Consider the following 72,089-nt stretch of genomic DNA (forward strand, 5'->3'; position numbering starts at 1 on the left):
ATATTTTGATTTGGTATCATTTACCTTAATACTATTTTTATTGCCTAAAAAAATGACATAACTATAAAAAAAATATCGTAGCCCAAATCTCGAGGACGAGATTTAAAACAAGGTGGGGAGGATGTAACATTCCCATTTTTATCATATAAGAATTATAGGTTTGATTAAATTTAAAACCACTAGTAACTAGTAACTAGTTTATTTTAATATAAATATTCAACCCAAATAATTTTAAACACTATTTTATATATAATTAATTGGCCCGTATATGGGTGACCTTTTCTATTAAAATAAAAGTATATAATAACTTATATTATTAGACGGGTAGATTACGGGTAAGTTAACTATTAAAAATATGAAGTACCTAGTCGGACCCAGGAACCGTTTAATAACTAAACTATTAAAATACATTGCATTTGAACCTACTCTGTTCTTAATGAAGCTTGGTTCAAAATGTAGATAAAATTATTCTAGTTCTAAAGACATATTCATTGTTTTATAAAAAGTTATATTTTAGAAGTTATACGCACCAAAGAAGTGAACCAATTAAATTAATTATAATAATATAATAATAATAAAAGTTAACTCATTCAATTGAAATTGAATGTGTAATTTGAATGTATACATGTGCTATGAAATGAGAATAAAACTAATAATTTTACATTTGAATACATTATGTACATGTACAGCTTATTCGTGAGCTCCCAAAAGAAAATAAATCTATATATATAATAAACAAATAAAGTGTGGGACACGTGTCTTCTTGTGGTGCAACCATTTTGGGTTTTTGGCGGGAAAATGAGGGAAAAGAGTTATTTTTTTACGGATCCCGTGTGTTTGATCCATACCCGATGTTTTGACCCGGGGTATATAAACTATCTAAATAACCTAAATCACTCAGTCGTCACATTTCACACTTACCGAACCCTAAATCCTCACTCTTTTCCTTCACGCTTACTGATTTCCCTTTCTCCTTCACCTTCAAGGGTATGAAGTTCAATCGATTCAGTGTGTTATCAACGCGTTTTGTTATATTTGATTGTTGGTGGAAGACGGTAGAGGTTCTCGGAAGTCACAGCTGCCCATCCGGTGGCGGTGCTTCGATAGAGGAAGTTGGTGGCGGTGGTGGTGGCCTGAAAAGGAACTATGATGACGACATGGGTTCATTTAGGGTTTTGTCCAACGGTGGTCTTGTGATGGTTGTGGTTCAAGGCACAGGGCGGCGGCTAGGGTTCCACCACCACAAAACCCTAGGAAAGTCTTCAGATCTTTAATCCCAAAAATCATCTCATCCAGGTTTCTTTTGAGATTATTTGATTGTTACGATATTGGTTTTCTTGATTCAAAGTCATATGATGTTTGAAATCTTCTTACAGGTTCGTGTTCTTCACTTCTTCCTCTCTTAATTTTACTTTGCTGTATGATTTTCTATTAGTTCGTTACTTTAAGGTGAATCGATTACTTGAGTTTCAATATGATTTATTTTTATTCTGTTGTGTGCTGATGAGGTTCAACTCGTGGTGGTGTTGTCTTACAAGTTTGCTGGTTCATCTTTTTCTATTATTAACTCTAGCATGTAACCGTTTTGGTGCGTATATTTAAATGCTTTGTTTATCACTTTTGTATAAAAATTGTTTTCGAATCAAAATTTTAAATTGGTCGTTATTTATTATTTGTGTAGGTACATGATAGATTTCGACGTGTAGATTATTGGTTTGAATCAGACATCAAGGTATTGTTTTTGATCCAAAATGTGGGGCAAAATTCAGGGATTCTTTTCTTCACTTTAGTAAATTAAGCATTGATAATTATTTTTAAAAGTTCGCTATGCCACAATCTAACATAATCCACAAACCGTTTTCTCCATTTTCTTTCATGTTAGAGAAGAAGTGGCAACTTATGCCCGTTTTCTAATGATGGATTGATCTGCTTGTGTTTTATCTCTAACGGGTCACATAGACAAAGTCCTTTTTATATTATTTACACATTTTCTTTTAATAAGCTGTGAACATATGAGACTGAGTGACATATTTAAATGGTTGCTAAGAAATCCTATAAAATTATGTAAAACACAACAAATTTTTTCAGGAACCTAGCTACAAGTTCTTGACTTCGTTAGCTGGAGGCTACATCCAAGAAGCTGCACGAAAGCTGTTAGAGAAGAATAACATTGATAGTTTTTACAGGTGTATACAAGTCATTTTTTAATGGAGATATAGGCAACTGAAACTACATACACTAATGTATTACTTTATAATCAGGTCTCATTTCACTCTTTGAACCAACTATGGTATTGAATAATAGTTAAAATATTATCACTTCATAGATTCTATTCAATTTCATCTTTTTACATCATTGTGCAGCAAGCTCGCTTTGCATGTCTTATGTCTAGCAAGTATCTCGGACATGGCTGCCTACTACATGTGGTATTAGATGTGTTCCAAATGCCCAAACATGGTTTCCCCCCAGAATAGTCTTTTGGTGTGTACTTTTGGAAAGCTAGGGACCAAATCCAAAATTTGGTAAACCATAGGGACCATCCCTGTACTTTACTCAATAATAAATTTAAAATTGCAGTTCATATATTGGTTATTATGAAATTTAGAACCGGTTTGTTGTTTGGGCCTTTAGACCGAATATGCGGTTGACCAAATTATATTATAGTCTAGCTTATGAACCATGTAACAAAAGTATATCAAGATTGATCTTTTCTATCTTTTTGTTACATACCATCATAATGAAATCCTACTTTTTTTACTGTTACGCAGGGTCAGTATATAGAGATTAAAAAACGGTATACTTGAATCTATAACTGAAGGCGGATATCTCTGAAAATAAGATTGTGATGGGAGCATCGCGGGCACAAAAGCTATCTGGTATTCAAAAGCAAGTTCTTTCATTATACAGAGGATTTCTTAGAACTGCGTGTTCTAAAACTCCTGAAAACCAGGCTCACATTGAATCACTCGTATCAGCTGAGTTTCGTAAAAATGCGCAATCGATTGATCGTAAGAATTTCTTACATATCGAGTATTTGCTTCGTCGTGGTAAGAAACAACTTGATCAACTCAAAACCGTTGATTCTGTTCGTTTATCTTCATCAAATATAGAACTTTCTGATAATCAAAAACAATAATCTGGTTGATTCTGTTGGGTTATATGATTTCGTCTATTGTTTGATCATATTCGGCTGTTGTTTAATGGAGGTTGATTATCTCCGAAAATAAGTTTAGAGAAAGCATACCCTTGTGATTATTGAGCTGTTTGATTTGGGGTTAAAGATGTAACTTTTTTTAATTCAAAATATGAAGTTATTTCTGCTTTTTTTTTTACTTTAATTTCAAGATTTGTTACAAAAAAATATATGCTTTTCTTTACTATTTCTTGCTGTATGCATGATGAAAATGAATGAAGCAGTAGTGCACTTTTAATTAATAAACCGTCCAAATTGAAGCAAGTCAGCTGGTTTGAGATTTATTCGGTTTGATTAAGTAGTATTGCACGTTTAGACTTTTAATTGTTACTAATCTGTCCAAATTGAAGCAAGTCAACTGGTTTGAGATTTATTCGGTTTGATTAAGTAGTAGTGCACTTTTAGTTGTAAATAATCCGTCTAAGCAAGTCAGCTGGTTTGAGATTTATGCGGTTCGTTTCTTGCGGTTTGTTGGTCCTGTTGCTGACGGTTTGGAACGTGTAACCGCTAGAGTAAACGGAACCTGATCTTTAGCTTATTTTTTAGTTTATTTTTTATTTTCAAATGTGTAGTTTTGTATATATGTATTTATATACCCATTAACCATCCTTATCATTTTATACAAACCAACAATTTTCAAAAATAAAAATCGGTTCCAACCATCAAACCGCCAAAACTAAACCATCAAACCGCTAAAACTGAATAAGCCAGGTCAACCCATTAAACCCGACCCTGACCGGTTTGAATCATCGTTTCCTAGCTTGCTTATTAAGTCATATATTTTTGTTATTTGAAGCAACATCTAAGGTTGAGCAGCTGGCCTGATATGAACAATGTTGCAGCAAGCGTTGGTTTTCATGGGGAAGCACTAAGCTCGATGCTTCTTTGCCAAAAAAATTTACTATGTCACATGGAATGCCAAATGGCTACCACAATGCCATAAAGGTATGAATTCTTAAAAAAGTTAAATATTACATTTCATGGTATTTTACCTCTCCTATTTTTTTGTTATTTTTTTCCTTCTATTTTTCAAGGGTGAAAATTCTTATATATAAGAATTGGTGATGATAAACAAGATGTTGGCACAACAGGTAACGTATTCTCAAGTGTTATACACAAATGTGTCATTGGTTTGAAGGTTTGACCATTTGTTAGCACATTGTTGAATATTGCCGTTGTTCGCGATGTATTCGATAATCAACCAGTTAAAAGGAGACATTATAGTCCAGGTTCTTCTTTTTTGTGATAAATTGTAACGTAAATTGTTTTAATCATCTTTAATTGTTGTATGGAATGGCAGTGGGCTGCACTGAATGATGCCGGACAGTAGGAGCTTCAGTAGCTTCCACTGTTGGTTGGACAACCAGTGATGTCGAGCACAAGGGATCAGTGGATGTAGGCGTTGGATGGGGCTGGGGTACTTACTATTAAGACTATAAAAAAAGAGCTACAAAGGAAGCGGTACGGGGTCTCGGCTAATGTGTTTGAGCGGAACAGTTGGGTACCGAAAAAGGTGGGTATCGTGGCTTGGAGAACGGGTTTAAAAAAGGTTGCCGACTCTGTGTGCTTTATTGGTTAGAAGCATTAATGTGTCGTCCAATCTACTACTAATACTAGACAAGTCCAATCTACTACTGATACTAGACAAGGACGATAAACCTACAGATAAAATAACAAATATTGTGTATAAAGAAATCTTTAGCGAGTTGTGATTTTTTTTCGTATTCATTTATTTCAATTATAAGTGTAATTTAATACTGCGCGTTAGTACCGAGACAATTCTTTCATTAAAAGATTTATTATGGAATTTAGTTTATTTCACATTATTGTTTATGTTGCATGTTTTTCCTTAAGTAGTTTAGCTTAGGGAGTCGTTTTCTATGTCAACAAATTGTTTAATACATGATTTTGTATATGTTTGTCAATTACGTTAAATTTTATCTCAACTATAACTTTTATTTAAAGCAATTATAATGTAATTAGACAAATTAAATAAATAAAACACATGATCAATCATCTTTAATGAATTTAAAAAAATAATAATGAAAGATGTAACATACCAATGCATGTGTGTAACTTTGGAGTGGGCTAACGTGTGTTGTTAGTCCTATATGTTTATTAATAATAAATTATTAATAAAGTTATGTTTTGTAGTCGGTCAAGAAATAAAGTAAATTTACATTAATTGAGTGCATCGTTATATAACCTGTGATGTTTACAATTTGGATATAAGGTCAGGTATGCCTCATGCTAAAACTAAAAGTGACTTGAAGACCGTGAACGATGTTAGCAAGAAAGATGTTAAGCTTCACAGTTCAAAAGAGTGAGAAATAGTTAAACTGGTTGATTTCGGATATATTTTATCCAACATGAGCGATAAAAGATTTAGTAGAGAACGGGTCAAATGGCTTAGAAGTCGGCAAAAGTTTAACTCATAAAGTGTGCTATTCAAACATGTAAACTATCATTGTAACTATAATTAGTGCATTAGTTATCTATAACCAAATTTTAAAATGGATATGAAAGGTGTTCGTAGGTCAGCACAACCCGTTCTACTTGAATTTGACCCAGTCAACCACTTACCCAACCATGTTATTTTTATACCACGCCGTATTGTGGTTTTATAGACATGTACATCACAAAGAATTTAGAATTAAAAGGTTATTAGCTTTACACGAAAACTATGAATACACATGGAGACAAATTTAGGATACTGCTGAAACGGACCAAATAAATTATTGTTGGAAGGGAAAGAAGATACTAATGACTTTGAAAATGTTGTTTATGTACGTTTTATTATTGAAAACTAAATTTTCCTAACCCGGGATGTTCCCGGGTGATAGCCTAGTAAAATAAATAAATAAAACTAACACCTGTGTACGTGTGCATAGAGAAAACCAAAGCAAATCAAAATCTAAAATTTAAGGGATACGTGTCCTAAGCAGCGTAAGCTTCAAGCCAAACCATTTTAGTATAAATACAGACAACCTCACAATTCACAAATTGCTCAATTCATTTCTTTTCTTTTACCTATATGTCGCCTCCCCTTTTTGTCTATTCATATATGTATTTATTTATTATTATTATTTACACTATAATAATAATAAATCCATGCCCCGTTTTAAGTATTGTAACTCCCGATCACCGCTACCCTTTCCGATTGATCTGAGTCTCATAACATATGTCAGGGCTCTGCCCGACTAAGTTGCTGGGATTCTATCTCGGGACATCGGGACAAGGTTGATTTAGGGGTACTATACTTACCACGAATGCATTATATATTTTTAATAGCCCAAGAGTTATACCCAAAATTTATACCAGGAGTCTTTCTAGTTGAACCATAAAGTTACACAGTGGGTCCATTCTCTTTGTTTTATTCTCTTTTTGTGATTTACCCAAAATTATTAATTATTATTCTATTTTGTAAACAACTCTCATCAAAAGTCATACCTATTATTTTATTTACCCAATAGGAAACCATAGTTGAGACACCCAAGTAATCTTGCACAACTCCTAAAATTTTCATAGCAATCAGAATCAGGATCAGGGCCCCTAAAACTCAAAGGGGGACAATTCCCATTCGATATTATCTTAAAATCTCGTTGTCAAAATTGAATTTTATTATTTTGTCAACTCAGCAAGCCTACCCCTAAACGTGTCCACCCTACCCTACTTTTGTTACCCGTCGCACCACGCGACAGAATCAGTGGTCCCTGTCGCGACACGCGGGGGAGACCACTTTTCAGATATAAATAGGGGATGTTGGCATTCTGTTGTTCCTACGACGTCAAAATTCATTATGTACGTCAAGTTATAACCGTTTTACTTCAAACACACACAATTCCCGAGGTGCTACCGCAGAAACAGGGTAATAACCCGATCGCTATTACGATTCGACGTCCGATCGATTATAACTATCCAACGATTGTTTAAGTGCTGCTCAAATTGAGTTTATACTTTGTTATTCATCGTGATTTCGACTTGAATGTTTGAGTGCTGTCTAAATTCAGACGATACTCTGTCATTCGTTGTGAATCCGCTGAATTGTTAAGTATTGCACTTTGTTAATCGTTGTGAGGGTTTAATCTCGTGAATTGACGTAACTGCTGTATTAGTTAATTACCTAGTTTTGTGTGCATCATTTCTTAAATTAGGTTATCAGGCTTATCAGTAGACTAAACACTACCCCATACACTTACAATCAAAGTAGATGCTAGTTCTCAGAAGAATCTGAATCATGAAGCTTACTGCGTGCTTATAATGTGAGTCATTCTCTTTTTATCAACTGTTTTGCAAAACTCCAAATTATTTTCAAAGTTATAATTACAGGGATTAAGTCTTTGTAATCACCAAGTTACAGCCGGTATGTGGGGTTTTGTATACATTACTTGATAACCGTCACTATTGGACAACGGGTTAGCCAATGAGTGATATGACCATAGTCACAGACACCATTGGGCAATGAGGCTACCGATGGCTGTTCGAGTGACAAGTACTGTGGGTAGTTGGTTTGATAATCAGAAACATTGTAATCGCTCTTAATACTGTAAATTATAACAAAGTTGTAATTGCAGTGATTGAGTCTTTGCCAATCTTAAAGAAGCAAATGTAAAAACTCTCAATGCTGTAAGTTATAACAAATATGTTTTTATATAAACCTGAATGAACTCACTCAGTATTTCCCGCTGACAAAACCTTTTTAAAACGCGTTTCAGGTAATTACAGTAGATTGGAGTAAGGATTGGATCCGGCACTAAAGGACTTCAAGAAGTGGCTTATTTTATTAAGAAATATCGTTTTATTAAAAGCTACCTTTGTAAAACATGAATTCAGTTTACCTATTAAATAAATAAAAATCCGGTGTTTTTAAACTCTGATATTTTTCCTAACTCACGGTCCTGATGAAATTTCCGCTGCAATGTTTTTCAAAATAATCACCGGTACCACTGGGCTGTTCGCGGCTCCTGATTCCGTCCAGGGTGGGGTCGGGGGTCGTGACAGAAAGGGAGCAACATCAGCGGGTGCGGGTGCAAGTGGAGGAATGAATGGCTCAATAACAGGGGGGTCAACGGGTGCAGGAACTGGATCAGGTATGAGGGGTGCAATGTCAGGTATGCCAAAAGGAATAGGGTCATAACAGGTAAAGGTTCAGGATCAGCGGGTGCAACATCGGGCTGATCAACAGGAACAAAATCTAGCTCAAGATCAAGCTCAAAGTCGTGTGGAAGAGATGATGCAACTGACATGGCTGTATCGTCATCATAATCAATGGCATAACGTCGCAATCCAACTGCCTGCAAGGCGGAAGATGTCACATACTCAAAGGAATCTGAGACAGTGTGCAAACTAGAGTCAGAGGAAATCTCAATAATAGGGATCTCAAAAAGTGGAAAAGCGACAACGTCCTTATCTAGCTCTCCATCACCATGGGCATCATCAGGAGGACCATCGACAAACCAATCAATGTCAACATCAATCAAATCGTCAAAAGGCAAATCCTCGAGAGGAATGGCCACTAAAGGATTGGGAGCGAGGATCGGTGCCATGACATGCTCACCATCGGGATGATCGATGATAAGATGATCGTGAACTGGAATGGGAGCAACAAAAGGATCCTCATCTGGAATGCCATCAGCAAGCAGTAAGTCATCTCCAAAGTTAGGCAACGCGAATGGCTGCAAGTCGTCATCGTCGTCGGACATCATCTCCGGGTCATTCTCTGTATCTGAAGTAAAGATCTCCGGCTCTGGCATAACCTCATCGTCGGAGACTACTGCCATGGGATGGACAATCTGCTACCAGACGACGACATAGTGTCTGTAACAGAACAATCACAACATATGCACATATATTAACTAACATTAAGCATGTAATTAAAGACAATGCAATCATGTAATCATGTATCGTCGTGATTTCTCACGAACCCTTTCTATCCTTTCTAGTCTCCAAGACTGAACCACATAGTCTCCCAGACTAAACTACCCAGTCTCCTAGACTGAACCACCCAGTCTCCCAGACTAAACCAACAAAGTAACTGTGCATTGTGTTTCTCGTCTTTTTTTTTTTTTTTTGTAAAATGTCTGTTTCCCTGGATCGGGCGTTTTGTGTATGCAATGAGAACAGGTTGTGAAAACATTTTCGTGAGAGCCCTCAGGATTGTAGTCTAGACTCGAGAATGAATCCTAGTTCACTACAATCGAAGCTCTGATACCAAACTGTCACACCCTGACTTTTGCGGAAACGTGATTTGGTGTGACTTTCTTAATATCATTGCATTCAACCATAACAAACAACTATATGATAAATCCAAGATGTTCATCCAATGATTTAGTTTTAAAACATTACAACATCATTGATTTAAACCCCAAAACACATACTTCGTATTCAGAATACAACACCAATAGGTTTTTAAGTTCCATAAGGACTTTTCAAAAGACACTAACGATAACTAGGCTTTGAAACATGTATCCTATCCAGGATAGGACACACACTCTAAACCATTCGACACCGGATGACATCTTTTATTCCAAATAACACTTGAAACTTTAACGCCAGTCAGATCCATACTTAGTTTCCTGAAATACATGTAGTTTGAAAACATCAACAAAAGTTGAGCGAGTTCATGTGTTTAGTATGTGTGCACGAATAAATCTTTATAATCATAGTAAGTATGTATGCTTTGTAAACCCTGGTATGAAAGCAAATAAGGAACAAATCAATTAATGTGTAGCTAATACATTAACAAGTGTGAATTGGTGCAGGAAGGCTCAAACCTTTGCGTATTTCGTACCGGGCCTCCCGGCTGGAATGACATAGTCACCACATGCGGTCAACTCGCGGACCCATGGGTGGGGCTCGCAACACCCAAATAGATTTATCACTCATGCCCCTCGGTCCTTAACAAGGATTAATGGTCTCAAGAAAATGCCTACCCATTCACATGATCTAATAGTATTTTCCTTAGCTAACCATACATTTTGTAATCATTGTACCATTTGTAACATGTATTTCACCCCCGATGTTATAAAACCAAAAACAGTTAAAGAAAAGGGGGACATGAACTCACAGTTTTGCATTCTTCGTATCCATTGTAACTCAACGCTTCCTCTAGATCGCACGACTACCTACATGCGTACTACTGTTCATTAGACTGGTGGGTCGTGCCTTGACCTTGGTCTTATTTAGTATTTTTGAGTTACGTTTCTTTCTGTCTTCAATATTATTCCAAGTTATATAATTATTTGTTAAAAGAATAAAGATTTTAACTTAAATTGTATTTATAAAATTTTGGAATAATTGTTAGAATAATATTTTAACTTGTTACTTTTCATGTGTTCATACATGTATATCCTTCCCAAGGATGGGTGTATTCGTATTCATATACTTGTATATTTTTGCCATGTATTGGTGTCGTATCCGGAGTGTATTTATACGTACGAGAATACGTATCTTTATTGCATTCATTAAGTATTCTTATACTTAATTTCGTATTAATTATTCCGGAATATTATCTTTAATAAAAGTTCACCAATATATATTTCCAAAATATGTATTTCAATAAATATTACTTAGAAAAATTATTTATAATTTTCCTTTGGCAAAAATATTTGTATTTTCATATAAGTTCCAAAATAATACATTTTCAAGTCTAACTTGAAAAATATGTTTAAACTTATTTTTCTTCAAAAATGATATATTTTATATTTATTTGAGAAAATATATCTTTAACCCCAAAAATATTGTATTTCATGTTTGTTGAGAAAATATATATTTCTTTCGAAAAAAATAATATATCTTTCAAAAATTTCCAGAAAAATATACATTTATACTTACCAAAAATAATATATTTTTCTCTTGTCAAAAATATGATATATTCTTGTAGTAATTGTAAAAATCATATTTTTATTTACTTGGTGTCCAAAATATTATTTTCCAAAATATACATATGAATATTATTTTCGGAGTATTTTATAAGTTATATTCCTTGGTTCGGTTTCATCAATATTTTGTGTATAACTTGTATATTCATATTCTTGGAATTTTGGTAATATTTTGGATTGTAGTTTTTGGTATTTTAGTGAGTTATATTATTTCAAGTCCTAAAATAATATAACTAATACACATAATATACAAATAATCACACACATGGTGACTTCTAAATATATATTTTCCTAAATACATATTTAGTCACTTTTATTTATAATGCAAATTGGAAAATAATAATCCCACCATTGTAAAATTGGCCAATAATAATCCCAAGTCAGGAATTAGCCAATAATAATCCCACCTCGTCCATTTTTGGAAAATAATACTCCAAATGCTGACGTGGCACTTTTGTCGTTTAGTGACTGTGGATTATTATTTTCCAAAAAAGGACGAGGTGGGATTATTATTGGCTAATTCCTGACTTGGGATTATTATTGGCCAATTTCACAATGGTAGGATTATTATTTTCCAATTTGCCTATTTATAAAAACCAACCCCCAATATTTATATTTTTGTAACAAAAATTATGGCAAAGTTTATGTGAGAAATTCATGGTTCAAAATACACTTGTAAATATTTGTTTGGAAATATTTTTCTAAGTGTTTAATTTTTAGAAAATTTTTGCCATAGTTTCCCCTAAAATGGAGGTTTCCATGCTTTCAAGCCATATCATTTTCTTTTGTAAAAATCAACACAATCAACCAATAATCAACAATAACCAATCTACACTTACCAATCTTGCCAAAATCAAGCATAATCCAATACTTCATGAACTTGAATATTTGTACAAATTTGTAGTAACTTACTAGTGTTCTTAGTAAGCCTTGTTACCCTTTAAAGTGTGATTGATTCTTTAAAAACTTCATTTTTAAAGAAGATTGATCTTTACAACTTGTATTCGTGTTTTTCAAAAATGTTTCTTCTTTGATTTTTCTTGTTACACATATACTCCTACACTTTATTAACCACCAAATATAAGGTTTATTTGTTTAAGAACCAAGATGTAGTAAAACTTATATTTTTAACTTGGTTTCTTGAGAAATCATCCATAAAATTTTAGATCTACATCATTAACAACTTACTTTGATCATCATTTTACATGAAAACCACATATTCTTTCAAGTTCATGTTTCTTATGAGGATGATCTATGATCCTACAACACTTTCATCCTCTCATCTTGCTAGATTATGTTTTTAATCATGATCTAGCAAGATCATATGATTGTTGGGATTAAACCCTGCCAAAGGAACAGATAATGAAAGCCAAAACTGGATCAGAGCAGTGGATCCAGAATAAGCAGATGTTTGGTTGCAAGTCTTTCCCCTTGAAAGTGGTTTCAACATCTGCTGACCTCCTATCTGCTGTTCATGAAAACTGATGATCTACAACTGCTGATCAAGTCAAAGTCTGATTGAAGAACTAAAGCTCTGCTGCTCAATCTACTGCCATGTTTCAAGCACTGCTGATCATGACAAATACTGTTGGGTTCACAACAGTGGAAGGATGCAGCAGCAGTTTATGCTTACTTTATGTATTGAATTGTAACATCAGTAGTTAGCATAGCAGTGTTTGTATAGATCAGAGGTTAGAGCTTGTTAGGAGGTTAGATGTCACTTTCATGGTGACGTCAGCTTAGATGCTCAGTGGTTTGCAAGTGCCTATAAATAGAACAGTACTCTGTACTGTTCTGTTTAGCTCATTCACAATCTTCTTCCTGCACGAACAAACACTGAGCTCGGGCTGAGGGGGAGTTTGCGAATCATACATGCATTGTAATCAGAGTTTAAAAATAAATTTAATCATTTGATTCTGTGTTGAAAATGTATGATTGAAAGCATTTCTTCTTTTTGATTGTGAAAAGTTTGTTTCCATTTAATTTCCGCTGCACAATTCACTCATAATTCCATCTTAATTCAAACACAAATCACAATCAATCCAAACTCAGATCCTAACAATGATCTACATCAACTACATGAATAAACAACAATCAACAAGCAAATCAACACATAAACAACTTAGTTTCTTCATTTTTCAAGCTTATGTTCAAGCTTCATTCTTGTGATTCTTAGTGTTCTTCATTATTATCATTATGTAATATCTTTTAACCACTTAAAATAGAAGTAAAATGGAAAGATCAAGGTTCTTACCACTAGCTCAAGGCTAGGGATGATCAAGAGGAGAAAACAAGTGGATAAAAGCAAATAGAGAAGGTCCTTCAACTTCCGAAAGCTCCTAGCTTCCTTATGCACCTTCTTACACCCTTGTATGTATATGGAATGAATGAAACTTGATTGAATGATGGTGGTGTGTAGGTTGATGGTTTCGAACGAAAGTAAGGAAAGGGGAAGAAGATGGGTGAAGTGTGAAGTGAGCTAGAGAATGATGAGTAATGAACTAGTGGTTACACTTTATAATTCTCCAACATCCTATTTCCTAGTGTGTAATGTGTTAGAAAAGTGGAGACAAGATCACATAAAATAACCAAGAAAATCTTGTATGTGGGGGCCACCTAGTGACCGTAGGTATGGGGGGGGGGTCTAGAGTTAGGATGTAATGAGATAGTTAGTTTATAGTTGAAATCTAAGTGCTTAGTTGTTAGGTATTTATATGATGTGTTATGATGTTCGGGGACCATAACTAGCTTGATAATGTTAAAACAGTGCTTCTAGTGAAAATTTGGTGTTTCGGATAGTGTCTGGTTGTTCGGTTGGTTACCGGTTCGTTAAGGTGCTAAACTATGTAGTTTAGCGTGCTTTATGTTACCTTTTGCGACAGTTTTGATTCCCGACACTTATGAAAGCATTCAGGACCATTTAACCATATTTCTGCATCATATTAGTGTGTTTAAATGCTGATTATTGCTGAATTCAGCACTCTATGTGAGTTTTAGGCACTTTCCGGCACTTAAACTATCACTAGACAAACAGTTTTATGATCCTTACTTTCCTACACACTATACTGGTGTAATACTTGGTTTCTGGCTCATTCTGTGTCTCAACACATTGTCTGTCTATATACTGAACTCCGTCAACATTTTTCTGATTTATCTGATAACTGTGCTAACTGTGTTTCGTGCATCATTTGAATCAACAAGGTTTGCATGCAATAATGATATGTCATTTGCAATATATGATGCACATGTATGTATATGGTAATAATTAGAAAGCAGTTCAATTCATTATTTGTAATTCAGCACAGTCATTAAGCACTAATCATTATTTAATAATTGTACGGATGCATGCAAATTTGACAGTTGTCACACGATCCAAGTGTAATTGTTGCTAGGTGTCTTGATTGCTTTGATCGGATGGCTGTTCGATCGGATGGCTATCCGATTGGATCGCCATTCGATTAAAGGTTCCAAAGTTTCAAGTTTCTGAAGAAGTTTCTAAGTGTTGAAAGGTTGTGAGATAAGTGTCACCCGATCAGGTGGCTGTTCGATCGGATGGCTATCCGATCGGATTGCCACTCGATCGAGTGGTCCTTGTTTCGTTTATAGTTTTGTAAAGTTTCTAGGTTTCTGGTTAAACGATGATGGCACGATACGTATTGAGACAATGGTATACTCATCAATGTACAACCGTTCTGATCGGATGGGAACCACCCTTGTCCGACCAGTCGTCTATTCATAACGAGTCTATGTCGGAATCCGTATTCAGGCCATCTTTTCCGGCAATAACCCGTTTCCAAACCAACTTCAGACTATCCATCAAGTCTACAGTCCGTTTAGACCCGGATTCCACCATTTAAAGCAAAGGATTGAAGAAAAGATGAAGATAACTTAAGTTTTATTATGAAAAATCCTTGATCTAGCTTAGATTCGGTGAAAAACACCTGGAATTCCTCAGATCTGAGCTAGATCTTACCAAGAATGACATCATATGGTAGTTTGTACAAACCACCATGATGACATCATCCTCAAGAACTCAGATCTAAGAGATTTCATGGTGAAAAGTGTGATTCAAATGAGAATCACGTAGATAATGAAGCGTAGATCAAGAAAGTACAAGAATCTAGTGTAACACATACCAGAATCGCCGAGAAATCGAAGAAATGTGGTGTGCGTGCGTCTGGGTCGAGTGAGGTTGTCACATCAGTGAAGGACTGATGTGACAGGCCTATTTATAGTGTGTGAGAGAGACTAGGGCGGTGTGCAGCGGATCGGATGGCGGGTCGATCGAGTGGCCATCCGATCGGGTGGTCATCCGATCGAATTGCCACTTGGTCAATCCTATCCTTCCCGCGTTCCCGTCTTTGATTCGTTTATGAGTTAGATTAAGCGTTGTGTTGCGTATAGTTTGCTAAAAGTATCACATAACTAGATTACATCATAAACACAAAAGTTTCCAAGTTTCATAGATTCCGCCAGTGACAAAACTCCAGTCTCTCGTTCAACCAAGAATCAAGTTGCACGAGTCTCAAGAGTCAAGCACCAAATAAGTATCAAGAGTCAAGAGTCTAGTTTCCCAAGTATCAAGTATCAAGAATCCAAGTATTAAGTATCAAAAATCTATAGTTAAGCATCAAGAATCATAGTTTAAGTATCAAGAATCAAGATTCTAGCATCATAAAGACTCACAAAGTTTCACAAGTATCAAAAGTATCAATATGACATAAATTAGGGACTAATATTGACAATAGGTAAAGTATAGGGGTTGAACTTGCCAAAAGCCTAAAGTTTAGGGACGCAGGGCGTTACAACAATGCCGTAAAAAACGTCGTTAACGGTGTTGTATGTGTGACGTTATAAAAAGGCACAAATGACACAGATCCACACCCACATTAAAGTGGGATATGAATGCTTTTATTGTTCATCTTCTAAAGAGTTAATTGCCCGGATGTTCCCTGTGGTTTGCCATTTTTTCACGCTTAGTCCTCATCTATTCAAAATAGCATGTTTGCTCCCTATGGTTTAACAAATTGTTACTCGGATGGTCCTCTCAATGGATGAAGGTTAGTTTTTCAGTTAACTGTATGTGAAATGACTTAAATAACCTCACTTTTATTATAAATAAAGAAAACAAAAAGCCTGATTGGTCATTAAAAAAACAAGTGGGCCCCACAATTGTTCTTCACTATCAGTCCCTTTTCTCCATCTCCTACCTCCTCCACACCTTCCCTCTACCCTCCGGTGACCTCTCCCCAACCTCCACCCTTTCTGGCCGATGACCTCCCCCCAACCTCCACCCTTTCCGACCACATGCCACCACACCCATCCACTTTTCCGGTCACCCTGTCATCATCCAAACCCGCCACCCCGTCCAAACCCATAACCACCTCCACCATCGCATGTCACCTCACCCATTATCATCACGTCGACCAGAAATTGTAGCTACTAAAACCACCTTCAAAACGATCTCAATCACCATCACCGTAAGTTTTTTCTGGTTCGCATCAATCGGCTTCAACATCATTTTCTTTTAATGATTTTAAGGAAACATGCAAGAAGTTTCAACTTGTAGAGACTAATAGTCTTACTTTACACCCTGCTAGCCTTTACCTTGAGAATGAAAATATAATTGTATCATTAATTAGTTACGCTTACCTCATGTGGGTTGTGAGTCGTTTGAATTGACGGCAGTGAATGAGACACAAATTAAATAGTTTTGATCTGAAAGACACGAACTGAATAGATGTCGATCTTTTGTGAGTTTTTTGAATTGATGGCAGTGAAGGAGATTACGGCCGCAATGAAGTAGCTCTGTACCGGAATGGATGCGTCTCCGGCAATGAACCATCGGATGAAAGCTCAATCACTTGCCAGATTACCAGATATTTCGTCAGTAACTGACGGTGACAGAAACGAAGAGATCCGGTAACCAATCGATGCCGATTCGGTCATTCGGATCTGGTTGGGTCGGGAAGGATGGTGTTAGATTCAATTAGTTGTAAGCGGGAGTTGAGGTGTGAGGGGGCGGAGATGGTGTTTCCGGCTACAATGGTTCGTCGGTGCATCGATGGGGATTATTGGTTACTAGTGGTCTGGTGACTGGTTACAACTTCCAAGTGGACGGAGTGCAAGTGGTGGTGGGAGTTGCAGAGTATGTGAGAAGAAGAATGGATGAGGAAGAATTTCTTTTTATATTTAAGTTATTGTTTTTATGGTAAGAGTATTTTAGTCAATGTACATATACTTAACTGGAAAAACTAACCTTCATCCATTGAGAGGACCATCCGAGTAACAATTTGTTAAATCACAGGGAGCAGACATGCTATTTTGAAAAGATGAAAACTAAACGTGAAAAAATGGCTAACCCTAAGGACTATCCGGGCATTTAACTCTTTTCTAAAACTTATCTCTCGAGTTATTTTCTGTATTTTTTGGCTTTTTTTTTTCTTTTTCTCTATTATGGAAAGTTAAGTTTAGGAAATGAGATCTCTACTCAACATCATACAGGGGCTACTTAACATGAATTCCAATACATTATTTTTTCATAGCCGTCAACCAGTTCGTGTAAGCTGTTAAAAGAAAAGAAAAAGAAATTAACCAACCACTCCCACGACGTCGTTTCCATCTGGATCTGCTCACCTAAACCACCAGCAACCACATTTCCGTGTTACTTTTCACTTCCCTTGACGGTGTCACGCCAAACAAACCCAATGAATTCCACCAAATCTCGCCGGAAAGTCGCCATCACTTCCACGGAGAACGGAGACTCCGGCGACAAGCTCGACCAACTCCTCCTCTCCTCCGCCATCTCCAACGGCGAAGACCTCTCCCCGTTCATCCGCAAAACCTTCGCCTCTGGTAAACCTGAAACTCTACTTCACCACCTCCGTCACTTCTGCAGATCCAAAGAAGCCGAGATCGAAGAAGTATGCAAAGTTCATTATCAAGACTTCATCATGGCCGTTGATGACCTCCGATCACTTCTCTCCGGCGTCGAATCGCTCAAATCGTCCATTTCGAACTCCAACAGTCAGTTACAGTCCGTCGCCGGTCCCTTGCTAACTTCGCTTGATTCGTTCATCGAAGCGAGAAACAAGTGCCAAAACATAGCCCTAGCGATTCAATCTCTTCAGATCTGTGTTAAACTGATGGAGATTTGTTCACGAGCGAATTTTCATATGTCGAAGAGTAATTTCTATATGGCGTTGAAGTGTATTGACTCGATTGAACGAGATTTTATCCACAAAACGCCGTCGTCTACGCTCCGGAGAATGCTCGAGAAGAATATTCCGGCGGTTAGGGCACACATTGAGCGGAAAATCAGTAAGGAGTTTGGTGACTGGCTGGTTGAGATCCGTACGGTTAGTCGGAACCTAGGGCAAGTTGCTATTGGACAGGCGTCTGCAGGTAGGCAGAGAGAAGAAGAATTACGGATCAGGCAACGGCAAGCTGAGGAACAGAGTCGGTTAAGTGTTAGGGATACTGTTTATGCACTGGAAGAAGAAGAGGATGATGGTTACTTTGTAGGTAATGATGGTAATGATGTGTATGGTAACGGTGGTACTGCGACCGCGAACGCTGCGAATGCGGCTCTCGGTTTTGATTTGACTCCTTTGTATAGATCGTATCATATTCATCAGACTCTAGGCCTTGAGGATGGATTTAAAAAGTATTATTTCGAGAACAGGAAGCTTCAGTTAACTTCGGATTTTCAGGTGTCATCGATGACGCCTTTTTTGGAGTCTCATCAGACATTTTTCGCGCAGATTGCAGGTTTTTTTATAGTGGAAGATCGTGTGTTAAGGACGGGTGGTGGATTGATAACAAAAATGGAAGTGGAAAATCTATGGGATATTGCTGTTAGTAAAATGTGTTCTGTGTTGGAAGATCAGTTTTCTAGGATGCGAACAGCGAATCATTTGTTGTTGATTAAAGATTATGTGAGTTTGCTTGGTGTTACGCTGCGGAGGTATGGGTACTCGGTTGATGCGTTGCTTGATGTGTTGAACAAGCATAGGGATAAGTATCATGAGTTGTTGTTATCGGATTGTAGAATGCAAGTTGCTGAAGCCCTGGCGGCTGATAAATTTCAGCAGATGTGGATGAATAAGGAGTATGAGTATTCTATGAATGTGCTTTCTTTTCAGATACAAACATCTGATATCGTACCTGCATTTCCTTATATTGCCCCATTTTCATCCACAGTGCCTGATTGTTGTAGAATTGTGAGGTCTTTTGTTGAGGATTCTGTTAGTTTCATGTCTCATGGTGGGCAGCTAGATTTCTATGATGTTGTGAAGAAGTACTTGGACCGGCTTTTGACTGAGGTTCTGGATGATGCCTTGCTAAAGCTTATCAGCACTTCAATTAGCGGGGTTAATCAAGCGATGGTTGTTGCTGCCAATATGGCTGTTTTTGAACGGGCATGTGATTTCTTCTTTCGACATGCTGCAAAGCTTTCTGGGCTCCCGTTGAGGATGGTGGAAAGAAGTAGGCGGCAGTTTCCACTGACCAAAGCACGTGACGCAGCTGAAGAAATGCTTTCTAGCTTGCTTAAAAAGAAGGTTGATGGTTTTATGACATTGATTGAGAATGTTAATTGGATGATTGATGAACAGCCTCAGAATGAAAATGAATATGTGAATGAGGTCATAATATTTCTGGAAACTCTTCTTTCTACTGCACAGCAGATATTGCCCGGTCAAGTCCTTAATCGAGTGTTGCAAGATGTTCTAGCTCACATATCGGAAACGATTGTTAACTTTTTAGTTGGTGAATCTGTGAAAAAGTTTAGTTTGAACGCTGTGATGGGGATTGATGTTGATATTAAAGTGTTGGAACAATTTGCTGAAAACCAAGCTTCTCTTGTATCTGAAGAAGAGGCTAATCAGTTGAAGAAAGCACTTGTAGAGGCCAGACAGTTAGTTAATTTGCTTCTCAGCAATAACCCAGAGAACTTTTTGAATCCCGTGATCAGGGAGAGAAGCTACAATGCTTTGGATTACAGAAAAGTCGCAATCATTTCAGAGAAACTAAAGGATCCTTCTGAACGACTGTTTGGAACTTTTGGATCAAGAGGTTACAAGCAAAATCCCAAGAAAAAATCCCTAGATTCTCTAATCAAGAGGCTCAAGGATGTCAACTGAAATTCTGAGGTATCTATCTCTTGCCTTTACCTGAAAATTATATGATCATACTGCTATTATGTATCGGTGGTTTGATGGATCTTTAGCTGTTCTTGCCATTGCTTGAATCTTTGAGTAGCTAACATGTCCTTGGATATACTAGTTTCATTCTGCATGCAATTCTCTCAATTGCTTAAAGTATGATATGCTTCTGCCGTACAGCCCATTGGAGAATATTAGACTAGAGCAATATGCTAATCACATAAGGGGATAATTTAATTCCCATGATGATTATGATCACAAAAACCTTGCAATGAAGGTTTATTTGTAAATCTTTGTTAACACTAGAAGTACATAGTCCAATTGTCCAAGGCTGATAACTCTATATTAACTATATATATTGATCTATACAACTACATATACTTTCATGACAGTGATATGGTGGAATTGTATAATATACATCATGCTATCTACAACCCAAAAGGGTCCAAACTGAAATGAGTTTCTCTTTAAACTAAGTTTGAGCTGGATAAAACAGAAGATTTATGACTGCACTGAACTCTTAAATTAGTATCGAACAACTGAATTTACAAAAGTGAATGTCAAGGTCATGAGTGGAATACTATTTGGAACTTTTGGTATTAGAAGTGGACCATTGTTTTGGATGGGAGTATACTACAGTTGGAATCTTTGAAAAATCAAATAAGTAAAACAATGGACAGAACATTAAGTATATACTAGAGGTTGGAAATTATAAGCTGATACTTAGTTCATTGATTTTGCTCCTTAAGTTGCTACTCGTTTTTTGTGGAAGTAAAGAAAGTGATACTAGAAGTCTAGGAAAAATAAAAGCGCACAGTAAGCGTAGTGTGTGTCAATGTCCACGGCTAGCCATTTATATAACTATTTTATTTAGATAATAAGATTATATAACCCACTTTACCATTTACCTTAGTCCCCATATCCAGTATCCTTAGGGTGAAGGGAGTGGTTAAACACTTTGAGTGGCAAACTAAAAAATCAACCAATGAGAGTGTGCCATGTCAAAGTGGTAAACTATGCTCAAAATGTTGGCAATGGTTTAGACACTTGGTGAAGTGGTAAACTATTTTTAAAAAAAAAAAGGAAAAATGTGTGATTGGTTGAGATGGCATGGACCCCACCACAAAACCCCACTCTCTCCCCTCTCCTCCCTCTTCCCGAATCGGTATACCTACACCGATTTTGGTAACATTTTCGGCAAATGGTGTTCGGCAAAATTGATGGCATTGGTTTGCCAAGTGGTAAAGTGAGTTTACCACTTCCACTCCCTTCACCCTTAGAGGTGGCAAATATGATCACAAAAGAACCAGATTATTACAATTATAGTTTACTTATTTTAAAAAGCTCTTACAAGGTTATATGCATTTGAACACACATTGGATCCGATGACTTCTAAGCCGTTTCCTTTGTAGTTAAATTATTTTGGGCTTTAAACCACTTGACCCATTAGAGATAAATCACAAGAATCACCATTTGTAAATAAGTGGGTTGAAATTTCCTGTACGACAGTCGACAGATTGTCTCCACTCAGTATCTTTACATAATAACATCTTGACATCTTCTTAATGACAATCTCTATCCACACTAAGACCCTGCCTCAACATCCACCATGGGAGCTTCTGGTTTCCATAATGTATGCAGTGATTGAAACATACATATATAACACCAGAATTCTCATATTGGTTGGATTTTGCTTTAATTTACTTTATCCAGAAAAATATTGTGGGCACACATTTTTTTAAACTCAATTGGGTGTAAGGGTGTGCATAGTTCGGTTCAACCTGAAAACTTGACCTGACCAATCCATCGAAAGCTGGTCACATAATTCAGGTATTGCAGGTTCTGGTGGAACCATTGATGTCAAGAAAACTTCTGTGTCCACCTTTTTTAGTTATCTGCGTTTGATGATAATGGATGGCAATGTGAAAACATTTGTTAGACGACAATGTGTAAACATTTGTTATTCGGTTTTTGCAAATTTTTACATAAATGTAGAGGAGTGATTTTTCAAACATATGAAACTTCATTTTTTATTTTTCTAAAAAATATATTTTACAAAATTATGTTGAGTTTATTGCTAAAAATGGTTAGCTGATTATAATATATATAAATAAATATATGGCAAATATTGGATACGGAGGGAATCGAACCCTGCACTTGATGCGTTAAAATCCAGCTTTAAGCTACATGACATTTGGTTAATCACCTAACAACCATTAAATATAATATAAAACATTGCAAAAGTGACACTCATGGAATTGAACCCAAGACCTCTAACATGCTTGATGAAGACTATCGTTATCATTTGATCTACATTAACCATGTAGTTTAAATTACCTAATCCAGTAACATATAATTATCAAATGGTGCCTGTTAGTATAACACTCTTATAAATAGATTATATTTTTAACTACCTAACAACTCTGCACTGTATAGTCCTAGGGTTATTAATTGTATATGGAAACAACAAAAAGAATGTTTGCTCTGGCTTATATGGAGACGAACTTACTTCTTTCAAGGGCTTTTCTTTAAACGTCTTATTTATTATTCACTTGCGTAAACTTAGTGGTGCTAATGGGTTAAAACAGATCGTCTTGGTACGACTACAGGTCAAATCAGTCCAGATCGGTTCGGGTGTTGTTTTTTTGTTCATATGTAAAAAGGAACTGAATTTTCGAGGACACGTGTCATCACCTCAACGTTAAAAGGATGAGTTAGGCCTACAAGTTACGAAGATTTAGTAGCTTGTGCTAAGACTCTTGCTGACTTTCAACTCGCACGAATGATTTTACCTTTTATAAAGCTAACTTCTTTTAGTTTGACCTGTTTGGGAAAACACATAACTCAAATTGACCTGTTTAGGAGAGTGTTTGCGTACTTGCATGGGGGTTAGTGCTTTATTTCCGTGTCTCTTTGTGTCTCTATATGTAGCTACTATAGTTTACTCATTGTATGTTAGCAGTAGTTTACAACTTCCATCCGTGGTACTTTTGTATGCTTGTGTGCTCTGATGCTCTTAGCTATATTTTACGTTATCTGCATTACCATACCCTATACTGTTCGCGTAAAATAAATAATAAAGAAAAGGTTTTTGAAGCCGGGGGTCTCGGTGGGATTGTAGTGGGTACATTTGTTTGTTTGTTTGGCCGCTTTACCTAAACTATTCCATTTTTTTTGCTTTTGTAGAGTTGTAAGTCTCCTGGCTCCCACCACTGGTCAGGTTACTAGCTTGCTGAACAGGACTACAGGTTTTGACTGTTAGTTATGTATGAACCTAGGTGAGAGCTGAAGATCTAAAAGTGGTTTGGGGTTGAACTTGAAGTCGGTGCTATAGAAGTCCTTACAGTGGTTGTGTTTGTGAAATTCTTGGTAATTATTTTTTAATATGAGATTGTAAATAGAGTTAAAAAAAATAGCACATTGTGTCAAATTCTTTATTTTTGTATGCATGAAATGATTTTTCACCTTTTCCATTGATAATAGTAAAGAGGCCATATGAGTTTGCTATTGCACCTAAACAAAACAAAACAAAACTACAATTTTTAGCTCTCAAACGCTTACATAAATAACGTGTCCCTCATTTGCTCCTAACGTAACTTAGAGGTTGCATGATGTTTTGTTTGCTCCTAACATCATGAAACTTGGACGATGTTAACATAGATTATACATTGAGCATGTAGGCATGATCCGGTAAACTTTGTGCAGTGGAATATGTTATTTCTTCGAAAATCATCAGGCAGATAAACAATCTCATTCACTTAGACTGTCGCGAATGCATCGGCCTTCATTTACTACATGCATCCTAGTCATCAATGTCAAATCAGCTTTTTACACATTCTTAACACATGCACTCTCTCCTCTTTTTAACTCCAACTCATTTTTTCCACATGCATCCTCTCTTCTCTATTTTTCTTTTTTTTTTAGCTTAAAATTGATTTATTAACGAATGAACCCACCTTCTCTCTCTGTATTTGGATGCACTTCCTCACATACATGCATCTCATTTTAATCTTCACTCCACTCCATCCTTTCCAAATGCAGCATGCCAACTCATCAAATGCATCCCCACGCCAGTCTTACTTAGGTATTCCATACGTGTCTTGTTGGTTAAATGATTAAAAGTGCAGCTTCAAATGAAGTTATTTTATTGACTATAGCAATAATGGTGTGTTTTGAATCGGACAAAGTGCTCATCAGGATATTTGGCATCTACTTTAAAATGCTTAATTGGAATATGCTTTCCACCAACAAATATTGAGATAAGATGAGTTGTCATAGGAATAATGGATTTTAATAATTCAAACTATTAACTGTTGGCTAAGAATGGTCTTAACTTTAAAAATAACTAGTATTGGTTTTACCTTTTCAGATATTGTAAACTAATAGACCTTTACCAATAGAATCTTAATTTCTTTTTGTCTCCTTATCCTTTTGGGTTTAGTAAAGGTCCATTGGTTTACAATATATGAAAAAGTGGCACCTGGTTATTTTTAAAGTTGGGACCGTTATCGGCCAACAGCTAATAGTTAAGATTAAAATCCATTATTCCAAAATAAAAAGGCTGTTGCTTGTTGTGTATTTTATGTTGATATATTTTAGATAATGGGTTAAGTTCACGTACAAAGTGTCTTATCGTACGAAAGACATGAAAAAGGCAAACGCAGTGGCATTTTCGTAATTATTTGTTCGTAGGGTAATTATCAGAATTACTATACAAGTGTATCTTGTAGAGTAGTTTTGATCTTATATGTTAATTATCAAAAGAGTGACTGCAATTTTACCCCCTGGGGTTTAGGGTGATTGGCACCCTTACCCCCCCCCCCCTAACGAAATAATTGCAATTTTACCCCCCAACGTTTGCTGTTATGTCGCAACCTTACCCCCCGGCGTCAGTCAACGGTAGCTTAACCCTTATAGGTAAGGGTATTTTGGTAATCCTACCCTATATTTATTATTATTATTATTATTATTATTATTATTATTATTATTATTATTATTATTATTATTATTATTATTTATCATCATCTTCTTCAAATACTGCTGGAGATCCACAAGGGTTGCTAAGTTATCATCTTCTTCTTCAAAATAAGCCCAACAGATCTGAAGATCCACGAGAACCTCCGTCGGCGAACAGATCTGAACCTCATCATCTTCACAGTAACAGATCTGAAGATCCACAAGAACCTCATCATCTGGACACTTCCCTGCCGTCGCTGCTCTCATTGTCGGTGGCGACTCACCGGGCCGGTGCCGCTACTGCTGGATTTTCAGACTGCCATCACCATCACTGCCACGCCGCTAGGGTTTCGCACATCGTCGGAAACACAGGGAGGTCATCGGAGACGATCGACTCCCTCAATAACTCTCTAACTTGCCATGGTGTGCCGCCACCAGACGGTGGTGGTCAGCGGTTAAATCGTGGGGGAGGGGGGCTGTGATGATGGGGGTGAGGAGGTACAAGAAGAAGAGTGGTGGAGATGTAGTCAACTAGAAGGATCGGTGCCGGTGGAGTCGCCGGAGAACGGCTCCGGGGCTGATTATTTAGAGTTTAGGCTGATTATTTAGACTGTAAATGATTCATCAAAAAAGATGAAACAGAACCAGGGGACACTAGACTGGTTTGTTAAGAAAACAAACAGAGAAGATGCTTCATCCTCATCATCAATTGTTTCTTCAAGTCACTCTAAGAATGATCCTAACAAAGAAACTGAGATGGGAGGATGGAGTGATACAGATGATTTGCAATCTTGCGAAAACGAAAGCCCATTTGCTCGCAGATTTCATTCACAGTGTGATCAGTTGTTTGCATTGATCGGTTGCTGTAGTGTAAAAAAACATCGACATCCACTTGTTGCTCCCCTTCTTTGTGTGAGGTTTCTATGAGTTACTGTGTATGTTAATTTTCTTTTACTTTATTTGTATGATTTGTATGAGTTTATTGAAACTTGTAAGTTAGGGTTTGGGATGATTGGTGTTTATGGTTCTTTGTTAGTGTTGGAGTTAGGTTGCTTTGATTTTAAATCGGACACCATCACTGGATTGATATACCTTTTGGAAAATTCTAATTCATTCGAATTCCAATTGTCTGGACAAAACCATTACAGAAGGCCTTTAGCAATGGTTTTAAGTTGTGGCTGAAGGTTCTTCATGGTTGAGGCCTTGAGGGTATATATACACAAAACTCCAATCAATTCATGTTTGGTTCAAAGTAAGAATTCTGTTATAACTTTTAAATCAATTTGAATTGAATCAATATGTGAGTTTATTAATGGCGTTGATGGGTGGTGGAATCGAATATGGGTGGTGGCGGGAAATGTTTTGGAAGTTGCAGGGGGTAATATTGCTTTGTAACACAAAGTATATGGGGTAATAAGAAAGGGCATTTTAGTAATTTACCCAACTCAACAGACCAGTCAACAAATTTGATGCCAGGGGGTAAACTTGCGACATAACAGCGAACATTTGGAGGTAAAATAAAATGGTAAAATAGTCATTTCACCCCCAAGTCAACAGATCAGTCAACAAATTTGATGCCAGGGGGTAAAGTTGCGACATAACAGCTAACGTTGGGGGGTAAAATTGCAGTTATTTCATTGGGGGGGGGGTAAGGGTGCCAATCACCCTAAACCCCAGGGGGTAAAATTGCAGTTTACTCTTATCAAAATTACTCTACAAGTGTATCAAAATTACTCTGCATCAAAATTACTCTACAAGTGTATCAAAATTACTCTACAAGTTTATCATGATTACTTTGCAAGTTTATCAAACAACATACAATTCAAAATTACTCTACAAAATCATTTGTAGAGTAATTATGATACTCTACAAAAATACCTTATAAGATCAAAATTACCGTATAAGATCATTTGTAGAGTAATTATGATAGTCTACAAAATTACTCTACAAGATCATTTCATCATCATCATCATACTCAGTAAATCATACCAATAGCAAAGTTAAGGTAGGGTCTGAGGAGGGTAAGATGTAGACAGCCTTACCTCTACCCTGTATGAATAGAGAGACTGTTTCTAGTAAGACCCCCGACTCGAACTCTACAAGACCATTTGTAGAGTAATTTTGATAATTACTCTACGAGTAAATAATTATGAAAATGGCACCGCGTTTTTTTTACATTTTCATCCTATTCGTACGGTTTGCATGATAAGGGTATTTGTATTTGATGTTTTTTGTTTAAATAATTAGATTGATATTTTTACATTAAACTAGTGATATCACTCCCGCGCGTTGCGGCGGAGTTTCGGTTGAAATTGATTTGGTTTATTACGGTATCGGTGAGTACCGACACCCGCTAAAAGTTGGATGATATCATAACTAATAAAGTCGAATGATATCATAACTAATGAGTAAATTTAAAATATCATTCGGATATTTGTAGTAAATTTAATATATCATTCAGTCAATTATCTAAGTCGTGAAATATAACATGCCGTTTCACCTTTTACAAGGGGCAAGATGCAAATGTGGCCTTTTCAATCTAACTTGTTACCTTACAATTTGACTACATGTTAGCAATGTATTGCAAACCTGTCTCGACGGATAGTTTTCTACGATTAGTTGGGTTACAGAATTCACCAGTCTACAAAATAGGGTTGCAGTATTATTTGGTAGATACAAACTCACCACCAACACTAAACTCACCAGTCTAAGGACACCTTCTCAAATTACCATAATCGATATAGCAGAGACAACTGGCTAATTGATCTAAACAGAAAATAGCCAAGATAATTTCATAAACAAATTCACCACCACCTCTTTGATTCATAACACTTAACAAAAGTAGATTTATTTGAAGGTAACCGACCCGCAGACGTTACATGGAATCATGAACTGAAAAACCACATTTTTTTCCTTTAAGCAAAATACACAGGTATGCCAATACTAATCTAAGAAAAGGTTACGTGTTTCAAAAGCCGATACCCTTCAAAATTCAAATACATAAAACTATCACACGTTTTCTTATCTATGACCAAGTCTATAATCAGTCAGAAACAGGGTATACCAAACAACACCACCTTCATTCACAACCATTTTAACTCCAAAACTTGGGGGAAAAAAAACCGTACCATTTACTCATTACCTTCAAAAAAACACTTCGATGACCACCTACTAAAAAAGTTCCTCTCTTCAATATGGCCTTTAACCCTCCCTGTTCCCTTGCGATTTATCTCATCGCTGCATCACAACGTCAATAATTCATCTTTAGAAACTTATATAAAACGGCTAGTTCTATTTATTATGTTATCCATAGAAATATCTAAAATATAGCTATAAGTAAGGTTTTTGTATGATTTTAGCGGCATGTAGAAGCCAAAAAACCCAAGGTACAACAGTTAGATATTTAGATGCATAAAAACGCCCCAGGTATGAGAGGTGCGCGCCTCAGGCCAAAAAAGCCGAGAAAAATCCCAAAAAAGCGCGCCTTTTTTACGCTTCTTGTAATTACTCCAGGCGCTAAGCGAAAAAGCCCCAGGGTGTGCGCCTTGTGCTTAAGTTCGTCTCAAGCGTGCTTTTTAAAACCAGGTTATTATTATAATGTAATTATAATATAATTATAATTGATCGTACCGAGTTACACATACGATACGAATAAGCCCAGGCTCAGAACTAAGAAGATGCGGTTGCTTTTGTCAACCCATCTCAAGCGCCAATCCAAATCGGTAAACATCATTGCTACAACTTATGTAAACCAGATGCGAAATATATTGAAGGCAACAACTAAACTACCAAAAAAGCTAAGTCAAGCCATGGTAACACATGTTTGCGATAAATGGCTCAGGCAACCATCACTGTTGAGGCTCAGCAACGCATCATGGCCTCAATAGAAAAACTTGTGTATACGGCTCACCTACGGATCATAGCCTCAACATTTTGTAGGCAAACGTCAGAAAATTAAATCATGTCAAGAATCCGTAAACCGAACCTAGTTTTCCAACATGTAAACCGAACGACTGGACAGGGTCATCCTATGGTATGATCGCAGGTTTTTCTCTCTCTTGTCGATGTCTTCTCTATTATATAAAAATACTAACCATTGTTAGATTGCTGTCAAATCCTTTTGCTCATCCCATATTATGAGTATTTTCTTCAGAATCTGGTGTGCCATCATAATATAACAGGTTAGCATCATTGTTCATGTTAATGGGTTGATTTGGATAACATATGGAACTCGCAAACTAAACAGGTTAAATAAAAAAACTCACCATAAAAGGAAATGGACTGACATTGTACTATGTCAGTGAACCTTTTAAAATCCGTAGTTGCCAACGCATGCCCTCAGGTCCTCATATTTGTTGGAATATTGACCTCATAGTTGCATCTCCTCGTGAAATCAGTAAATGTAGTATATATAATTAAATTTAAATAATCGGTTTTAGTTTCAAAGAATCTAACGCAAAATTCAGCAAATACCCACCTCATCAATTTCATTTGATGTCAAAATGAAAGGCATAAACATCATTATACTATCACCAGCAACACGCACCAAACATCACATGGTTCTCACATTGTGCTCCAAAGTATGCACATATTTCTGAGTTGAAACATCATTAAAATTATGTGAAATTAAATGTTCTAACAATAAAACCACCAACGGTAACATCAACCAGAATTCTCATCCATGGCAACACTGGAACTTGCTTTCTTGAAATTTTCCGCTCGTTTGCTTTTTACATAGAAAATATTACGATGATCATATAGTTTTGAAACAACATAAATGTATAGCGATAATTTTAGGGGTTGTAAGAGAACAAAATTACCTGAGGCTCAACGGAAATCTCGTTGTTGCTTCTACCGCTATCGATGGCCGGATCTCTTTCTAATCTGTGGTAAATCGGAAGAAAGACACGCAGGGGATATGGCAGCGCCCCAATCCTTCTGTCGCCACTAATAATAGCCGAAATCTTGTGTTCCTCTCCGTAAAAAACCTGACCATTACGAAATCCTTCCGTCATTCGATTGTTGGTGTTTCCATGGCCGATGTGGATTATCACTCCAAAGTTCTAAACTCTTAATGCCCCCTTATTGTTGGTGTTTCCATGGCCGATGTGGATTATCACTCCAAAGTTCTAAACTCTTAATGCCCCCTTATTCATAGGTGAACTTGTGTTAGAATGCTTTCTACATGACCTTTTTTCCTGTAAAAAAAAGTAGGGCTTCTCCATTGTCTTAATAATATCAACAATTAACAGAATTTTAAATTAAAAGTACATCCAGTATATCTAAACACTGCGTTTACAACAACACAGATTCAAATGGATAGGTAAACCGAAAGGGAAAACTCAATAACACTTGAAGATTGGAAATTAATCTGAACCAACAATAACAGTTTAATTACGATCTAAAAATCTATCAAATCACCTGCTCAAATAGCATTTAGATGTCACTGAATGTTACCAAAACATAAATCATTCTAAAAATCTTTGTCGTAAATTACCTTGTTCGCCTCAATAACACTTGAAGATTGTATCACCGCCAACGCATCGCGTCCGATTGACCAAACCGGCGGCGGAGCCCTAGGTCATCTTCGGTTAGACCACCATCAGTCGCCACCGTCGCTAGAGTCGCGGGTTAGTGGCTGTCGTGAACATCTGGTAGTTCAGTCACTTGTCGGAGATATTGAGGTATTGTTTCAGATGGATTTCATGAGAGACTGAACCCTAATGTGTTGCAGGATAAAGCAAAGATGAAGCGGTGGAGGTATTGAAGGAAACAACGTGTCATTTTTATTGGAATTCCTAAAATAGCCCTAAATTACTGTTCAATTACTGTTCAAAAACTTCTAAATTTAATAGAAGGTTAATTTCATACAAGTTTTAACTTCTATCATAATACGTGAAAAAGTTCTAAGTATCTAATATATTCATACGAATAGGCAGATTCGGGAATACATTTTATACATTTATTTTCGTTTGTTTGTGATTTTTTCCCACAAATACACTTGATTTTCTTAGAAAAGGTTAAAGTTTACACACATTAGAAAAGGTTAAAGTTTACACACATTAAAATAGCTTTTATGTTTTCACTAAGAAACAAAAAGTACATCAGATAAAAGTTTAAGGTTTAGTTTTCAAACTAGAATTAATCGATAAAACTCATTAGATTACTCATTAAATTTAGTTTTTATCAATTAAAAAACAAAAAAATTCGATAAAGACTAAAAATTAGGAGCAACTGAGCAAAACTCAATAAATACAACTTAACCAAAAAAAAAAGTCATAAAAGAGTTGACCAAATCAAGATGAGATCACATCTTTTCCGGCGAACCACCGGTTCACCATCTCCGGCAACTCCCTTAATCCTTCTTCCGTCACTCCTCCTCCTCCTAATCTCCACCACCATCACCGCCGCCGCCGCCGCCTCCGACACACCAACGGCGTACGACGAACTATTGACCTACGATTTCCCCGTCGGTCTTCTCCCAATAGGCGTCACAGGCTACGAGCTCAACAAAAACACCGGCGAATTCAAAGCCTATTTGCCGGAAACCTGCTCGTTCAAAATTCAAGGCTATAATCTCCAATACAAATCAACGATTAGTGGGGTTATTGAGAAAGGTAGGTTGAAGAATCTGAAGGGCATAAATGTGAAAATACTGGTGGTGTGGTTGAACATCGTGGAGGTCAGTCGTCATGGTGATGAGCTTGCTTTCTCTGTCGGAATTATGTCGGCTGGATTTGGGGTAGATAATTTTGTGGAGTCGCCGCAGTGTGGATGTGGGTTTGATTGTAATAAATTGTATTTGGATGATTTGTTGATGTCTTCGTATTGATTTGATTTGGTCATTGATTGTGACGGAAAATCCACGAAGAAATAATAATGATTCTATCGAGGTGATGATTTTTACATTGTGATTCATGAATAAATGATTCGTAAATCTGATGTGGAGTTTGTAGATTACAAAGTTCATAGTTTTGTTTATGATCTGTCTGCTTTTTTTACTTGGGTGAGTGTCAAGAAATTCATGGCCCGATTCGATTGTTTTCTAAGCAGGTAATCATTGTATATCATACATCCAAAAATCATACAAATATACGGTATACGGCCCGTATACATAAATATACCGGCCGTATACTAGTAAGAGAATGTCAAAATGTGTTTGGTTGCGCAAGTATAGGATTCATATACATTTATACTGAGGCTCGCATATATGTTTGTGGTTCGTATATATACGACTTGTATACATGTATACTTGTCATATATTTGTGTAACCAAACACACTTTGACATTCCCTTACAGGTATTTGACTCATATACAAGTATGCGGGTGGTATACGTGTCCGGGTGTCAAAATAAGATGGCAGCGGTGTACATTTAGTAGAGGCCTTGATTATGGAAAGTTGGAAACCGGGAGTCTTGTTTGGTTTTTGGGACTGGTTTTGGGTTTTAGTTTTGGTGTGAGTTTATGCAAAATTGCAAAGAAACGATGATTGTCATATCATCTATTAATCTTCGTAGAGCTAACTAAATACATCCATTTTAGTCCAGATTTATAATGAAATACTGGTGTTGTCATGGGATGTTAGAAAATCTGATTAGCATACAATAACTTGAAAATCCCGCCGCCTTTTAGGTTGTTAAACGTGGAGTCATTTAGATCTCTCATGAATCATGTTCAAGTTAGGATCCTATTACTATCCGAAGCTCAAACTATGAACTATACCAAAGGCAAACCATTGGTAATGTGGTTCACTTTCAATTTTCGACAATTTGATTTTGGTCCATGATCATCATAAACCAACACTGGCGGTTCGGCTCACAATTTATTCTAAAAACCATTAAAACTGTATCGTGAACACCCCTAAAAATATCTAAAAGCCAAAGTCAAGAGTTGGATACTAACCTTAGTATAGATTAGGCCGGATATGAATATGTTAAAAGCCAAAGTCAACAGTTGGATCCTAAGATTAGGCTGAATATGAATGTGTTCTGCGGTAGGGATGGCAAAAATACCCGAGCCCGACGGGTATACCCGAAACCCGACACAAATGGGACGGGTATACCCGATACCCGACGGGTATTGGGCCGGGTATGGGTTTAGTTTTAAAAATTTTCGCGGGTATGGGTCGGGTATGGGATTAGGTGATACCCGACCCGATTACCCGAAACCACATACCCGTTTACCCGAACTATATACCCGTTCATATACCTGAAGTTTTTAATTTATATTTTTATTTTCCATTAACCCTTATCTATGAGTGATTTATTTTAGTATGTTCATAATGTGAAATAAAAAAATTCTTTTAGCATATGTATTTGATGATAGTATTTATATTTTGTATGTTGTGAAGTATATACATATAAGTGTATAAATATTATAAAATTATTATTAATTTATGACAAAACTTATATGTATGTAATATACATTTTTAATTTATAATAGTTGTTGCATAAATAAAATTATATAATAATTATAATAGTAAAAAATGTATTTGGAAATCCAAATGTATATCTTTTAACAAACTAATGGGTATACCCGATACCCGTGGGTATACCCGGTACCCGACGGGTAATTACCCGACACATACCCGACGGGTATTGGGCCGGGTATGGGACACGGTTTTACAACCGGGTATGGGTATGGGATTACCAATACCCGACCCGAACCCGACCCATTGCCATCCCTATGTTCTGGTCATCTAATACTCATACCTAAAAGTGTAAATGAGACAAGCATGAGCTTTACCAAGCTCAAGTTTAGCTCATTTAGTTTACGACAACCTGAGCTCGGCTCGTAGCAGATTCGTTTATTTTTTTAATATTTAATTTTTTTTATTTATATACATATCTTGTATTAACAGTTATCCATCATATGAGACAACATTATTATATTTATATGAATAATAGACTCGTTTATTATAACAACTCAAGTTCAATACATAAAGATTGGGTTTGAGCTTGTTTACAAAATGAGATACGAATAATAGCTCGGGCTTTGCCTTGTATTTCTTTAAGTTCTGCTTGTTTGGAGCTTTAAGGCTTAAGCGAGACAATCTCAGCAGGTTTACGAGCTGCTCCTCCGTATAAATTCCCAATTTTCTTAAATTGGGTCCCACATTGCAAATCAAATTATTAGATGAATAAGCTTCTAAATTTGAAACCTATATTGTTGTATAACAAACTAGGGTTGTAAATGAGTCGAGTCACTCGTTAGTTACTTGAGATCAACTTATTAGACTATGTGTAGTGGTAATGTAATTGGGCGTGAAGTTGTGCACACATGGCAAAAATAACGCCCTGTACACCGCCCCTGGGGTGTGATCTTCAGAAAATGGGTGTTGGCGTGATTGTGAAAACGCCTAATGGGGGGCTTGATCTTGAAAGGAGAGCTTGATGCCACATGTAACATATCCCCCAAGGAAGCGGCATTATCATAATGCCCCACTACACATGATCTTAAACACTCAAAGTTAAATAAGCTCGAACTTTTAGTGAGTCTCATTTAATAAACTAGCTCGAGCCCAAACTTCATATATCGGCCTGGTCCGCGAGCCTAGCAGAGCTTTTTTATTTATAAAATTTGTATTTATATAACTTTTAAAAGTAATAACAATATACATATATTGTAGTATATCTATGCAAATTTTAGTTTAATAAAAAATAAACACTTAATGAACAATAAACGAGTAAACCACTCACAAACCGGGTTTGAACCTTAAAAAAATATAAATAAGCTGGGTTCTCTTAAAGTTAAACAAGCCAAACTCAAGCTCAAGCTCGACTCGACACCTTTACACCTAAACTTAGTAACCTTTTGTTCTTCTAGACTTTTACTATTTCATTTTTTGTAGATTTGTGGATTGTAACTTTTTTGTTTATTAAACACTATATTAAAATTTTGTTTGAACTTATCAGTTTATGTTGGTTTTTTCCTCTATTTGTTCACAATTTGTTTTGATCAATGTTAATTGTTTTTATTTTCTTAACTTTTTTCCTTTTTGCTTATATTGCTTCGATTGTTTTAGTTAATTGATTTCGTTTATTGGAGCTATGAAAAAAACTTAAAAAGAAAATTGTCATCTGAAACTCATCTAACAATGTTTTCCAGTGTGTCTCTGCTCTTAACTTAGTTGATTCTAATAAACTATTATTTGGATTTACATCGACATAGATTTACATGATTTTGAATTTAACTGAGAAAATAAAACATGTGCATGCTGATAATGTAAAAGAATATATGAAAATAGCAGCATATCAATTACAGACTATCACTAGTTTTACGTTGGGGTTTTTTAAAAAGCTTGTGGCTCGAGACTCGGTCGCAAAAGGCTTGTTTTGTTTTTGATCCGAGTCGAGCCAGGCCATTTTGTGATCGAGCCAGGGGTGCTTGACTCGTGGCTCAGCTCGATGGCTTGGCTATGTGGCTCTACTCGATGGCTTGTATGTGAGATTAAATATATTATTAATATAATATTTAATCTTTTAGCCATTATAATCATTTATATTATATTAGATCAAAATATAATAATAACCTATTAATAATTAGTTGGTAATTGTTGATGGACCATATTACCCTTATTAACTAATTGGGTTTCCTCTTGGGTGTATATATAAGGAGATTATTAGAGAGTTTAAGGGTTAGACAAGTTACACAATTACAACCCTCATAACATCTATTCTCGGCTCTCTCTCCCAACCGATTCTTCCCTAGTCTCGGTTTCATCACCATCATAACTTTACACCCTAAGGAGGAACCAGATCATCCTGACAAGTATGTCGAACTCAATGGCTGCATCTCTGACTGGATTCTCTGCTGGCCTGTCTGCTGTAACAGGTATTATTTACATGTTTTCCCTTATGTTTAACAGAACTGATACAACATGTGGTATCAGAGCATATATTGATAAATCAGTTCTGTTTTTGTATCCATTATTATGGGATCAAAAATCTGGAAAACGAAAATTTTAAAGCTTTTAAATGTCACGGCTGTTTCGAGTCCTTGTTGCCGAAATCCCTGTTTTCGGAAAAGAATTATTTGATAAATTGACTCGAGACCATAATGGGCAAACCTTAATATCCGAAATCTGTTAATAAAAGTCTTAAAATTTAGATTTCGGAACCCAGAATTATGTTTTTTTTTATTTTTTGAGTTCATCTTTCGTTCTAAGTAAAACTCGAAAATTCCTTAAGTTTTGGAATATAATTTGGATTAGTGGGTGTTTTTACTGATTTTGATCTGAATTTTATCTACTAAATTTTTTGAAAACTGTTAAAGAAATAATCAGTTATTATTTTCGAAATCTTTGATAAGTTTAGATCAGCATTAAAACAAGAAACATTATCCCACAATCCCAAAAATTTCGAGTTTCCAGCTATTATCACAAAACAGCTGTTAACAGTGGTCTCGAGACCATCAGATTACGACTCGAGATCATCAGTCTCGACTCGAGACCATAAGGTCTCGACTCGAAATCATCAGGTCCTTAAATCTTCACAACTCGAGACCAACAGATCTCGACTCGAGACCACAAGGTCTCGACTCGAAATCATAAGGGCTTAAAATCTTTATAACTCGAGACAAAGGTCTCGACTCGAGACCATAAGGTTGCGACTCGAGACCATAATCTTCAGAACTCGAGACCGTGGTTGCGACTCGAGACCTCATTACGACTCGAGATCTCATAAAATACAGTAGTCGAGACCATGGTTTCGACTCGAGACAAAGGTTACGACTCGAGACCTCATAACTTACTCGAGATCTCAAAACTCAGTCGAGACCTAACTCGAGACCTCACTCGAGACCTCATTACCTTGGGCTGTTTGATGTGAACTAAAATTTAGCTTGGGGCTCCGCCCCGAACCCCGTGCTAACAGGTGGTTTGCTATTAAATACTTGGTTTTGTTAACACTTAATTAACTAATCAGAATCAAATAATTTTTTACAAAACCAAAATAGCTTAACTTGAATGAGCTTCTGATGTATTAATTCTGGCCAAAGATGATTTAATACATCTATTTATTGTTCAAGTATTATAAAAGCTATGTTGAGTATGCATTACAAACGTGAAATGTCTTAATTCTGGCCAAAGCTGATTTGATTCATTTATGTTTAGCATGCTTGACAAGTGCATAACTAAAGTGATTGTCTTATTTCTGGCCAAAGCTGATTTGTCACGATTACTTTGCACACATACTTAAATGGTTACACTTCTGGCCAAAGCTGATTTGTCTTCGTTTAAGTAGAATTTTACTAAGTCTATTATTTTGATGTTAGTAATAGACATTATCACAGCTTCATAATTAAAATGGTCATTATTTATGCCTGCCTTAGTATAACATGCCCTTAGATCACATTAGGACTTCTTTCTTAGTATCATAACTTGCTCATCTTATTTCCAATGTTGTAGAAGGCGCTAGGCGCTAATCGGGCGGTGAGGTACAGCCTAGGGATTAATCGGGATTAATCGGAATGGGATTTTTATATGTATTTTTTGAAAATTATATATATATATACCCAATAATATAAAAATAATACTTCAAAATTCACATAAATACTTCAAGTTTCAGATAGTATGGTTCGATTTTGACCGATTTTGACCAATTTTGACCGCCTAGGACCGCCTAGGACCGCCTAGAACCGCCTAGGACCGCCTAGAACCGCCTAGGACCGATTTTGACCGACTAATATTGTCCGATTAATCCGATTTTTGACCGCCTAGGACCGATTTTGACCGCCCAGGACCGATTTTGACCGATTTTTGACCATGACCGATTAATTGACCGCCTAGCTCAAAATTAGGCAGTAGATGACCGCCTAGCGCCTAGGCGCCGATTAATCGGCCGTCTAGACCGATTTTTGCAACCATGCTTATTTCCACTATCAGCACCCAATTGCGGGATTCCACCTTTGACTGGTGATAACTTTGCTGAATGGAAGGATGCCCTCATGCTTACACTAGGATTAAAGAAAGGGATTGTGTCAACTTTGTTCCTTCATCTTTCTATTTTTATTCTCTTTTTCTTTTTTATATTGTGTAAGGCTAGACTTCGATTATGCTCTTAGAGAGAATAAGCCAGCAGATCTTACTACTCAAAGTACTGCTGCTGATCAGATAGTTCATGAAAAATGGACTAGATGTAGCCGTATGTCTCTCATGTTCATGAAGTAATCCATTCACAATGCTATTAGAGGCGCCATTCCTGATTCTGAAGATGCTAAAACCTACCTGGCTTCTGTGGAGGCTCAATTCAAAGGAACATCAAAAGCACACGCTAGCACTCTTATCCTCAAGCTGGTGACGACTAAGTATGATGGGAGGAGCGGCATTCGCGAGCACATCATGATGATGCATGACATGGCCAATAAGCTGAAAGGGCTAGAGATGGAAATCAGTGATGGTTTTCTTGTTCACTTCATCATCACTTCGCTTCCTTCGTCCTATGAAGCATTCAAGATCAATTACAACACTCAGAAGGACAAATGGACGATGAGTGAGCTGGTCGCTATGTGCGTACAGGAGGAAGAGCGTATGAAGATGGATCGCACTACTGATGTTGCTAACTTCACAACCTCTAACTCTAAGAAGCGGAAGCACAATCATCAAAGAAAGGATGCTTCCAAAGTCCAAAAGCCCAATCCTAATACAAGTGCACCTTCCAGCTCCAAGAGCTCCTTAGGCAAACCCTATAGCAAGTTCTGTAAGAAAACATGACATAAGCAAAAGGAATGCCCTGATTTCAAGGAGTGGCTGGCTAAGAAAGGTAACGATTTTTTCATGATACTTGAGTCCTTTAATTTAAATGTTCCTACTAATTCTTGGTGGTTTGATTCTGGTTCTATGGTTCATGTAACTAACTCTACTCAGGGATTCCTTTCAATCCGGAAGCTGGGAAGAAACCAAAGAACACTCAAAGTTGGGGATGATCGGGAATTAGAAGTGAAGGCCATAGGAACATTACAATTATTTTTGAAAACTGGTTTATGTATTAAACTTTATGATACCTTATATGTTCCTGAGGTAACTCGGAACCTCGTATCAGGACCAAAGTTAGACATGGACGGTTTTGTCGTTTCTCATGGTCATCGAAAACTCTCTATTCTCTATGATTCTGTTGTTTATGGTACTGGCATTCTGGATGGTGGTCTCTATAGATTAGAACTAGATGATAATTTTTCCAAATCTTTGTTGTCATATAATATTAATGAATCACTCACAAAGATGAAACAAATTCGAGACTTAGAGACTTCATCCATGTTGTGGCATCAACGTTTAGGCCACATCTCAAGAGAACGATTAAATCGTCTCGTAAAGGATGAAGTCTTACCTCCTCTCGATTTCACTGATTTTGGAACATGTGTCAAATGTCTTAAAGGCAAAATGACATCAGCGAATAAGAAAGGTGCCACTAGGAGCTCTAATTTATTAGAACTCATTCATACTGACATTAGTGGTCCTTACCAAATCGCTGGCATAACAGGACATACTTCATTTATCACTTTCATTGATGATTATTCTCGTTACATGTACTTGTATCTTATTAAGGAAAAGTCTGAATCTCTTACAACTTTTAAAGATTATAAAGCTGAAGTTGAAAAGCAATTAGATCGTCAGATTAAAGTTGTGAGATCAGACAGAGGCGGTGAATATTATGAAAGACATACTGATGTGGGTCAAGCTCCTGGTCCATTTTATGAGTTTTGTAAGGGCCAGGGGATTGTGAACCAATACACCATGCCTGGTACACCTCAGCAGAATGGTGTCGCTGAACGAAGAAATCGTACCCTTATGAACATGGTGCGCAGTATGTTAGCCAACACTAATTTACCATTATTCCTCTGGACTGAAGCGTTAAAAGCAACCATTCATATACTCAATAAAGTTCCTTCTAAGTCTGTCCCTAAAACTCCTTATGAACTTTGGACAGGAAGGAAACCGAGTCTTAAATATATGAAAGTATGGGGCTGCATTGCTGAAGCAAAACTCTATAATCCTTTCCTAAGGAAACTTGACCCTAAAACAGTTACCTGTTTCTTTATCGGGTATCCTGATCATTCGAAGGGTTATCGTTTCTATTGTCCTTCCCATGTCACCCGTATTGTTGAAACCAAGCGTGCTGCGTTCCTAGAGGATTTCAAGGTCAGTGGGAGCAGTACCAACCCTTACGAAGAATTGCAAGAAGTACAAGACGCGAGGGGAGAGACTCGTCACTTACCATTACTCCGTTTACTCCTCTTGTACCCCATTCAACTGCACCTAAAGTCACTGCATAAATTCCATCTCCACAACCAGAACCCATTATACCTCATAACGAAGGCACATCAAACCCACAAAACCAAGACAACGCTGAACCCGATAATCAACTCAGGAGGTCATCTAGGCAAAGAAGGCCTACTAATTGGGATGATTATGTTACCTACCTGACTGAAATGGATGCTGGAAAGCTCAATGATCCTATCTCTTATAATGAAGCCATTAGCAGTGATCAGTCTTCTGAATGGAATAAAGCGATGATTGATGAGCTTGAATCCATGAAGAAAAATGACGTTTGGGATTTGGTAGAATTACCCAACGGTGTCAAACCTGTAGGTTGTTGATGTGTGTAAAATGCAACATATAAATTACATCAAATAAGGCATAAAACTAACCCTTTTTAAGTACTAATGTTGGAAAAAGTATATTTTTGTCTTCCTTTTGTATTTTCAGGATTAAATGAGCTCAAACTAACAAAAGAAGCAAAAAGACAGCTAAATCTAACATAAATACAAGAAAGGGAACAAAAGTGGACTGCCCGACCCCTCGACAGCATCCTCCCAAGCAAAACAGAGAAGACAGAAGACTGAACACGCCCCGTGCCCAAGAAGCAGTAGAAAAGACAAACCTGTAGAAGCTTCTATTGCTCACCACGGGGCCGTGCCCAGTGAACACGGGGGCGTGCCCAAAGTACTGCAGGCGCATTAATTGTAATTGCGAATTACAATTAATGAGGAGAGATAGTGTCAGACGGGCACGGGGCCGTGCCCAGCGGACACGGGGCCGTGCCCAGGCTTCTGTTCAGCCTATAAATAGGAGTGCTTGGATCGATTGCAACTCATCCCTTGGCACACCACCTCTCTCACACTTCATCCACCACCCACCACCATCACAACACCATCATCCACCACCATCATCCATTGTCCATCATAGAGTGTGTGAGTCATCTCGGGATCCAAGATTGATCGTAAGAGTTCTTGACAATCAAGGCCATGTTTGCCTAAGTCTCTTACATCACTTGGTGAAGACAAGTGTTTAGTATAATACTTTTTATTTTTAATCTTTTGCACTTCTTAATTGGTTTTGTATTAATGACTTTAATAACTAGTTTCTTATGTTGAAGGTGATTCTTCCTTATCGTTTGTCCGTGGTGTCTTGGCATTATTTTACTGTCTATATAAAATAAAAGATTTTCACCATTCATATCTCCACGGTCTATATGGAGGTATGTTGGCTACCTGGTCGGGGGTTAAGGGAACGGTTTGGTAAGGGTCTTGCCCTTGTTCAGCTTTTAGAGGTCCTACAAGGGACCTGGGTCAAATTTAGTAGGACCTCCTTCAATACCCAAAGGTATTGGATGGCGGGGGTCCAAACTCTTTGATCCCCTCATAAGTTAACTACTATTAATACTATAACCCGGCTATTTAGGACTGTATCCCTGCTGACTCAGACTACTTAGTCGAGGGTAACGTCACCTCCAAAAGAGGGGCCTAACATAATTTGCATTAATAACTTAATTAATTATCTTTCAATAATCCGACCCTTTAGGATTGTATCCTTGCTGACTCAAACTACTGGGTTGAGGGTAACGTCGCCTTCAAAAGAGGGGCCTACTACAATAACTAAGATAATCTCTTAAACAAGTGCAAAAGTGCGAAAATAATCAAAGGTTATACTAACACACGAGTCGGATCCAAGTGATTCATCTTATCTATCTGTTTTTATTTTTATTTTATTTTTCAGCATTTAGTTAGTTTTATTTTCTTAGTTTTAGAAAAATCTTTTTCTAACATTTTGATTTGATTAGAGTTTAGGATAAACCGGTACTAAAAGCTCTTGTGTCCTTGGACGACCTCGGTATCGTACCAACACTATACTACGTCCACGATGGGTGCACTTGCCCATATGTGTGTTTAGTGTTAGTAAATATCGTGTTTTATAAATTTAAAACTTGGCTAAAGTGTAAAAAGGGCTTAAAATATATATCTAAAACATATACACACTTACACACATTAGTTGTAAATGGGTGTTCAAAACAAAACTGGATCCGAATGGGAACGTTGAACGCTACAAAGCGAGATTGGTTGCAAAGGGCAACACTCAGAAAGAGGGAATTGACTATCAAGAGACGTTTTCACCTGTCTCTCGTAAAGATTCATTAAGGATAGTTATGGCCCTAGTAGCTCATTTTGATTTGGAGCTGCATCAGATGGACGTCAAAACTGCTTTCCTTAACGGAGACTTAGACGAAGATGTTTACATGAAACAACGTGAAGGCTTTAAACCTGAAGGTCAGGAGCATCTGGTCTGTAAGTTGAAGAAATCCATTTACGGGTTAAAACAAGCATCACGTCAATTGTACCTCAAGTTTGATGAAGTCATGAAGAGGCAAGGTTTTATGAAGAATCAAGTGGATCAATGCACCTACCTCAAGATGAGTGGGAGTAACTTTACTAAACTTGTCCTTTACGTAGATGATATTCTATTGGCAAGTAATAGTTTAGACATGTGGCATGAGTCGAAGCGGTTACTCTCGCATAACTTCTACATGAAGGATCTCGGAGATGCTTCTTACGCCATTGGCATCGAAATTCACCGAGATAGACATAAAGGGATCTTAGGATTGTCTCAAAAGACTTACATAGATCGTGTCCTTACACGTTACAACATGCAACAGTGCAAACCCTCAGTTGCTCCAGTAGTTAAGGGAGATGTTTTCGGTTCATTCTAGTGTCCGACAACAGAGGTTGAAAGGAGCAAATGAGCCAGGTACCTTACGCGTCAGTAGTCGGGAGCCTGATGTATGCTCAAGTCTGTACTCGCCCAGATATCGCTTATCTTGCTGGAATGCTAGGCCGTTATCAGACTAATCCTGGTCTAGATCACTGGAAAACAGCTAAGAAGGTCCTTAGATATCTGCAAGGGATGAAAGACTATAAACTGACTTATAGAAGAAGTGATCACTTAGAAGTGGTAGGTTATTCTGATTCTGACTTTGCCAAATGCAAAGATGACAAGAAATCCACTTCGGGCTACATCTTTATGTTAGCAGGCAGACCTATCTCATGGAAGAGTCATAAACAACAGTTAACTAAAACTTTCACAATGATGGCAGAATACATTGCTGTTTACAACGCAACCTGTCATGGAATGTTGCTTAGAAATCTGATCACTGGACTCAAAATCGTTAATTCCATTTCTAGACCATTGAAGTTTTACTATGATAACTCAGCTGCCGTTAGTTTCTCGAACAGTAACAGTTCGACTGGAGCTGGTTTATATCTCGATATAAAATATTTGTTCGTACGTGAACGAGTTGAGGAAAATAATCTTTGTATTGAGTATATTAGTACTAAAGATATGCTTGCGGATCCGATGACTAAAGGTCTCGCACCTAAAGTTTTCGAAGAACATGTATCGAATATGGGACTTACTAAAGACCTTATTTAATGGCATATTGTACTAGCTTATGTTTTAATTAATAAAATTTCCTCAGTTTGATTTTGTATGTCTCTAACATATGTTCTGCCGGTGTAAAGACATATAGACAAATATAAATACAAATCAGACGCTAAAGGGCTTATAAGTATTTTGATCATAACTATTAGGTTTTAAATTGAGGCTATAGTATGATTAATGGGGGTCCTGAGTCGAATGATGATTCAACGGCTGTATTTCTTTGCTATAGTTCTTGGTTTAAGGCTAAAATGAGTGTTAACTCCTGGCCAGGCTCATCTAATACTCATGATAAATGATTACTCAGTTAGTGGGAGAATGTGAGATTAAATATATTATTAATATAATATTTAATCTTTTAGCCATTATAATCATTTATATTATATTAGATCAAAATATAATAATAACCTATTAATAATTAGTTGGTAATTGTTGATGGACCATATTACCCTTATTAACTAATTGGGTTTCCTTTTGGGTGTATATATAAGGAGATTATTAGAGAGTTTAAGGGTTAGACAAGTTACACAATTACAACCCTCATAACATCTATTCTCGGCTCTCTCTCCCAACCGATTCTTCCCTAGTCTCGGTTTCATCACCATCATAACTTTACACCCTAAGGAGGAACCAGATCATCCTGACAAGTATGTCAAACTCAATGGCTGCATCTCTGACTGGATTCTCTGCTGGCCTGTCTGCTGTAACAGGTATTATTTACATGTTTTCCCTTATGTTTAACAGAACTGATACAACATTGTATGTGTGTTTGTGTGTATATATTATTTAGAAATGTGTTAATTTTTTTATGTTATCAATATTTGTAAACAAATTTAATAAAAAAGAAAATTAATGAGTCGGCTCGATTGGGCTCAAAGTTTTTACGAGCCGAACTCGACTTTTAAACTCGAAAAAATAAACGAGCCGAGCCGAGCTGGCTCGTTTAAGTTCGAGTCCGAGCTCGAGTCCAACCTAGCTCGGCTCGATTACAACCCTAGTTTATTGTTGCATATACAATTAGTTTGCTGATGGTTTATGAACAATTGTTGCATTTTTTTTGAAGATTTTATTTATTTAACAACTAGGTTATAACCCCGTGTATTACACGGGTTAAGTAAATAAAAAATCAAATAGTTAATAACGAAGATTTAACAATTAGAAAACAATATTTTTAAGATGCGTTTTTGATATCCAAACAAAATTTTGTGTCATGTGAACATACATTTAATAACCCAAGTTTTATTTAAATAATAGCGGTCTTAATTTATTAGTTCTAAAAAAATGTTGAAATGTCCAGTTTAGGCATATAGCAATTAGCCAAACAGATAAACAATTAGCCAAATAGATAAACTTATAGCTACAAAATAATATTTAGAGTAAAATGCACGGATAGTCCCTATGGTTTGGTGAAATTTCACCTTTAGTCCTCAACTTTTCAGAATTACACTCTTAGCCCTGTGGTTTGACAAGTTGTTACTCGGATAGTCCCTAAAGCGGATGAAGGTTACTCGGATAGTCCTTGTGGTTTGACAAGTTGTACTCGGATAGTCCCTGTGGTTTGACAAGTTGTTACTCGGATAGTCCTTGTCATTTCACACCCACTTAACCAGAAAAACTAACCTCCATCCGCTTTGGGGACTATCCGAGTAAAACTTGTCAAACCACAGGGACTAAGAGTGTAATTTTGAAAAGTTGGGGACTAAAGGTGAAATTTCACCAAACCACAGGAACTATCCGTGCATTTTACTCTAATATTTAAATTTAAATTAATCAGATAAGTATAAATTATCGGTAATTATTAAATTATATAGCTTTAAAATTACTATTTTATGAAACTTTATTCGTAATTTTTTAAATATTTGAAACAAATATTAAATTTAATAATTTTTAAATTAAATAATAATTATCTACAACTAATGATGGTCTAGAATAATAACAAATGTCCTTTTATTTTTTTTTTGAACAACAAATTATTTCTCCCTTAAATAATACCCCTAACCAGGTTCGAACCTGGGTCTCCCCAAAGTAGTCTTTAACTACTTACCACTGGGCCACAATCTAAGTGGCAATGTCCTTTTATTGGTTTCTTTTATTATATAGTAAAGTTTACTCTATAGTATAAATAGATCATAGGGGCCAAAATGGTTAGTTATAGAGACCATGGGGGCCAAAATAATTAGACTTAAGGGCCAAAATGGTTAGTTATAGAGACCATGGGGGCAGATATGTTAAAAATTCTTATTTTGAGCTAATATAGTAAAAGTGATATAACCACAGGAGCCAAAAACGTAATTTACTCTATAGTATAAATAGATTAACTTATTTAAAACAAAGGTATATGTAAACTCAAGAATAATCATTATAAATTCAAAGCCTGTTTATGTAAGTTTCTATCTATATCTCTTGAAACATTATTTATCAAAACTTTATTAAAAATAACAACCTCTTTTATAGATATACTATTACGATTAAATGATTTAATATATAAAAATTAGCTTATCAATTTTTTAACAATATTTAAAACATATATTAAATTTAATAATTTAAATTAAATAATAATTATCTACAATTAATGATGGTCTAGAATAATGACAAGTGTCCTTTTATTGGTTTCTTTTATTATATAGTATAGATATAGATGTTTCAAACTAATAAATCGTTTCTTAAAGATAAAATCATAAAAGAACGGTATAGCATAAATTTTTGGTTTCTAGTAACAATTTTATTTTCATTAAATTCTCATTGAGTTTTTTTTTTAACTACCAACAAAAACCCAATCACCCGAGTGACCAGGTAAACCCAAATGGCAAAAGGCCATCTATGTCCATGCGACGTTGGTGACTGGCCCGCCACTATTCTAGAGGAAATCAGTCGTCACTGCCCGAAAGCCCACCGTGGTAAAACTTCTGGCTCAAACCAGAGTAATTTTGCTCTAAGCGAGACCCGAACCTACGATCTTCACTTTGAAAGATTATGAGACTGTCAATACACTAGAAGGTCATTGTCGGTAAATAATTACAAACATTAGATGACTAGAAAGATTATGAGAATGTCAATCCACGAGAAGATCATTCTGGGTAAATAATTACAAACACTAGATGACTAGAACACATGTAAACTAGAGGAAAAGGGTATATGCGCAATATGGAAATATGGAATTGATTTTCATGTTTGCATTTGTTGAAGAACACCAGAGAAATTAAGAATGAATTAACACCAAACAACCAACGATTACTTCTTTATTGAATCACAATCAAAAGATTACAACGATTACAAGAGTGTAATGAACATGAGAAAGAAAAGAACTATCTGCACTTGTGACCTAATCCCCTATTTAACAACTACTAACAGTTAACAACCGTTAACAAACTAATTACACCATTAGCCTAAAGCTTCTGCACTTGACACATTAAGTCCCTCAACTAATGAAGCCTTATTAAAACTAAAGAAAACTTTATAAAAGAATACCATCCAGTTGACCAGGCAGTTGACTTGCAATTTACTGATTTACCCTCAACAATCTCCACCTTAAATTGCAAATCAAACACTTCAACCCCTGAATCAACCAACACCAAACATTTCCAAACACTTTGAAAACTTCACACCTGGCATAGGCTTTGTAAACATATCAGCAGCATTATCATCAGTCCCAATCTGCTGAATCCTCACCTCTTTAGAATTTACAACATCTCTAATGAAATGCAGCCTGACATTAATGTGCTTGGTACGTTCATGATAAACACTGTTCTTTGACAGTTGCACTGCTCCTTGATTATCACATACAACCACTGTTTCATCAAAAACAGCTCTCAACTCAGCTACAAAACCTTTCAGCCATATAGCTTCTTTAACAGCTTCAGTCAAAGCTATATACTCAGCTTCAGTGCTGGACAGGGCTACCACATGCTGAAGTGAAGCTTTCCAACTGACCAAATTACCCTTCACTTTAAAACCATACCCAGTAATTGATCTACCCCTGTCTTTATCCTTAGCAAAGTCTGAATCAACATATCCCAAAATCAAATTATCACCCTCTGATTTGCTTCTGAATGTCAATCCTACTTCTTGAGACCCTTTTAAGTATCTCATCAGCCACTTCACAGCTTCCCAGTGCAGCTTTCCAGGATTAGCAAGATACCTGGAAACAACACTGGCCCCATAACCAATATCCGGCCTGGTACATACCATAAGGTACATCAAACTCCCCACTGCATTAGCATAGGGACACTTCTCCATCTGTTTGAACTCTTCCTCATCTTTAGGACAGTTTTGAGCAGATAACTTGAAATGATTTGCAAAAGGAATACTCACTGGTTTGCAGTTCATCATACCAAAGTTATTTAGCACTTTTCTGATATAAGAACTCTGTGTCAACCTGAGAATACCCCTTCCTTTATCTCTGGTAATCTCCATACCTAAGATCTTCTTAGCTTCACCAAGCTCTTTCATATCAAATTCAGCCATCAACAGATCTTTTGTGTTCCTTATCTCCTCAGAATCTTGACAAGCCACTAGCATATCATCAACATACAACAACAGGTATACATATTTACCAGGGCAATACTCTTTGAAATACACACAAGCATCATAGCTGCTTCTTTTGAAAGAATTAGAGACCATATACTCATCGAACCTTTTATACCACTGCCTTGGAGACTGTTTCAGTCCATACAGTGATCTTTTCAGCAAACAGACTTTATCTTCTTCTCCCTTCTTCACAAAACCTTGTGGCTGATTCATTAAAATTTCTTCATCAAGATAACCATGCAAAAATGCTGTCTTTACATCGAGTTGTTCAAGTTCCATTCCCATGACAGCAGTTAATGACAAAATTACCCTTATAGAAGAATGTTTAACCACAGGAGAGAATACCTCATTATAGTCTATTCCTGCCCTTTGAGTGAAACCCTTAGCCACTAGCCTGGCTTTGTATCTAGGCCCTTCAACCCCTGGTATACCTTCTTTCAATTTGAAGATCCATTTACAAGTGACTATCTTCTGACCCTTGGGTTTATCAACAAGTACCCAAGTCTGGTTCTTATGCAGTGAATCCATTTCTTCTTGCATTGCTACTTGCCATCTTTCACTATCTTCAGATGCAATTGCTTCATTATATGTCAAAGGTTCAGTACTATCTTCCAGCTCTGCAGCCATAAAGACATAAGCAGAGATATCTTCTTCATCTCTGAACCTTAAAGGAGGTTTGATCTGCCTTCTTGGTCTTTCTTTAGCAATGCTGTAACCAGGAGATTGACCATGACTTGAACTTTCAGGCATTTCTTCTTCATCTGAATTCTTCATACCATCAGACTCCACCTCTATCTGAACATCCTCCTTATTGCTGAACCCTGCATCTTCAATACTGCCTCCCATGACATCTTTGTAGTATACATCTTCTCTAAATGCCACTACATCTCTGCTATTAAACACCTTTGGAGAACCATCATCTATTCTCCACAATTTATGGCCCTTTACACCCTCTGGATACCCAAGAATGATGCCTCTCACTGCCCTTGGTTCCAGCTTGCCTTGTTTTACATGAGCATAAGCCAATGTACCAAACACCCTTAGGTTATCATACTCCTCCTTTTTTCCAGACCACATTTCCATAGGTGTTTTAAGACCTATGGCAGTTGATGGTGATCTGTTCACAAGATAGGCTGCTGTAGTAACAGCTTCAGCCCAGAACCTTTTTGGCATGCCTGAACTAAGTAACATACATCTTACTTTATTCAGCAGTGTTCTGTTCATTCTCTCCACCAACCCATTCTGTTGAGGAGTTCCTGGGACTGTTCTGTGCCTGGCAATACCATACTTTCTGCAGAACTGATCAAAATGATCATTACAAAATTCCAGACCATTGTCTGTTCTCAGCTTTTTCACCTTTCTTTCTGTTTGAGTTTCCACCAAGATCTTCCAATCTTTGAATTTTCCAAAAGCCTCATGTTTTCCTTTCAAAACATACACCCAAACTCTTCTTGAGAAATCATCAACTATAGACAAAAAATACAAGGCACCTCCTAAAGATATGGTTCTTGCAGGCCCCCACAAATCAGCATGGACATAATCTAAAATGCCTTTGGTTGAGTGAATTCCCTTGGTAAATCTTACTCTGTGAGATTTGCCAAGAATGCAATGCTCACAGAACCCTGCTTCTCTTCCATCAAAGTTGCCAAGAACCTCTTGTTTCTTGAGTTCATTCAGCCCTTGATCACTTATGTGACCAAGTCTTCTATGCCAGAGAACAGCATCACTAATCTTGGGCCTTTCAACAGAGCAATTTACACCTTGTGACACCTTGCCATCCAGCATATAGATATTGTTCCCTCTTCTTGTGCCAGTAAAGATAACCATAGAACCTTTTATTATCTTGGCCTTTCCATTCTTTAGACTTACACTGCACCCTTCTTTTTCAAAAATGCCAAGTGAAATAATGTTTCTTGTTAGTTCAGGGATGAACCTAACATTCACAAGTTTCAACTCTGTGCCATTTTCAAGTTTAATAACAACAGTGCCCTGCCCTTGTACTCTACATGTTCTGTCATCTCCCAGTTTCACAGTTCCCATATCTTGCATTTCAATGTCTTGAAAATACTCCCTATGAGGAGTCATATGATAAGAACCTCCTGAGTCAAGAATCCAGTTGTCATCTTGATTTCCCTTAGACACAACTAGTACATCAGCACTTTCATACCCATCATTTGAACTATCTGGTGACCCCCCATGTTGACTCTTAGACCCTGAATCATACTTCTTCTTCTTGAATCTATCTGGACAATCTCTTTTAAAATGCTTTTCTGAATTACAGATATAGCATTTCCTTTTAAACTTGGACTTAGACCTAGGTGTATTCTTCCCCTTGAAAGATTTCTGTTCTGGCCTACCCCTTACAACCAGACCCTCACCTATTTCCTCCTTAGCATCACTTCTCTTCTTAAGTTCTTTAGAATTTAAAGCAGCCAAGACTTCTTCCATTGATAATGAATCTCTCCCATACATAAGAGTATCAACAAAATGCTCAAATGTCTGAGGGAGAGAGGCTAAAAAGATTATAGCCTTATCTTCATCATCAATGGACACATCAATATTTTCTAAATCCAGAATCACCTTATTAAATTCATCAGTATGATCTTCTAAACTTTTACCTGAAGCCAACTGGAAGGTGTACAACCTCTTCTTGAGATAGAGACGGTTTGCAAGAGACTTTGTCATATACAGGCTTTCCAGCTTAGCCCAAATTCCCGCAGCAGAAGTTTCTTTTGACACCTCTCGCAACACCCGATCTCCCAGACTCAAAATGATGGCACTATGAGCCTTTTCAAGAATATCCTTCTTTTCTTTATCGGTCAAACCCGCTGGTAACTTTGCCTCACCAGCCAGAGCATCTACAATCCCCTGATGAACCAATAATGCCCTCATCTTCACTCTCCATAATCCAAAATCGTTCTTCCCATCGAATTTCTCCAACTCGAACTTCGTGGACACCATGGCGACTCTTTTCAATTCACAATTGGCTTGAATTGAACCCTAATTTCTCTGAATCGGAGCCAAACGCAGGCTCTGATACCAATTGTTGAAGAACACCAGAGAAATTAAGAATGAATTAACACCAAACAACCAACGATTACTTCTTTATTGAATCACAATCAAAAGATTACAACGATTACAAGAGTGTAATGAACATGAGAAAGAAAAGAACTATCTGCACTTGTGACCTAATCCCCTATTTAACAACTACTAACAGTTAACAACCGTTAACAAACTAATTACACCATTAGCCTAAAGCTTCTGCACTTGACACATTAAGTCCCTCAACTAATGAAGCCTTATTAAAACTAAAGAAAACTTTATAAAAGAATACCATCCAGTTGACCAGGCAGTTGACTTGCAATTTACTGATTTACCCTCAACAGCATTTCTCAACCTTGATAGATGATTTAATATTACATGTATGTATGACCTCATTATAAATGCTATTCATATAGACACCCATTACTACATTAACCATCTACATATGTTTTTAATTGTTGACATTTTTAACTTGATCCCCAAATTCTTTATATGACAGACTTTTAACATATAATAATAGAACACGTACATTATTATTCCGCTTAGAAACTTAACACCAAACCAAAGCCTTACAACATGAATCACATCGACCAGTCCAAAATATTCGAAACTTTCCCCTTACCTTCTGAAGCAACACAATTGAACCCGCAACCGCACTGCGGAGACTCCTCAAACGCCTCGATATCGATCCCCGCCTTCAACATCCCGACCGAGAAATCCACCTCACCTTCGTCCCGAATAGCCGCCACAATTTGCACCCAGAATAACATAACTTTTACACTTACCCCCTTCAACTTCGTCACCTTGCCTTTTCTGATCACTCCACTGATCATAGGTTTGTACTTTACTTCGTACCCATCGTTTTTAAACGTACAGTTTTCACCCAGATTAACATGGAACTCTCCAGTTTCTCTGTTCAGGGTGTACACTGTAACGTTTGTCGGAAGCAGACCAACGGGGAGATCGTATTCTTGTAGTATTTCATAGGCCGTCGGGACTTGAGCGACGGCTGCACAGATGAAGAAGAGGAAGAGGAGGAGAGGAGGTATTGTGGCCCGAGAAGTCATTTGAGAAATGATGAATATATGATATGAATGAGGAGATGATAATTGAAGTGAATATGTTGATGTTGGTTGAGGAAAGTTTGTTTGTAGACGTAGTTGTGAAACATATTTCTTATGTCCGCAATCTAAGGCGTTTGTAAATACCGGAACATAGTAACCCAACAAAATACACAACTTATATGATGAATAGTTAATCGATCTTTACATGCTATATACACACACACACACATATATTTATTTATGGGAAATTAAGCATTGACTCAAGACAATTTACTAAAATAACATTTGACACGTCTAGCCGTAGAAAACTCACGCAAAACCATTATCTTCAGTGTTAGGGTGTAAGGAGCGCTTCACTAGGGGAGAGTAGTCCCCTCTTTACCACAACCAATTATGTCAACTCTCATCTTCACTTCCTATTTTGCACTCAATCGTAAGGGGGTCTGTAGGATCGTTTTCACGACCGAAACGAGTCGTTCAGAGGTGTTCTTCTCAATACGAGAGGCGGAAACTAACATATAGAGTTCGAGACAGCTTGATATTCACTTCAATTGTCTTTTTGATTGATATAACAACGTTTTACAGCGAGTAGACACTTCAGCAGCACTTCGGCTCTGGAATCGGAAAGTTACAAATGAGATGACACGACCTACTATTTATAGACAGCCTATTCCGCACGAAACAACTCACGCAAAATGACCAGGTTCATTTCGTACGAAATGACAAAGTCATTTCGTGCGAAATAGCCCCCAAACACATTTTTGACATTTTTCTCGTATATCGTGCCCTGATCTATCTATTCTAAAACAAGACTCGATACAAGACGAAGTCGACAGACATATGCACCAACAGACTCCCCCTTGGATGTTGACGAAGTCTTCAGTGTCGAGTCTTCAAACTTCAGTCTTTATCAGTCTTTTCGCGCTGTCCAAAGTATCTGACAGTGTAAAGCATCCTCAATCTTCTTTCTTCTTTCATCTCCAGGATTTCAACCTGGCTTTCAACCATTCAAACTCCCCCTTGAATGTTGATCTAGCAATTTTAGCTTCTTCTCTTCTTCACAATTTCAGAATCGCAATCTGCCTCTTGATCTATCTAATTCTCTTGATCAGATCTCTTGATTCCTTAAGTTCTTCAGCATTATCAGCTTCATAAACCTACACAGACTCTACCTCAAAATAAGATTCACAAATTTATCAATTTGACAAATTTTTATATCATCTGCAAAAAATTTGTTCATAATGATTTAACATTTAAAATTTCTGATGATCACTTGTAGGCAAAACATTCAAATCTTTTATCATTTTTAACAGACTCTCCCTCACCAGATGTTCATCATGTTTAGTATTTGGAATTTTGAAAATCAGCTCTACAACATCAGTTGTCGAAAATCTTTTTGGATTTTTCAAAAGTTTATGCTAAAACACACTGAAAATCTTTTTAGGTTTTTGATTTTAATGAAATGCAAAAAAGAAATATTTACATACAATATTTTTGTGAGTTTGTGTAAAAGATCATATCAGTTTATGAGACAAATCACTAACACCGTTAAGCTTTAAACATCTTAAGTTCTAAACAATTCACCTAGATTGTCAGTATATTGATCCACTTAAAGTTTCACACAAAGTTCAACTGTTTCGAGATACGAATTAGTTGTTTTAACGACTTAAACTTATTCGCGTGTCCCACCTCAGAATATACTCCCGTATTCAGACTTCTATGTTCAGTCTTACAGGTGAATGTACACTAATGATATCTGCAAACGGGTAAATGCGAGACCATGAGAGCTCAGGTTAGAACTTCCGTTCAGACAAAGAGATGATGGCTCGTCTTTCGGTGTGTCCCGTTTGGGGATCTTTTCTTCAACAGCACATGATTAGCATTTTTCAATGTTTCATATTTTTTATGCTGAGGGCTAGCTTTAAGATTAAAGTTTTGCAAAGTATTATACGAGGACTAGGCTATTGCTCCCGCAAAATCAGAAGTCCTGGTATAATACCCCAGATATCACCACACACAAAGACCTAGTATGTCAGAAATAGAAAATCTTTCAAACAAGATTTCGGGGGTTACCCATATATCCGAGAGATGTTCCCCACGAGATAAGTAAGCATTCATCTTTATGTTTATATCTCGAAAACAATCTACTAAATGTGTCACACCCCCAAATTTCACATGCGGGGTATCACCGCTTGGAGGGGTGACTGACCAGGATCAAGCCACCAATCATATTGAACATAGCGTGTAAGTAAATATAAAACCCAAACACAATATAATTGGTGTCCAAAGAAAACATAGTTTAAGTAATCAGCGGAAGCATAATGTTTAAAACCAAAACAAAAGTTCAAATGTATCAAATGTTTGACATGGCATACGATTATCCATGTCCCACAATGACCACGCCTCCCCGTGCAAGCTCCATGAGTACCTAACGACCTGCAAGGCATGTAACAACGAGTCAACAACAAAGTTGAGCGAGTTCACAGTTGGTGTTCATTGTTAAGTTGTTTCAAAACCAAGAGTTCATTTGTAAGTTGTAAGTAAATCAGTTTACCCTGTTTCCCAAACATATCCATAGTTGGTAGGGGCTTCCCCATGTTAACCACTAGACCTGTTTACCATATCGACCACTGACGAAAGTAAGTTGGTGCCCTGGCGTCAATGTCTATCATCATTGACTGGTGCCCAGATCCATTAGTTCACGCCCGTCCTCTGCGGTACGGTGTGAGGCTTGTCAAACCTAAATAACGCTATCTAACTAATGACCCGCTCGCCATTGGCCCGGCGATTAAGTCGATATAAAAATGAGGGACTTAATGATAGAGTTTTGGTCTAGAATCCATGTTGTCACCCTTTAGTAAAGAGGGTGTGTACGTGTTCCAAACCAGGAGATCACGCAGTTTCCGTTTAATCCTTATCACATGTTGTCACCCTTCAACTAAGAGGGTGTGTACGTGTCCTAGACCAGGAGATCACGCGGTGTTGGTTTAAATTCTTTACCCATTCCCAACCCTTGGGAATCCCATGCCTTGTGAAAGTGTGAACTCACCTTGGTTTGCTCAGTATGCTAAACTATGTGCTCACAAGTAATCAGTCAAGTCCTATAGGATGCACGTATACTCAATCAGTTCAAGATCGTAAAGATTCACATGCAAATCTATGTCACAAAGTGTGTTTGGCAGTTAACATCATGCATCATGTAAGCAGTTAATCAATTCCATGTAATTCATGCTCCACATAAATGTCCTTCACAGTTTATTCTAACATGGTTATTCTTTAACACACTTAACAAAGTTAACAAACTTAACAGGATTAACATACATAACAGGAATAATAAACTAACAGTGTTAGTTAACTAACAGAGTTAACAAACTAATAGAGTTATATACTTAACAGAGTTGCATACATAATTTAACAGAGTTAATAAAATTAACAGAGTTAATAACTTAACACAGTTAATAGACTAACTAGGTTTACATTCTTAACATGCATAACAGAGTTAACATACCTAATAGAGTTAACATACTAACAGAGTTATCACACTAACAGAGTTATCACACTAACAGAGTTAACATACTTAACTACTGTTACTTATAAGTTTCACGAGGAACCTTAAGTACTTACAAGTTTCATGAGGAACCTTAAGGTTCCTCAACTGAAGGTTCCCCAACTAAAGGTTCCCCAACTTAAGGTTCCCCAGGTAAGCATGATCATCATTAACAGTTCTGTAACACAGGAACCCTAATACCCACTAACAGTTAAATAATCATACAATCATTCCTATCAACCGATTAGCATTATTGAAATCGCAAATCAACATCGATACGGCACGTAACACAACTCATCAAACCGGCTCAAGCAAAAACCTAACTGATCACACAGTTTATTATGATAACATACTCACAGATGAAATTCCATCACAGATCTAAGACATACGATTTGCGTGAACAACTTATAATCATAAGATCCTGAACGAATACAAATCACAAGATTCACAGCATAAAGATAATATAGATCCTCAAACCCTAATCATCAACACCTCACACGATTTCCAAGCACATAACAGATTATAACAAGGGGGTCACTAACCGATACGAATGTCTGAGAGCTTCACAGAAAAACCAAAGTTGCCATCACAGATAAAAGATGCTCTAGGTTTTTTATACGTGTTCTGATGTGATCGCGATATCAAGGATTATAACGTAATTGAGCTTGGGCCGACGGGAACCTTCTTGAGCCAAAGCCCACTCCCGATGAAGGTTACAAGCTTCGTCGAGTGGTGTGTGTGTGACGAAGGTTAACCTTCGTGTGTTTTCAGTTTCGGGGAAGGTTAAAGTTCCTCGAGTGTGTGTCTTCAGTTTTGGGGAAGGTTAAAGTTCCTCGAGTGTGTGTCTTCAGTTTTGGGGAAGGTTAAAGTTCCTCGAGTGTGTGTCTTCAGTTTTGGGGAAGGTTAAAGTTCCTCGAGTGTTTGTTGTGGCGAAGCTTTCAAGCTTCGTCGTGTGTGTGTGTGGGTGGCGAAGGTTAATAGATTATGTAACATATTCAATTTTTACTTATTAACTAACACACAACACATAGTTCACAATTTAATATTTAAATAATCACATCCACATGTACCAACCATGAGCAAGTTGTAGTGCAAAGAATTACAAAAACAAATCACGAAACGAGTAATGTGTCAAGTAAAACCTTGGAAACTTGGGTTGTCACATTATCCCCAACTTGAAAGAAATTTCGTCCCGAAATTTAGCACGTAGTCATTGAGGAAGCTAGTTATGTTGCGTTGCTTTCCTGGTTTTCTTGGGGTGTCACATCATCCCCCCGTTGGTTTGGAATTTCTTCCCGAAATTTCGCAGTAGCTTCAGCCTCAGTAGTGGTTGCACTGTTCTCGAACAACTGGGGATACTTGAGTTTCATTTGATCTTCTCGTTCCCAGGTAAACTCTGGGCCACGACGGGAGTTCCAACGAACTCGAACAAGAGGTATTCTGGTGTGCTTGAGAACCTTAACGTCTCGGTCAGTGATTTCAACTGGTTCCTCGACGAATCGCAACTGATCGTCGCTAGTGAGCTCCTTCAAAGGAACTATGAGGGTTTCATCTGACAGATACTTCTTCAGATTTGACACATGGAAAACGTTGTGAACTCCACTGAGTTCTGCGGGTAGGTTTAGTTTGTAGGCCACTTTGCCTATTTTCTCTATGATTTCAAAAGGTCCAACGTATCGTGGGTTAAGTTTGCCTCGTTTGCCAAAACGAACTACACCTTTCCAAGGTGAGACTTTGAGTAGCACTCGATCCTCAACCTGGAACTCGAGAGGTTTCCTGCGCTTATCAACGTAGCTTTTCTGACGGTCACTAGCTGCCGCCATTCGTTGCCGTATCCGTGCAATCCTTTCCGTTGTGTCTACTACAAGGTCTGGACCCGTGATTTGGCTGTCACCAACTTCTGCACAGCAAAGAGGTGATCGGCATTTACGTCCCTACAATGCCTCAAACGGAGCGGCTTGGATGCTGGTGTGGTAACTGTTGTTATACGAAAACTCTACTAACGGTAGATGTTTTCCCAGTCGTTGCCAAAATCAATCACACATGCCCTAAGCATGTCTTCAAGGGTTTGGATGGTGCACTCAGACTGCCCATCCGTCTGTGGATGATAGGCGGTGCTCATGTCTAAACGTGAGCCAAAGGACTTGTGCATTGCTTGCCACAGTTCAGAAGTAAAACGTGCATCACTGATGTACTGAAAAGTACATATGTTTATAGTGTATATTTTGGTCAGTTTTCAGTCGTTTAGAGTCTAGTTTAGGTTAGAACTTTGATACTGCTGACGTTAAGCTTTGATTTCAGGTCCCGTAGCTTAAAGTGATGAAAAACAAGTAAAACCGAGCAGTTTGGAAGAAAATCGGGATTCGTACGCGCGTCGGAGAAGCTGGAACTCGAATTGGAATAAAAAAATAATAAAAATCAAACAAGGAGGCGCCGCGTGACGCGACACCCCCTTGGCGTCACGCGTGGGCCTGGTCTCCGGGAAAAGTGTTGTTCAAGCTAGGGTTTTGAGGATTGATTTCCAAGAAAACTGAAGACAACTCTAATTACGAATCAAGAAACCCTAGGACGAATTTCGGAGGTGATTTTGAGTATTTTGGAGTGCTTTAGCTTGCGGGAATCAATCGGTTGAAGCTTGGATCGTGAAAGTGAAGATTGTTCGGGTTTTATCTCCCGGTGTTCTTTAATTTCGTGTTTTCGATACTTTCTGATGAATTCTTGTTTTGAACTTGTTTTGTCTATTTTGAACATCATGTTTCTTGGCTAAACCTTAGATACTACCTAGATTTGATGATGGTTTAATTTATGTTTGGATCTTTTAACGGTTTTTATTGAATTGATTATGGATTGATCTTTGAAAGTAAAGTGTTCTAGATTTTCTGATTTGGTGCGTGTGCGTATTTACTTGTGATTGTGGATTGTTTACTGTTTCACATAGATTTTGGTGGATGTCTTTCACATAATAGATATGTGTTGATTATTTGCATCCTTGCGGGTTCGGGTGATCTTTGGGTAAATCGGCCGATAGCCTTAGAAACAGTAATTAAAATACAATTAGAAATAAATATTCTGCTTAACTTGTCGCTGAGAGGCTCGAGTTAGTTATTAGGTCGCAGTGCAGTATATAGCTAAATTAGATTTTGAGAGAAGTCGACTTTAGTTCCCTAATTGCATTTGTGTCTAGTAAACCAACTCAGAACCTAGAATTGCCTTAGATTGTCGCGCTGAGAAGTAGATAGTCGTATTAGGGCACTTTTAGAGTCATTAGAGGATTGAGAGGAAGTCTAACAGTCGGTATACATAACAGCCTTGTAGGGTTTCCTAGGTTTCTTCCTGAGAAGGGTCGGGAAGTCTTAGCATTGAAATACCTTAAGGTTTAGTATTTTACGATCCCGGCTCCATACAACAATAATACCGTTAGAAGTCCATTCATAGTTAAGCTGGATTCAAGTCTAGGTAGTCCTTAATCTCATCTGAATTAAAACCCTAGTCTTCGTTCGTAATTTAGTTTAATTTCATTTTAATTGCAATTTTAGGATTTTAGTAAAACCCCCCCTTTAAACACAACAATTGTTTAGTCGTGTCAGTGTCTAGTCTAAATAGAGTCGTTAACGTAATTCATTAGAGTCCTTGTGGGTTCGACATCCGGACTTACTTTTCTGTGCTAGAGGCGACCGGTTCACTTGCCGGTGAGTAGTTTAGTCAGGTTAGAGAGTCTAGATTTTTATTACTTGAGTCTTAATTTAGGGTAATTTTAGTTTATTTAGTTGAACTACTTTTTCCACATCAAGTTTTTGGCTCCGTTGCCGGGGATTCTTGGCAATTGCGTTAACTGCTTTGTTTGGTTTACAACTGATATCATTACGTGCTTTTTGTGTGTTTGTGAGTCGTAGGAGTCCAAGTAATTTTAGTGTCTTTTTCGTATTTCTTTTAGTCTTTTGTTGTAGTTGACTTACTTGTTTTATTCTTGGTTTTGCAGTTCATGCCCCACACGCGTTCGCAGGGACCAGTGAAGCCGCCAATTGACAAGTCTTCCTTCTCCACACCAAACCCTCAGGTTCGAAAACCCCCAACTTCATCTTCAGCCCTTTCTGACTCTACCCTTCCATCTAAACCACCGAACTACGACTTCACCCCGAAGTCATCACCCCATAACTCCCCACCACCCTCCCGTCACCCTAGTCCACCACCAGTTCACCAAATGGTCGAAAACCAAACTGTCCACCAGCGTTCCACCGCGGGTTTTACCACAAACTCACCCATCACCCTTCCTGAAATCACCAATGATAAGTCTTGGCAAATTCCTTCATACATCATGACTTCCATTAACAACTCTTGCCAGTTTCATGGTCGTGATGATGAGGACGTGCCAGCACATATCAACCGTCTCACCCGTCTGTGTAGCACCTTCGGCATCGAAGGTGTGAATCTTGATGCCCGCTATCTCCAAGTCTTTCCCTTTTCGCTTGCTGGCCGTGCAGCCACATGGCTTGACTCGCAGCCAGTAGGTACTTACACTACTTGGGCTGGACTTAGGGATGCCTTCCTTGCTAAGTATTTTCCACCTGCGAAGGCCTCTCGCCATCGAGATCAGATCCATTCCTTCAGAATGGAACCTGACGAACCTTATCACTTAGCATGGGAGAGGTTTTAAACATTGCTCTCACGTTGCTCCCAACATGGACTGTCGGATTGGGCCTTAGTAGAAAAATTTTATAATGGCCTTACCCCCGAGTGCAAGGCCCGATTCGACACATCCGCAGGAGGCCACCTAATGGGAAAGAAAACTGTGGCCGACTGCAACGACCTCTTTGAGAGCTTCGCTCATGCTGATATAGATCATAGTGCTACCGGCAGGAATTCCAATCCTGTGATTACTTCCTCATCTTCTCGAGGAGTGAACCAAGTCGTTTCAGACTCAAAGGTAATATCTCAGCTTGACTATATCACTAAAGAGTTGCTAGAAATTAAGAAGAAGGTAGATAGATGCGTGGTTTGTAGAGGTGGACATGACACCATAGATTGCCCAACCCTTACTCTAGAGCAGGTCGAGTATATAGCAGGTCAAAATAGGGGTCTGATGGGTTGATAAAATTCCTTAGCTTAATGGTTTTAATTTCGGTTAATTACACGAAGTTACTTTCTAGAATACACTACTTTGATATGGTTTGTGTTTTGCAGGCATTGACGGGTTTAAGGTGCATTTTGGAGAATTACCGAAGCTTTGGGCGGATGCTAGAGAGAACATAATTGAAGAAAATGCAAAAAGAGGCAAAACTGAGCTGAACTCTGCGCCAGAAACAGTCCAAACTTCATTTTGGCTTATCCTGAGCTAGAAAATGAGTTTCGGGGCTTATAATATATGCATTTGGGGTAGCTCGACGAGACGAATCAAAATATAAGGTTTTTAAAGGCCAGAAATTATCGCATTATCTGATACACACTGGCTGATTGGTAAAAACGGGATTTTTTAGAGAAATAGTCAAAATTGGAAAAGGGGGAGTTACACTTTGTTATTCCTTCAACTCCCATTGATTGAAAAAAAGAAAACCACTTCATCTTCATCCATTCTCCACCATCCAAACCCTAACCCCTAACCCTCAACTCTCCTTCAAGACTCAAGATTGTGGTTCGGTGCTCGTATTCATCCTCCGGTGATCGTGCCTCTTCGACCATGAACGGCTAGCCTCTTCGGTTTCACCCCGGTGTAGATTATTGTAAGAATTCTAGGGTTTATGCATTCGTATTTGATTTGATTTTGTGACAAATTGTTTAGTATTTGAAACCTTCGATAATTGTCTTGCATTTGTTTCGAATTCGTAAATTGTCGAACGATGTTAAAAGTTATGACTTTGCGAAATGGTTATGTGCACTTATGCCTTATCGTAGGTTAGGATTTACATGTCCGAGGTAACGAAGTGCATTACGGTCCGTTGTCTATGACGTCGATAGCAATTGGCACCTAAGCTTCGTGATAGTAATCCGTTAATCACTATATGCAATTGAATCAAGTTAAAACATGTAGGAACCCTAGGTCTTGAAATAATCGAACCGGGTGTGGAACTTGTCTCTAATTTCTTGTTTTAGTCATTTAGTAATTTAGTTGCAATTTTAGTTAATTACAAGTGTTTTAGATAATACCAATTGTCGGGTCACTCCGATTTATTTTCCAACCCAATAAACTTATAAAAAAATTAGCAATCTTCATAATCACATAGTACATTTTTGTAAATAGTCTAACTAGTCGAACAGGTCGTGCAATACTAACCACAAGCTCTTCGTGGATTCGATACCCGACTTACCCTAGCTACCTAGGTTTAATTGGGTTTTTGACTGATCGGGACGACACGGTCACGTCAAAATGGCGCCGCTGCCGGGGAGCTAGTGCGCTTAGTATTTCATTGCTTGTTCGATTTTAGTTTAGTTTTTTTTTTCTCTTGTATTTTTTTTTTGTGATTTTACTTTGGGTGGTCGAGCTTGTTTGTGCAGGTACATGTTTTGCAGGTACCATCTTTCAATATGAATTGGGTAGATGATGATCCATGTGAGTGTTGTGGAAGCGGGGAGCACTATTTAGAGGATTGCTCTGTTTTCTACGAAAAAGTTCAAGCTAACAAGGAACGGGAAGACTACCTCAGCGGATTGTTTGATTATAGGAGCGCGGATCATAAAGATTTCAATGGTCCATCCTCACATTATCCATACACTAGACCACCTCTACCACCAAAGCAAGAAAGCGGATGTCCTTGTTGTGGAAAAATTCATATACATGAAGATTGTCCAGTGTTTTGGAAAGATCCGGTGTTTTGGAAAGGAAAAATAAAGTCTGGTTACAAGCCACCACCACATTATCAAGAATACTACTATGAACCCAAATCACCATATTTCTCAAGTTACCGGGAGGAGGAGTATGATGATTATTATAATGAATACCCTCAACCGGTATACGAGAACCCACAAGATTCGATGCATTCTAAGCTTGATGCTCTCATGGACATGATGAAAGAATATCACCAGGATATCAAAGATATGAAGAAAGCGAATGAAGTGAGAGATAAAGCTCATGAAGCATTGGTGGTGCAAGTGGGTCAATTAGCGGAGGAATTAGCCCAACTTAAACGAGACCAAGAGGTTTGGGCCAATGGTACAATAGTAGATGGTGATGTGGTGGAAGAGGTTATCGATCTTCCCGAGCAAAAAAATGAATGTTTGAACCGAGCGGAAGACATCCCACCGCGAGACGAATCGGATCCCAAAGATGCCCACGTTCATATCCATCCTTATCCCATATTTATCACCCCAACCAACAAAGTTGGGGATGCGGGTTCGGGTATAAGGATTCGAAGGGTGGCGTTGCAAGACATAGGCCAGTTTAGTAAGAAGCGACCCCAAAGTTGTACAATATGCATGCCGAGCAAAATAAAAAGAGAATGGATCCGGCATGCCAAATACCGAGCGTATGTTGGAAACTCGGTAGGCAAATGTGCACTTCGACCACCATGAGAGGTAAATCAGGTATAATTGTTGTAGAGTTTGTATTATTATTTGTTTTATTTTTTTTAGTAGTTAAATGAACGTTGTGGGTGTGTTCCCTATATAACCCTCACGAGACCTCTCGTCCTCCCAAGCTATTGGGGGGTTTAAAAGGGCTTGTTGCATAAGCTAAATGCAACCGTGATTCCTACGAAAGTGAGTTAGGCTTGTTATTGTTGTAAATTATTTTTCCACATAAAGTCAAAAGTAAAATAAGGTATGGCTTGGTAATAATTTCATAAAAGTGGTAGAACTAGGTAACTAAAAAAATTTTGATGGTTGTGAGAAGCATGCTTCTACACAAGGGTTCAGATTTGTAGGTACATCATGTTCGTGAGACGACCACTTTGTTGAAAAGATGAAGAGCACACGAGGAACTAGCGAAAAAACCAGGTGCATACGTTCTTTTTATCTTTGATTTTTAGTTAGCAAATAAGTGGAGTGTAAATTGTATACTATTTTTCCGGGGTGAAATTTTGGGGAAGTTAGTCGTGTCACATCCCTTGTGCGTTTTTAAAAACTCTAGTTCTTACACATTGAGGACAATGTTTACCTCAAGTGTGGGGATGGGGGAGTAGTAAAAGTTTTTCGATTTTTGACCCGTTCATCTAAACACTACACATTGAGGACAATGTTTACCTCAAGTGTGGGGATGGGGGAAAATTTTCAAAAAATTTTCAAAATGTCTTTGTTTGAAGCAATCTAAAAAGCACAAGTAACTAAGTTAACGAGGGATGTCACAACTCATTTGGTCTTTTGTCATGGTCAAGTTCAAGTTAATAGCATGACGGTATTTAGCGGGTGGTTATTTGGGAATAATTCGCCTAAGAAACTAGCACATCATGCACGTCACATACCATACCCTTTATATATGTGAGGTTTTGAGCCACTTTTACATAATAGAATTACATATATATGTTTCTTTGTTTGAGTGGACCATTAGTCATGTATTGTAGAACTTGCATCTTTTGATACGTTTGAGACCATATACCGAATACAAGCACGAGAATGATTAAGGCATTAGGTAAACCTTTTTCTTTTACACCATTTGCTTACCTTTACCCAAATAAATCCCCTAGTCGCCCACTTTGAGCCTAAACCTTTCGTTTGACCACCCTATAGCCCATAACCGTAAACCTTTTTCTTTTAAACCCGTGTGATGGAAATTCGATTTTAGGATTATTTGTTTGTATAGTTGTGGTTTATATTTGCAAAAAAAAAAAAAAAAAAAAAAAGCAGAAAAATTGTGAAAAAGAAGAAAAAAAAATTGTTAAGAAAAACACAAAAATATGTGTTTATAGTTTGATTTAATAAAAGGCGAAAAATTGTTGCCTTCTAGTCGATGTTTGTAGATAATTGTGTTTAGCATAGTTATTTTGTAATAAAAAGTTGAGTTTTCATCACCTTAGCCACTTAAAAAAAAAATATCCTATTCCATACCCTTAACCTAGCCTTGTTACAACCCTCCAAAGACCTTTTGACTTGTGCTTAGTATTCATGTTCGGTGGTGGAGAATGATTGAGTTGCAAGCCTATGCGGGTACGTGTTCTAATCGGTTTTGAGTGATTACCTAGAAAGTGCTAATTCATTAACTAATTAGCCAAATTTTATAAACCGAGTGGAGAGAACATTGTGAGGGATGTGCATGACTTGTTAGTTTTACGGGCGGGTTAATCTTGGATAACCATATTATACGTGATTATTCACTTTACCGTTAGATATTTTGTAAATTGTAAAAAGTTTTGAACCGGGCATGACAATAGACCTTAACCTTAGTCTCAGGAATGGGGAGTGTGTTTTTCGTTCGACCCACGTGAAAGTAAAAAACAGATTTGCTTGAGGGCAAGCAAAAGACAAGTGTGGGGATGTGATGGGTTGATAAAATTCCTTAGCTTAATGGTTTTAATTTCGGTTAATTACACGAAGTTACTTTCTAGAATACACTACTTTGATATGGTTTGTGTTTTGCAGGCATTGACGGGTTTAAGGTGCATTTTGGAGAATTACCGAAGCTTTGGGCGGATGCTAGAGAGAACATAATTGAAGAAAATGCAAAAAGAGGCAAAACTGAGCTGAACTCTGCGCCAGAAACAGTCCAAACTTCATTTTGGCTTATCCTGAGCTAGAAAATGAGTTTCGGGGCTTATAATATATGCATTTGGGGTAGCTCGACGAGACGAATCAAAATATAAGGTTTTTAAAGGCCAGAAATTATCGCATTATCTGATACACACTGGCTGATTGGTAAAAACGGGATTTTTTAGAGAAATAGTCAAAATTGGAAAAGGGGGAGTTACACTTTGTTATTCCTTCAACTCCCATTGATTGAAAAAAAGAAAACCACTTCATCTTCATCCATTCTCCACCATCCAAACCCTAACCCCTAACCCTCAACTCTCCTTCAAGACTCAAGATTGTGGTTCGGTGCTCGTATTCATCCTCCGGTGATCGTGCCTCTTCGACCATGAACGGCTAGCCTCTTCGGTTTCACCCCGGTGTAGATTATTGTAAGAATTCTAGGGTTTATGCATTCGTATTTGATTTGATTTTGTGACAAATTGTTTAGTATTTGAAACCTTCGATAATTGTCTTGCATTTGTTTCGAATTCGTAAATTGTCGAACGATGTTAAAAGTTATGACTTTGCGAAATGGTTATGTGCACTTATGCCTTATCGTAGGTTAGGATTTACATGTCCGAGGTAACGAAGTGCATTACGGTCCGTTGTCTATGACGTCGATAGCAATTGGCACCTAAGCTTCGTGATAGTAATCCGTTAATCACTATATGCAATTGAATCAAGTTAAAACATGTAGGAACCCTAGGTCTTGAAATAATCGAACCGGGTGTGGAACTTGTCTCTAATTTCTTGTTTTAGTCATTTAGTAATTTAGTTGCAATTTTAGTTAATTACAAGTGTTTTAGATAATACCAATTGTCGGGTCACTCCGATTTATTTTCCAACCCAATAAACTTATAAAAAAATTAGCAATCTTCATAATCACATAGTACATTTTTGTAAATAGTCTAACTAGTCGAACAGGTCGTGCAATACTAACCACAAGCTCTTCGTGGATTCGATACCCGACTTACCCTAGCTACCTAGGTTTAATTGGGTTTTTGACTGATCGGGACGACACGGTCACGTCAGGGTCCAACTAACGCGTTCAACAATAGTAACTCTCATTGGCGTGCTAACAATTATCGCTCATCAGGAAACCCCCCTGGTTTTTCATCAGGTCAATATCAAAGCAGGGGGCTAGGTTTTTATTCTAGTGGGGGGTCGGGTCAAACAGGTCCTTTTGCTAGTTCAGGTTCAGGCGGGCAGTTCAGAGGTGAGGGGTCAAACCAAGAGGTTCAACCTAAGAGTGAGGGGTCAGGTGGTAGTTTGTCTAGGATAGAGGACCTTCTTTCCCAATTATTGGTTAAGGATCAGGCTACCCAACGTACCTTAGAGGACCATGCTACGCTCCTAAAGAATAATCATTCAAGTTTCTTAGACCTTCAAAGGCAAGTAGGGGATATTGCACGCCAGTTGCAAGAACGACCTCCCGGTCAATTCTCGGGCAACACAAAGCCCAACCCATCTGGCTCTTTGAAGGCAATTTCGACCCGTAGTGGTAGGACCTTAGGAGAGGTAGTGAGACCCAAGAGTGTTGAGATAGAAGATGAGGACCCCGTAGATGAGGAGATTGAAATGGAGGCGCCCGGTAAAGTGCAACCTAGGTTAATCCTAGAAAGTACCGCACACACCGGGGGTACTTCAAGTGAGAAGAGTGTAGGAAAGAGACCCGTTCAAGTTATCCCATCACCCAATGTTGATATTTCCCGTGCTCCGTTTCCTTTCCGCCTTAAAAATCAAACTTATTCCAAAGAGTACGGGAAATTTTTAGAGATCTTTAAGCAGCTTAGGATCAACCTTCCTTTTATAGAAGCCCTTCAATCAATGCCGAAATATGCAAAATTCCTAAAAGACCTTCTAAAACGTAAGGATAGGTTAGGAGAGGTTTCTAACATCCCCCTTAGTGGAGGATGTTCCGCTGTAGTGTTGAACAAGGTCCCGGAAAAATTGACGGATCCGGGCCTTTTTACCATCCTGTGCTTGTTTGGGAGTGATACCGTGTGTAGGGCCCTAGCCGATCTAGGAGCGAGTATAAACTTAATGCCATATTCCATGTATGAGAGGTTAGGTCTAGGAGAGTTGTCCCCTACACGCATGTCTTTGTCTCTAGCCAATAGATCTGTTAAGTATCCACGTGGTATTATCGAAAACCTTTTAGTCAAAGTGGATAAGTTCGTCTTCCCCGTAGACTTTGTCGTACTTGATATGGAAGCCGACGAAAAGGTTCCTATCATTCTAGGACGGCCATTCTTGTGTACCGCCAAGGCCATCATTGATGTCTTTGACGGGTAAATCACACTTCAAGTCGGTGAGGAGAGGGTCACTTTCGAGATAGCACGCTCCATGGAACACCCTAGTGGTTCCGATGATCTTAGTAGTCCTTGTCATTCGGTCTATTTCATAGAGTCTTTCTTATCTTGGTCGACCATTGCTTTGACTATATTAGTGGAGCCGACCTATTTGAGAATAGGATAGACGAGGTAGTTGAGAAGGTAGAGGAGGTTGTTAGTGAGAGTGAAGAGGTAGAAGAGAACGGGTGGGTCCCCGAAGTACTAGAATTGAGTGAGATCAAAAGTGAGAGTGAGAGTACACCTATAGAGAAACCCGCCCCATTAGAACTCAAAGTCCTCCCGTCCCACTTAGAGTACGCTTTCTTAGGTGAGGGTTCCGAGTTTCCCGTCATTATTTCATCTAAGTTAGAGGAGGGAGAGAAGGGTAGGTTATTAGAGGTGTTGAGAGTGAATAGGGAGGCCATTGCATGGCGTCTTTCGGATATCAAGGGCATAAGCCCCGCCTATTGTACCCACCGAATACTCATGGAAGATGACTATAAGCCGGTGGTGCAACCTCAACGGCGGCTCAATCCAAACATGCAAGAGGTCGTTAAGAAAGAAGTGCTTAAGTTGTTAGATGCCGGGGTGATCTACCCTATTTCCGATTCACCATGGGTTAGCCCGACCCAAGTCGTCCCAAAGAAGGGTGGGATGACGGTGATCATGAACGAAAAGAACGAGTTAATCCCTTCCCGTACCGTTACCGGTTGGCGTGTGTGCATAGACTATCGAAAGTTAAACGACGCCACCCGGAAAGACCACTTCCCCTTACCATTCATTGACCAAATGTTGGAGCGTCTAGCGGGTCAACAATTCTATTGTTTTCTCGATGGATTTTCGGGTTATTTTCAGATCCCCATCGCCCCGGAGGATCAAGATAAAACGACGTTCACATGCCTTTACGACACTTATGCGTATCGCCGCATGCCTTTCGGGTTATGCAACGCTCCGGCAACTTTCCAAAGATGTATGGTTGCTATATTCCAAGACATGCTTGAGACTTCCATGGAGGTTTTCATGGATGACTTCTCGGTTTATGGCACCAATTTCGAACAATGTCTTTTAAATCTTGATAGGATGCTTAAGAGGTGCATAGAGACAAATCTTATGTTGAATTGGGAGAAGTGTCACTTTATGGTGACGGAGGGGATAGTTTTAGGACACAAGGTGTCGAGAGAGGGTATAGAGGTGGATCGGGCCAAGATAGATACCATAAGTAGATTGCCTCCACCTACTAGTGTCAAGTCCGTTAGAAGCTTCCTAGGTCATGCGGGTTTTTATAGGCGTTTCATAAAGGATTTCTCCAAAATCACACACCCGATGACTAGACTTTTAGAGAAAGATGTACCTTTTGTCTTCGACGAGGAGTGCATCAAGGCATTTGACTTCTTGAAGGAAAAACTTGTTAGTGCTCCGATACTTGTTTCGCCTAATTGGAGCTTACCTTTCGAGCTCATGTGTGATGCAAGCGATTATGCCGTAGGTGCGGTCCTAGGTTAAAGAGTCGATAAACACTTTCATCCAATCTACTACGCAAGCAAAACTCTAAACGATGCTCAAGAGAACTATACCACAACGGAAAAGGAACTCTTAGCCGTAGTGTTTGCGTTTGATAAGTTTCGCTCATATCTCGTGCTTTCCAAAACCATCGTGTTCACCGACCACGCCGCCTTGCGATTTCTGTTCCAAAAGAAAGACGCGAAGCCGCGTCTCATTAGATGGATTCTTTTGCTCTCCGAGTTCGATATAGAAATTAAGGATAAAAAGGGAGCGGAAAACGTGGCCGCCGATCATTTATCACGTTTAGAGGATCCAAAGAGAGAAGAGGTGCGTGAGGATTCCATAGGAGACACTTTTCCCCACGAAACCATTGATTTTGTTAGTGCCGAGGCAGAGGGTTTGCCATGGTTCTCGGACTTGGCGAATTATTTAGCGACCGGTGATCTTGTGAGGGGTATGTCTTTTCAACAAAAGAAAAAGCTTCTTAGGGAGGCTAGGAAGTACATTTGGGACGACCCGTACCTATTTAGGATAGGTGGAGATAGAGTGCTTAGGAGATGCGTTTCAAAGGAGGATGGTTTAGACATCCTTTGACATGTGCACGAGGGTTTAACGGGAGGACATCACGAAGCGAATGTGACGGCACAAAAGGTACTTGATAGTGGTTTTTATTGGCCAACGGTAGTTAAGGATGCCGTAGAGTTTTTTAGGACATGTGATCGTTGCCAACGTACCGGCAACATCTCATCCAAGGATGAAATGCCCCAAAATCACATCCAAGTCTTGGAAATCTTTGACGTGTGGGGCATTGACTTCATGGGACCTTTTCCATCTTCAAGTGGGAATAGGTACATCCTCGTGGCCATTGATTACGTTTCAAAATGGGTCGAAGCTCAAGCCTTGCCCACCAATGATGCCCGAGTGGTGGTGAGATTCCTCAAAAAGTTATTCACGCGTTTCGGAGTCCCTAAAGCTATCATAAGTGACCGTGGCACGTACTTTTGCAATTTCGCCATGGAAAAGGCACTTGCACGCTACGGTGTCACTCATCGTCTTTCCACCGCGTACCACCCGCAAACTAGTGGCCAAGTAGAGAATGCTAACCGAGGGGTGAAGAGAATCTTAGAGAAAATGGTAGGAAAAAGTAGAAAGGATTGGACGGAAAAGCTTGACGACGCTTTGTGGGCTTTCCGCACCGCCTATAAGACACCGTTAGGAACAACACCCTTTATGATTGTGTATGGCAAAGCGTGCCATCTTCCGGTAGAGTTAGAGCATAGAGCTTTATGGGCTTTGAAAACCGTTAATCTCGACCTTACCGAGGCCGCTAGACGGAGGTTCTTCCAAATTCACGAGTTGGAAGCATTGAGGGATGCCGCCTATGAACGATCCTTGAGTATCAAGGAAAAAACTAAGGCGTTGCATGATAGGAGGTTGCGAGGCGTGAAAGAGTTTAAGGTAGGTGATAAAGTGCTTTTGTTCAATTCGAGGTTGAAATTGATAGCAGGGAAGCTAAAATCCAGATGGAGTGGACCGTATGTGGTGAAAGAAGTGTTTCCATATGGCACGGTTGAAGTATACGACGAAGTTGACAAAGGAGTATGGAAGGTAAACGGTCATAAATTGAAACATTACTTGGGAGGTCCTATTGATACCACCGAGGAGGAAAAAATTCCTCTAGAGGACCCACCCACCTTCACCGACCAGTGAGTGCAAAAAGCTTCGTGTGTAGAGTATGTACCGTTTGTAAATTTCTTATTTTTTCGTAGTTTTTCGGTGTTTGTTTTGTGTCGTTGAGAATTTTGCAGGTTTCATCATCGCTACGGAACGGAAAGAGCATGAGAAAAGAGGTCCCAGGTATGTGTCTTGGACACTTAGAAAAAATTTTGAGGGTTTTGGATGGTTTGGGAAAAGTTTAAAAATTTTTCTAAGGCATGAAACAAGTTTTTCTACGAAACATTCTGTGAAAATCGGCCCTTGGCGTGACGCCAAGGCCTTAGCATCACGCGAGGCCTATAGGTTCAAAATTAATTAAAAACGACCCTGCCACGTTACGCGAGCCCCCCTGGACCCACCGCGTCACGCAACGCGCCTTAGACCGAATTAAAATCGTTTCTTCATGAACCTCTTGCTGGAATGTTTCCTTTTCCCCAATTACAAACCCTAATACGCGAATTTCACTAAAATCACCATAAATCCCTTGTTTCTCCACCAAATCTCTCCGTTTTTTTCCTAAATCACCACAATCACATTCCCTACAATCTTAACCATCAATTTCTCGCGTTTTTGGACAAATTCGTGCACCAAAAGTTCAAGACTTCATTTTTCTTGCTAAATCCGAATCCCAGGTATGTTTTCTGTGATTTCTTGCTAGTAGGTAGCTTTATTGCTTAATTGTAGTGTCGGGTCAGTCATGTCTTAGATCTAGGGTTTGTGTAGGTTGATAAAGTTAGGATTTTTGAGCTTTTTGTCATGTTAGTGGCATGCGGGTGGTCATGTTTGGGATGTTTACATACAATGGGG

At 38.0% G+C, this 72,089-nt stretch overlaps 3 protein-coding genes and 2 long non-coding RNA genes across 7 annotated transcripts; 3 read left to right on the plus strand and 2 right to left on the minus strand.

Annotated features, from left to right (window-relative positions):
* Positions 1–880: 880 nt before the first annotated feature.
* LOC110934969 lies at positions 881–4,690 on the plus strand. Of its 2 annotated transcripts, none has more exons than XR_002588763.2 (7): positions 881–1,588; positions 1,682–1,732; positions 2,089–2,261; positions 2,364–2,876; positions 2,951–3,047; positions 3,990–4,138; positions 4,228–4,690. It is a non-coding gene; the product is annotated as an uncharacterized LOC110934969 (long non-coding RNA). The 2 variants fall into 2 exon arrangements; XR_004890552.1 differs by having other exon boundaries at positions 4,285–4,690.
* Positions 4,691–17,576: 12,886 nt separating this feature from the next.
* Positions 17,577–23,710, plus strand: LOC110937073 (exocyst complex component SEC15B). Its single transcript, XM_022179483.2, has 2 exons — positions 17,577–20,225; positions 23,424–23,710. Exon 1 carries the CDS (start codon positions 17,781–17,783, stop codon positions 20,214–20,216), a length of 2,436 nt encoding a protein of 811 aa, XP_022035175.1. The 5' UTR covers positions 17,577–17,780; the 3' UTR covers positions 20,217–20,225; positions 23,424–23,710.
* Positions 23,711–28,019: 4,309 nt separating this feature from the next.
* LOC110937074 lies at positions 28,020–31,009 on the minus strand. 2 transcript variants are annotated; one of them, XR_004890553.1, is made up of 5 exons: positions 30,691–31,009; positions 30,014–30,391; positions 29,459–29,919; positions 29,288–29,349; positions 28,020–28,430 (listed from the first exon to the last, which is right to left on the minus strand). It is a non-coding gene; the product is annotated as an uncharacterized LOC110937074 (long non-coding RNA). The 2 variants fall into 2 exon arrangements; XR_002590526.2 differs by having other exon boundaries at positions 29,459–29,787; positions 30,691–30,974.
* A 331-nt stretch (positions 31,010–31,340) lies between these two features.
* Positions 31,341–32,172, plus strand: LOC110937075. The gene has a single exon (XM_022179484.1). The coding sequence runs from the start codon at positions 31,495–31,497 to the stop codon at positions 32,023–32,025; it is 531 nt and encodes a 176-aa protein (XP_022035176.1). The 5' UTR covers positions 31,341–31,494; the 3' UTR covers positions 32,026–32,172.
* A 19,813-nt stretch (positions 32,173–51,985) lies between these two features.
* Positions 51,986–52,644, minus strand: LOC110934970 (uncharacterized protein At5g01610). Its single transcript, XM_022177636.2, has one exon. The coding sequence runs from the start codon at positions 52,533–52,535 to the stop codon at positions 52,050–52,052; it is 486 nt and encodes a 161-aa protein (XP_022033328.1). The 5' UTR covers positions 52,536–52,644; the 3' UTR covers positions 51,986–52,049.
* Positions 52,645–72,089: the final 19,445 nt, after the last annotated feature.

Source organism: Helianthus annuus, chromosome 4 (assembly GCF_002127325.2).
Source record: "Helianthus annuus cultivar XRQ/B chromosome 4, HanXRQr2.0-SUNRISE, whole genome shotgun sequence".
Classification (NCBI taxonomy): Eukaryota; Viridiplantae; Streptophyta; class Magnoliopsida; order Asterales; family Asteraceae; genus Helianthus; species Helianthus annuus.

What these genes read in the sequence shown, in the direction of transcription:
- LOC110937073 (XM_022179483.2), top strand. Translation starts at nt 17,781, where the DNA reads ATGAATTCCACCAAATCTCGCCGGAAAGTCGCCATCACTTCCACGGAG.
- LOC110934970 (XM_022177636.2), bottom strand. Translation starts at nt 52,535, where the DNA reads ATGACTTCTCGGGCCACAATACCTCCTCTCCTCCTCTTCCTCTTCTTC.
- LOC110937075 (XM_022179484.1), top strand. Translation starts at nt 31,495, where the DNA reads ATGAGATCACATCTTTTCCGGCGAACCACCGGTTCACCATCTCCGGCA.